Below are 71588 nucleotides of genomic sequence, written 5' to 3'. Positions count from 1 at the left end.
GGGACCATCTTGCCTGCTGATGATTCTCAAATTGCTTCTACACCATTTCTTGTTGCCTTAAAGACCCTTCTTGCTAACCTTTCAATGCTGCATGCGTTCCATCTACCATCAAAATCTCCCTTGCAAGAATCAACTACTACTAATAGCTACATAATGTTCTTCATATCAAGAACAGTGATGCACTTTAGATTCACCTAAGAACCCAGAAGAATTCACAAGAAAAGAGAAACTAGAGCAACACGAGATAGAGGATATTCAATGCAAAATTCCTTTCGTGAATCTTGATAGGGAATTTTCAAGGAATTCCCAACCTCCCACATCTTATTAAACTCAAATGATCAAAGTATGAAGTTTTACACAGGCCATGCACTGCTTTCGTACTTGTAGAGCATGAAAGAAATCCCAAAACACAAGGGCTAAAACATAAAACACACCTTATAACTCCTAAAAAACAAAACACATTGTTTAACTAAACAAAAAATCAAGACTCAAACATGCTAAATGACACGAAACAAACAATTCTATTTGCACGATACACAGCGTATTACTAAAGAATGAATTGCTACAAGTCGCATGCTCTCCCCAAAACTCCCTGTTTCATTAATTCATCCACAGTGACAATCAAAGTCGTTACTCTTTAACTGCTGCTTCATCCTCTCCAACTACCATTCTTCTCAGAGCAACACATCACCTTCTTCCTCTTCAAGAGCCTGCCCCCAAGGCTGCAACTCGATCAACCCGCTTTGTGTTTGGGCCAAACCCGATATGACCCGACCTGACTTGAGTTCAGAAGCAACAAGTAAGAAAACCTCTGTCAATAGTGGATCAAACCCTAATGATTTTAACTAGGGAGAGGAAATGGAAGATGGCTATGGAATCTTAAGAGCCTCCTTGCTTATCAACGAGAACCCTTCATCCTTTGCTACCATGCTCCCACAGTTCTTGAACGAGATCAAACTGCACGATATCAACTGCATCAGAACAAATGACACATTCGTCCTCCCACTTGGACAAATATCTGCCATTGGTGGATTCGAATTGTGACCATTAGCCCCACTTGAGCAAATCACTAGCCTTATGTCAACCTTCATTAGAGACTAGTGTTTCAGGGCTCGAATCAGACGACGGAGGCGAGATCTCGTCCCTACTCAGCTCCATGCTTCGACTCTGTCACATTTTGCATTGAGCTTTCTCTTTAGATGCAACTTCTTCATCTTCTTTCTCCCTGACCAATCTACGTCTTCTTCGCTTCTCGTCGGTCTAAGTCAACGCATCGACAGCAATCTTTCCGGTTGACTCACCGAAAGACTCGGCCTTGTAGACCTTGTACTTGTTGAGATCAATCGAGCTCCATGATTTTAGCTTCACGATCAAGGGTCTCAAAATCAGTAGAGGAGCACTGGTTGAGATCACGAAACACTTTGTTTGTTACCCAAGTGCAGCCACGTCTTCCACCCCCATTGGTAGTCAATTTCAGCGAGTTCGCCACAACTTCCTTCAACTTTTTCGAACGAGTCCATTTGGGTCTCACGAACGGGCCAGGTCATAGCATTTTCTGCATAGGCCTACAATTGCCCCCAAGCACCCGAGGCAACCTACAAGCAAATATTTTATTATCAATGCCCAAAACAACTTAGACAAAACAAAGGTTTAGAAATAATAGTATGATCAACTACTTACAACATTGTATAATCCAAAATAGGCAGTTGGACCAGAAGGTAGATGGCTTATAGTCATACCATCTGGCACCACCTATAAAATCATGTGCATGGTAGGTTTCAATAATTTCTTTAATAACCTGCAAAAAAGAAATATTCAAAAATATACTTAACGATGGAAAGGACCACAACAGATGAACACAAGTTTCAAGGCGACTACACCATTTACACTTTATTGACAATGGAAAATTATATTCAAAGCATGATAATGATGAATGAAGATAAGTATCAAACTAATAACATGGTAACCATATCATGCAGCATATACACCAAATTTCAATACATGCATATGCCATCAAAACATTTGAATGACATGGCGCTAGGTGGCTATATGAACTGCGCACACGCACAAAAATGTTGTTGACTTGTAGGTACATATTTCCTGAGCATTTATTATAAAATCTGGCATTTGCATCAAATAAAATAGAATTTTGCCATTTGTAAGCCCAGTGTGTCAATAGTCCACATGTTATGAGACCATTATAGTTATAAAAAAAAATAAACACTAATTTTTTTATCATCGTCTGATACTCTTTAGTTGTGTTGGTGTGTCGAAAAAAGCTTGAAAATATGTTTTTAATAAAATATGAAATAAGTATTGCAAGAATAAATGCATTCGATGCAAAAATGTCCAAACTCCCAATGCTAATAAAAAAATGTAAAATGTGAGAAATAGATATCTACAAAGTGTTAACATCTCAGGAAAGTCTTAAAACTAAGTGGAAAGAAATATAGATTAAAAAAAAACAAAAAAGGCAATTGCACTTGTGTCACATGGCAATTACAATTCCAAATTGAAACAACATATGCAAGCCACATTTGACTTCTATTCCAAAAGGACCTTACGCAATTAGGGTTGAGGCACTGATCATGTCAAAGCCTCATGCTGAGCAAATTACTGGGGTGGGTTTTGAGTCAGTTGGTAGTCAATATTACGATTAGAACCTTTGGAATCCTTATAAACAGTTGAAACTTCTACCTCCTAGATAATGTAGGACCTCATTTACCACCCTTTTCAACTAAATTCAGGTATCACAATCTCCCTTATAAAATCCATGAAGCAAGGTCAGGCAATTCCATTTAAAATGTCATGAGTCAAGTCCCACATCTCTGGCTATGATACCTTTTATAACTATACAAAGAAAGCTAAACCACATACATGCTTATACTCCAAAATAACCAAACAATATTACAATTGGAGCACATTGGACTCATTACAAACCAAAATAACTAATGCCTCACAAGCAATGTGGGATTTCATTTATCACCCTCTTATATACTAAATTTGGGATATTAAAAATTCCGAATAACACAATGTACAAAGAAAATCAATTCACTAACCTAACCACAACGTTTCATTAGTTGTGCATTAGGAAAGGCGAATTTCAATTCCTGACAGAAATTGACAATGAGTTCCACTTAGTGAACAAAACTGCATTACCCTTTACAAATTGTGTAACTAGAGCACTTGGATCAAGGGATGTAGTTATCAAAATTTTAGGATCTCTTTCTGCTGCATTTGCATACTCATCATCAATGTGTGTTCTCGAGGCTGAAAATTTCAGCACATGTGCCAATCATAGTCAAAAGTGAAAATTTCCATGTGTCATAAGGGAGAAAAACAATACAAAATATAATTCTAAATAAATTAAATTTCATAACTTCAAATCAATCAAATGTTCAAGTATCACCTAATAAAACAGGGAAACAATTTTATTTTACCCATTAAAAAAAAAAGAAACAACTATATCTAAGTTAGAATTTAGACTCCAATGAAGAAGAAAATAAAGAAATATAATGAAATTCACTTGGAAGCACCCTTTCGGTGTTTATTCACCAATCAAGAATGACACCCACTTATAACTGTACAGTAGTTACAATGGATTTATGTTTTTGATAAATTTGTGAACAATCCCACATGTCATAAGTTCAATGAGCCAATAGTATTGTACTTTTTTTTTACATTCTGCTGCAAAGATAATTGTATACAGTTCCAACAATATAAATCTCAGTAACTTTGAGAAACAAAATTTTTTAATACGACTCTAAAGACTTTTTGAATGAGGAAAAAGAATCTTGCTATGGAGAACAATGGTCTCCAGGCTCATGATACCATAACAGCTGTGTTTTCGTCCTCAAGGTCAATTGGAACTGAAGTTTCGCCTTCCCATTCCATGCTCCCTATGAATCGGCCTACCCTCTATAGAATAAGAAATCCCTCGTGAGCTTTAAAGATAAGAAAAATAAAAAATTACACCTAATCGCACGTATGTATTCAATAGTAATAGTGGGAAAACTGTAACTAAACCTTGTAGGGCTTCTTTGATCTTTCGCTTTTTCTCATAGACGAAATGTTCTTTGCCTTTTAAGCTCTTTCTGTACACATAATCTCTCACCATTTGTGCTGCCCGTGGCCCCATCGACCTCAGGTCACACTGTTGTTGAGGAGGAAGGTGATGACAACCTTTGGGAAGCCTTCTTCAACACCTTTATCAAACCCGCACCCCGCGGGCCCACATTGGAGTTCGAGTCAGGTCTTCTTCACCTTCTTCTTCTTCCTCTCCTACCTTTTCAAAATTCTCTCTCTATATGCTGTAAAAACCATTGTTTTGGAGAAGATTCTCCACAGAAACATACGACTAGCAAGAGAGTATGTGTACAAGAAGAGCTTAAAAGGCAAAGAATGTTTCCTCTATGAGAAAAAGCAAAAGATCAAAGAAGCCCTGCAAGGTTCAGTTACATTTTTTCCACTCTTACTATTGAATACATACACGCGATTAGGTGTAATTTTTTTTCTTTTATTTTTTTATCTTTTAATGCTCACGATGGATTTCTTATTCCATAGAGGGTAGGCTGATTTGTAGGGAGCTATGGAACGAGGAGGCAGAGCTTCAGCACCAAATAGACCTTGATGACGAAAACATAGCTAGTATGGTATCAAGAGCCTGGAGACTATCGTTCTCCATAGTAAGATTCTTTTTCTTCCTTCAAGAAGTTTTCAGAGTCGCATTAAAAAAAAAAAAAATTCTCAAAGTTACTGAGATTTATATTGTTAGAACTATATATAATTATTTTTGAGGCATAATTTAAAAAAAAAAAGTACAATACTCTTGGCTCTTTTTTTTGAAATACTGATCTCATTAACCATGAAATAAAGGAACACAACTCTCTACGGTCCAAAGTGACATAGAGTTATTCCTTTACATCATTTCTCTATGTACAATATGGAAAACACAACTTGGGCAACTTTCAACTTCATAGACATCCTCTGTCATCTCTGTAGCTACTTTTGCAAATTGGTGTGCTACCATGTTTGCCTCTCTATGGACATGAGAAACTGTCCAGTTGACACTTGAATTCAGTACCCTTTTTGCATCTTCAATTAGGCACCCCCCAAGCCCCAGTCTAGTGCTTTGCTTTGCAACACATCCACCACTCGTTTAGCATCACCCTCTAAACAGACCTATTGCAGTCCTAGGTCTCTGCAAAACACAGCTGCAACAACAGTCCATAAGCCTCAGCATCGAAAGGAGTCCCTCTTAAAGGTCTTTGAGCTCTTACAATGCCAACCACCTGGCCTTGGTAGTCTCTGATTATCACACCTATCCCAACTCTTCCCTCCTTTGCTTTAACAGCTGCATCCCAATTGAGCTTGTAAAAATTCTGCATTGGTTTGGACCACTTATGCCCTGCTGCACCAGCCTGTTTCTTTGTTCCTTGGTCTGTTACAATGGATTCTCTGAAAGTGGATACCTCTTCTATGGCCTGTTGATACAGTCTAGTCAGATGAGTCAATCCTTTCCCGTGATAGAGCTCATTTCTTCTGGTCCATATCCTTTTCAGTACAACTGTAGTCTCTTCTAGCTCAGCAGCATCTAGATTCTCTACTAGAATGGACCAAATATAAAAAAAGAGGTCACTATGGCAGGTCATTTTCTGAACCTTTCTGCAGCTTTATTTCCATACATCCTGAGCAACAACACAGCTCCACAAGGCATGACTTGAGGTTTCAGTGGCTTGTGTGTAGATGAAGCAACTGATTTCCTCTACAATCTTCCTTCTCTTCAGGTTTGCTAGTGTTGGTAAGGCCTCATTGCATGCTCTCCACACAAACTGCTTGACACTTGGAGTAGTCTTTAGCTTCCATATACTCTTCCACACATGCTTGACTTGTGTTCTTCTAGATGACTCCCCTTGAAGATTAGCTTCCATTTGTCTGTGAACATGGTAACCACTTTTTACTAAGTACTGGCCATTGGTGGTGAAGTGCCAAACCATCCTATCTTCCCTACCCCTAACACTGAGGGGTATTGTTCTTACAGCTCCATACTCCTGTGTAGATAGCAGCTCTTGGATGAGAGTATATTTCCAGGTTTTTAGGTCACTGTCTATTAGATCACTTACCTGTTCACACTCACAACCCACTAGTCGAGTAGATACTACTTTTTTTGATGGAAAAGAAATTATCCACCAGTCCTTCCAAATGTTAATTTTGTGCCCATTGCCCACTCTCCACACGAGTCCTTCTCTTAGAACTTCCAGACCTGCACACACTCCTCTCCACGCAAAGGAAGGTCTTGACCCCAGTGTTGCATCTAACAATCCAGATTTTGAGAAGTATTTTTGTTTTAAGACCATAGCAGCTAAAGATGATGGATTCTGTAAAATCCTCCACCCTTGTTTAGCAAGCAAAGCAAGGTTGAAGTTTCTAAAATCTCTGAATCCAAGATCACCTGCCTCTTTGCTGTATCTGAGTTGATTCCACCTGACCCATTGTATCTTTGAAGTATCCTTATTGTAGCTCCACCAAAATTTTTTTATAAGTTGGTTCAGCTTGTTTGTAATCGAGGTTGGTATCAGGAAAATCCCCATTGCATAAGTGGGAATGGCCTATAAAACTGCTTTTAAGAGGACTTTTTTCCCTGCATTTGACAAAAACTTATTCTTCCAGTTGACCATCCTAGCCCAAGTTCTATCAATGAGTGTATGAAAGGTTGCCACTTTCTACCTCCCTACTATAGCTGGTAGTCCCAAGTACTTCTCGAAATTGCTTGGTGCTTTAACACCTGCCTGCTGCAAAATCTGTGTCCTAACTACTGTCTGTGTATTCTTGCTGAAAAGGATTGTGGACTTTTCTTTGTTCAAGACTTGACCCGATGCCTTTCCATAAACTTAAAGGACTTTGAGGACACATGAAAGCTCCTTGGTTGTTGCTTGACAGAAGAGTATGCTATCATCTGCAAAAAACAGATGATTAACTGTGATGGGGCCTCTTCCAACAGGTGCAGGAGTGATCTGTCCAGCTTGTTTAGCTCTTTTCAGAAGTGAAGTAAGGGCTTCTGCACACATGATGAAAATGTAGGGAGACACTGGATCTCCTTGTCTAAGTCCCCTTGATGGCATGAATTTCCTTTGTGGTTCTCCATTAACCAAAATAGAATAGGATTCTGAGTTAAGGCAAGATTGAATGAGCCTAATCCATCTAAGTGGGAATTCCATCTTAACTATTACAGCTTCAACAAGGCTCCACTCTATCCTGTTATATGCCTTACTCATGTCAATTTTTAGTGCCATACATCCTTTTTTTCCTTTCATTCTTGAATTCATAGAGTGTAGAACTTCATAGGCTACTAATATGTTGTCTGAGATGAGCCAACCCGGGACAAAGGCACTTTGGTTCAATGAGATAAGGTTGTGGAGAATACCTTTTATTCTGTTAGCAAGGGTTTTAGAAACAATTTTGCACAACACATTACAAAGACTTATTGGTCTAAACTCAGCTACTTTCTTGGGGTTTTTCACTTTGGGAATAAGGGATATGTAAGTGTCATTAACATCTTGGAGGGACTTACTACAGTTGTGGACTTCGAGTGCATAAGAGTATACTTCCTCACCCACCACTTCCCAATGTTTTTGATAAAAATGAGCTGGGAAACCATCAGGTCCAGGTGACCTAATGGATTCATCTGAAACACAGCACCTCTGACTTCCTCTCAGGTGAATGGCTTTGAGAGCCAAGACTTCATATCAACTGTTAATTTTGACTCCATGGCATGCAAGCATTCATTAAAACCAGTGGGGCAAGAGGTGGAAAATAATGTAGAGAAATAACCTGTGAAAACTTCACCTATTCCTGCCTGGTTAGCAACTACTCTCCCTTGTTGATCCTCTATGCTTCTAATTGTATTGGTTCTTCTTCTTTGAGAGGCCTGCTGATGGAAGAAGTGTGTGTTTCTGTCACCAAGTTTTAGCTAGTGTTTCTTTGCCCTTTGGCGCCACTTCACATCCTCTGCAGCTAGAGATGATTCTACTCTCTTCTGGAGTTATTGCATTTCTGTTATATGGGAGCCAATACCATTGTTCTGAAGATGGCTTATTCTTTGTAGTGTCTCTGCATTGTGATTATGGTTTTCCTGCTGTGTTCTTTTCCTCCACTGCTGTAGGGCCTTTTGACATGTTTCCAGTTTGTGTCTCATTGTGCAGCCTGAAGCACCTGCTGATCTGGTACTTTTCCATCCATTTGCCACTATATTATGACAGTCTTCATGTAGATCCCACGCAGCTTCATACCTAAATCCTGGACTCCACCTTTTCCTACACTGGTTTGGGACCTATTTGTTTATGTAGAGGGGGGAGTGGTTTGATTTTACTGCTGCTAGTGCAGTACATGTTGCACCTCTGAAAAGTTCTTTCCACTCCTTGTTAGCCATAGCCATGTCTATTCTTTCCTTGGTAAACTCCTTACCCCTTTTGTTGTTTGACCAGGTAAAGTGTTGTCCCAGGTGATGCACATCATAAAGTCCACATCTCTCAACAGCTTATCTAAATGCTTCAATTTGGTTGTATGGTCTGCTGGATGCTCCTTGCTTTTCTTTTTGATGCAACACTTCATTGAAATCTCCTGCACATAACCAAGCCACAGATGATTGAGGCTTTAACATCTCAAGTAACTGCCAACTACTCTTTCTTTTGGCTGTCTCGGGGTGACCATAAAACCCAGTGAATTGTCATGTTCTGTCACAAAACTCTTCCTTAACCACTGCACTAACATGCCATCTAGTATAGCTAACCACTTGGACCTGCCATGCTTCCTTCCACAACAAAGCAATACCTCCACTCACTCCCACACTTTCAACAACAAAACATCCATCCATCTTCAGAGACGTCCTGATTGCCTCCATCCTTTGTTTGCTACACTTAGTTTCCACGAGGAAAACTAAGAATGGGCCATTTTCCTTAACAAGCTTGCTAAGGATTCTAATTGACCGAGGGTTCCCAAGCCCTCGACAGTTCCACACTAAGAGGCTCGTTGTCTTTAGTAGGGCTGGAAGCCAGCCTCTACCATTGTGTTGTTGTTCTCCTTGAGATCATTCTTCCTCTTTTGGCGTTTTGGTTTAACATCACTCACTACAATTTTTCTCTTTAGGCTACTTGTGTTTAAACCACCTCCCTCCGCCTTCATCTTGGTTTAAACCACCTCTAGCAAGCCTTTTCCACTTCCTTACTTGTGTTTTCTCAGTCCCCTTAACTAACTCCTTATTTGTTCTTTTGTCATTCAAGACACCTTTGACTGTTCCTCCAAGGGTAGTTAGTTCCTTGTTAGTTTCAGCTAAATTGTTAACTACTGCAATCTGACCACCATTAGGCCTTTCAGTTGAGATACGGTCCAGTTCCATGCTAGAGAGGTAGGAAGTATTTTGCATCTCAAACTCAGTTTCCAGAAAGGTTACCTCGTGTATGTGTTCTGTTTCCTGAGCCCTGAGAGTTTGACTGTCCAATTGTCTTGTGATGTGAGGTTCATCCGTATGACCTGTTACTTCCTCATTGGTCAGTCTCACACCCATATCTTGCTGCTTTTTACTAACTCCGTGGACTTTTTCCTACCTTTCTTGTTTAGTCACATCCTGTTTTGGCGCCAAATTTTCCTGTTTGATAGCATGGCTTTCTGGCCTGGACTTCTCCTTTACACCGTGTTCTTTGACTTCCTGCTGCTGTCGATGCTGGTTACCTATTAAAACCCCTAGAAAAGCAGCCTCAGGACAAGCCTTGACACTGCCCTTGGGAGGCGAGGATAGCACCATGGCCAGCCTACGGCCAGCCTACATGCATGCCTTGGCCCGTAACGTGACACGCACGGGGTGCCCAGCATGCATGCATGCCTTGGCCCTCGCGTTGACAAGCACGAGGCGCCTAGCATGCAGGCCAGCGAGGTTGGAAGCCGCATGCGGTCTAGCCCACGCACGCCCATGCGCATGCGCAAGCCCTTGCGCGTGCGCCCCACCCGGCATGCCATCCAGCGCATGGCTCTAGCCCATGCCTTGCAGGCTAGGCCAGTGGGCATGCCATCCAACGCATGGCTCCAGCCCATGCCTTGCAACTTCAACTCCCAGGCCACCAGCCTGGGCTATGCAGCACGCACACATGGCTCACCACCATCAGGCCCTTGCATGGTACCATGCCATGTCCATCAGCAAACCATGTTGTGCCACCTAGCCATGGACCAGACCGAAGACCACCATACACCATCCTAGCCCACCATGGGCTCATGCATGCCTGGGCCAACTTGGCCCGCCACTATGTTATTTCTTTTTATTTATTTTATTTTTATTTATTTATTTCCAAGGGGCATTTTGAGGGTTTCCAAGTTGTAACTCTTATAAATAGGACCCTTAGTCCTTTCTTTCATATCTTTTTGACAATTTGCTTTGGACGGCTTTGTTCTTGAGATCATCCATTTAGGTGCTTAGCACTTGGGCTTTTTGGAGTGCAATTCGTGAATCCCTAAGGAGAGAATCACACTTTCAATTCATGAATAAGTGTGATTCAATCTATCAATCTTATGAGTATTATTCATTCACTCTCGTCTTCCATTTACTTTCCATTGATATTGTTAGTTTGTGTGCATTGTTCTTGAGTTGTTCTTGAGAATTCATTGTGTTCTTTGGATGTTCATTGACAAATTTCACCATTTGCCTCATTTGATCCATCCAAGCACTTAGTGCCGCCCACTATAGTGTTTGCCATAGTCCACCCTAGTGCTCCATAAGGAAACTCATTCCTTATAAGAGCCTTGACTTTCTCCCAATCCAATCCCATAATTTAAGGAATTGATAATCCTCTTCAATTCTTTAAATCTCTCATCCCTTGATTTAAGGAATTGGCAATCATCTTTAATTCCTTAAATCTCTCCTCCCTTAATTCTCTCAAGTCAACGTTGACTTACCTAACTAGCCCACCAAATCCTCAAGGATTCCTACCACTTAGGAATCCTTCCACAATCATAGCCTCCATCCACTTAGGCGCCACCCTAAGTCCCCTTGGATAATTTCGGCCACCTTTGTTGCTCCAAGCCACAAACCCTAGCCTCATCACTCACATCAACCTTAGCCTAATCTGTAACAGCCCGCTAGAAATTCAATTAAGGAATTTCTATTGACTTTAGGAACCTCGTGAAAACTCTGTAAGTTTACACGAATCGACTAATCGCATAAATTTTAGCCTGTCAACATAGTTAGTGTTATCACTCACTATGGTGCCAGAAATGCGATTTTAATTATTTGAGATAGTTAAAAGTGTCAGAATACATTATAGTCTACACCACTAGGCTTAATTGAATATTTAGAATTTTTCAGTACTAAGTTTATTACGTTTATTTTTGGAGTGAATAGTAACCTCGGTAAATGTACTGAGCGTAGTGTTTTCAAAATCATAGTGTGAAATGTCCAAATTAGGATAGCGATATTTTATTTGGACACTTGGCAAGATCTTAACCACACATAATGAATAGTATTAGATACTTGGCACAAAGAGAAACCATTAGATGGAATTGAAAAGGAAATCAAGGTGTGAGATCATGACACCTAAGCAAAATACACATTTGGAAAATATCTTAAGAATAGAAATTTAAAATACACATAGAAAGATTTTAGCCACCTTACTCTTCCAAGTCTACTCCACATTTGGAAAATATATTGAGCTGATTTTTATAGATATTATTGGATAGAATATTTTGAGATAATATTTTATAGATATTTTGGGTAGGAGAAAACCACACTCAACTCTCAACTCCAGCCTTATCATCTCCCTTATCTCTTCCATAAGCATCTCCAGCCATCACCCACGAACTTATCTTCATTTACACGTTTCTTTAAAAGAATATCAAACATTCTCTCTCGGACAGCTTTTAGGAGTTCTTTTGCATGCCCATTTCGAAGCTGTTGTAAGTGTTTTATCATAAAGTCTCCTTCATATAAGTTGTTCCTTTTTGAGTCTAGTTTACATGGATATCTTATTTGCCCCATTCATTTGGTCAGTCAAATATTATGTAAACTATAGAAAGGTCATTCTGGGAGATAAACTGGAGAATATGTTATAGTTTGAAGTTTTTGACCAAGCTAATGGATAGATATTGGTCTGAAATTTTTATGGAGTATTGTTAACATGTATATATGACTATTGGTTGAGGATTTTTGCATGATTGAAGGTTTTGATGAAATATTTGCTTAGATTTAGAAACTTAGAAACTGGAAGAAGAAAAACAGTTTCTATTTTGAGAAAGTTTAACTCTTTGGTGGTCTAAACCTATTCTAATGACTTTGATAATTTTATTGGAGGATCCTAAGCATCTTATATACATGTTATATTATTATTTTGAAGATATTTGATGTTAGTTTCAAAGATATGAAATTTTATGTAAAGAGATATTCAGATAAGCCAAAGTGTGGATGTTCTTGGCTAAATTTATGTTTTGGTTAATTTTTAACCATGTGATCTTGAATTAGAAGCTTATATATGTTTTAGGACATCTTTTTAAACCATGTGATGGTTTGGTTTGAAGATCACATATTTATAAGTCATAGATCAAAAGGTTGATCAAAACAAGTTGGAAACAAAAATCAATAGAAATAGCATATGAGAATTTCGGCCCTATGGAGTTTTAATAGTTGTGATTAGTTTTAAATTTTTCTAAATTGATATTTGAGTTGAGGATAAAATTTACATGAGGCATGTAAATTTTGGTGACTTTTGGAGTTAGTATGCAAAATCCTTAAGTTATGGGTAAAACGGTCATTTTCCTACATATAGAAAGTAAAATGGAAATTTTACTCTTTAAGTTAGTATTTTTCCATATTTCAAATTATTAGTGATTTAGTACTAACTTTTAGAATCACTAATTACAGTTCCTCGTGATCGCGCTTGAGGTTTTATAAGAAAAGCGGAGATCGAGGTAAGTTAGCTTTTAACTTACTAGCAGTCTACTGTGTATGTATGCTAAGTAAAAGAACTACAGTGTATGTATGTATGTTATCATATGTGTCATGCCATGTCAAGTTATCATGTAATTGTCTATTATACAGAATTTATTCTGTCATCAATTTTTATCTGTTACATAATATATTCTGTTATGTATTACTGTACATTACAAGTACGTCATGCTAAGTATGTCATCTATTACATGTAAGTCAAGTCATGTATTATTCACTGTTGCAAGTATGTCATGTTAAATATGTTGTCTATTATATGTTATGCCATGTTACGAAATGTTTCTATCTCAAGTTGGTCATGTATTCTAAGTTATGTTCAAGTCACGTTATGTTACGTCAGGACTTCAGTCCTTTCGTATTCCAGTCACATTTCATCTTGAATACATTATGATGTGTAGAATACATAGGGCCACAACAACTGTGGAGTATGTATTTAACTACAAATATGATGCGTAAAATACATGGGGCCACAACAACTGTGGAATATGTATTTTTCATGTTAAGTCAAGTTTGTGTAGAATACATGGGGCCACAACAACTGTGGAGTATGTATTTACACATAGAATACATGGGGCCACAACAACTGTGGAGTATGTATTTTTAATGTTAAGTCAAGTTTATGTAGAATACATGGGGCCACAACAACTGTGGAGTATGTATTTAACTGCATTGTGATGTGTAGAATGCATGGGGCCACAACAACTGTGGAGTATATATTTACACATAGAATACATGGGGCCACAACAACTGTGGAGTATGTATTTTTCATGTTAAGTCAAGTTTGTATAGAATACATGGGGCCACAACAACTGTGGAGTATGTATTTTTCATGTTAAGTCAAGTTTGTCTAGAATACATGGGGCCACAACAACTGTGGAGTATGTATTTTTCATGTTAAGTCAAGTTTGTGTAGAATACATGGGGCCACAACAACTGTGGAGTATGTATTTTCATGTTAATTCAAGTTTCAGAGCAAGTTCATGCTAAGTCAAGTTGCAAGTCAAGTTCAGTTCATGTTTCAATTTAAATTATGTCAATTATGATATGTTGTACTCCAAGTTATGCTTTAATTTCTTATGAATTTGATTATACATTTATGCTTTTACTGACATCCATGCATCATTAGCTTGTGTGGAAGTTTTTTGTTAACTTACTGAGATTTGTAATCAAATCTCACTTTGGTAGTCCCAACTACCATTCCCCCCGAATGGTAGATCTTGTTACAGGACCTGAAGGAGAATCAGGAGCTGATCAACTAGACACAGTTGACTAAGTGACGGTGCGACATAAATGTTGATATAGTAATTAACGTAAATTACTACTTGTACGATTGAGTTGCATCTCTACTACTTTTTGGATCATAACCATTTTGGACTAGTGTTGTGATCTTAGTTGTTCAATGGATTTTTATGTATGAAGTATGTTTTAAGCATTTGAGATATTTTCAATTTGGTGCATAGTATTGCTAAAGACAAAAAATTTATCCGCTGCGAATATTGCATATTGTTAGATGCATGTTAGGAATATTGCATCTTATATGTCATGAACGGGGGCAGGTAACCTTGTGTTGCATGTCTCGACGCTTCAAATGTCCGTCCGATCCCAAACGGAATTTGGGGGCGTCACATAATCTACTTGGCACTATACTCAAGGAACAAGCCAAACCGTCCATAGAGAATTGTGAACCCTAAACACTTAGCCTACCCATTTCCATAACTCCATATATCCATATTTGCCCAAACACCTAACCACACCATACCCAAGTGGTCAAATTGCCACCATTGTTCGAGAACCAAGCAAGAGAGGAGCAAGGATCCGGTCATCACAAGACCACCATTGGCGTGGAGGACTTATTGTATAGGGACTTGACAGGGGTCCCTAACATTACCACCCTTAGTGCCGCCATACCTGCGCCCGTTGGAGATACTATTGTGCATAGGTTGAGCTCTGAGCCATGCACCAAACTGCTAATGTTCTTGTTCAATACCTTGTTGTTCATAGCGCTGCCTTATCCAGTTTTTCCCATTATAAAACAACGTACCACACTAAAAACAAAAACTTTGCAACCTCTCATACTTGAAGGAAATCCAGATTTTTTGGTCATTGAAAAACAACCATTTCCCCCTTAAAAGTGGTCTGTGGAGGTTCACTGCAATCCTAACCCGTAGACATCTTCCCCATGCACGACCATCCGCCTCAACCTCTACTCTGATGACATGCCCGATGGAGGCCCCTTTCTTCACCTACTTCTTCTGTCATTGTGTCTAATGGAAGGTTGTGAAGTTGGACCCAAAAAGGTTCATACTTGAACTTCAGACCATCAATGGACTCCGTGCCATCCAATTCTTGTAAAGTTAACAGGCTTCTATCATAAAACCAAGGTCTTCCACTCAGCATTTTGTCTTTGTTTTCTCTGTTCTGAAACTTGATCAAAAAACTCGGGTCTTCGAGTTCCTTAAAACTAACCCATCCCTCAAGCCTCCAAACTTGGGACATCATTTCTCTAAATACCTCACTGTTAACATTCTTCTCGATTAGAGCTTTACCCACAATGCAGTGTTTTCCTTGTCTATTAACATTCTTGAGATCCTCTTTTTTCACGTGGAAGCATGAATTCTCATCCGTAGACAATTGTATTCTCTCCCACCGTCTCGCCAGTTCATCTACTTCCATTCGTTCCCTCAAAGACGTTGGACAGTAACAATAAAAATCGGCCACAATAACTAAAACTCACAGGGTATGAGACCTAAAGCTTTTGGAGACCAAAAGCACTGAAGTTTTACTCTGTCTCATGAGAGAAAAGAAAACACTCGACCCCTAAATGACATCATCCTTAATACTCTTGGCTCCTTGAACTTATGACACGTAGGATTGTTCACAAATTTATCAAAAACATAAATCCATTGAACTACTATACAGTTATAAGTGGGTGTTGTTCTTGATTGGTGAATAAATACCCAAAGGGTGCTTCCAAGTCGATTTCATTATATTTCTTTATTTCTTTCTTCATTGAAGTCTGAATTCTAACTTAGATATGGTTGCTTTTTTTTTAATGGATAAAATAAAATTGTTTCCCTTCTTTATTGGGTGATACTTGAACATTTGATTGATTTGAAGTTGTGAAATTTAATTTATTTAGAATTATATTTTGTGTTGTTTTTCTCCCTTCTGACACATGCAAATTTTCACTTTTGACTACGATCGGCACCTGTGTTGAAATTTCAATCCTGAGGACACACATTGATGATGAGTATGCGAATGCAGCATAGAGAGATCTTAAGATTTTGATAACATCCCTTAATCCAAGTGCTCCAATTACATAGTTTGTAAATGTTAGTGTAGTTTTGTTCATTGATTGGAACTCATTGTCATGTTCTGGCAAGAATTGAAGTTCGTCTTTCTTAATGCACAATGAATGAAACGTCATGGCCAGGTTAGTGAATGGCTTTTCATTGTGCATTGTCTTATTCACAATTTTAATATCCCAAATTTAGTTTATAAAAGGGAGCCATTGGGAACTGAAAGAAAGAAGGAACGAAGCAAGAGAGTGAAGAGGGAGGGACTAGGAAGATAAGCCCGGAGGAAAATGCAAAAAAAAAAAAAAAAGAATAAAAAATAGCAGAAAATGAGAGAAAGAGGGGCTTTATATAGACAAGGATGCAATCGTTGGAATTCTGCAGACAACGAAACAACCCCAAGCTAGAAACGCAAGGGTTATGCCAAGTCTAGAGAAAAGCGCAGAGTGGCATTGTGGAACCCAATTGACGCGAACCCACAAAAGCATGAAGAGCGAGCAACGACACTTTGGAAGCACAGTCTAGTATGCAGACCAATGCATGGGCAGACCTCCCTCCCCTGCCCTGAACCGTCGGATAATGAAGGGGTGGGAAGAAAACAAGGCGCTATCAAGTCATTGATGATGCAGCCGAACATTCACGGGGTGCAGGATGTCTGCCAAGGGGAATTGACCCCAGAAAAACAGAAGGAGACGTTTTGAATTCTCACCATACATGTATGGTGGGAATTCATGAGGTACTATGAAGGAGTCCCTTCCTAAGATTGGGGTGAACCCCACAGACTCAACCCATAAGGCACCGATGGGTCTAAGGGTTGCCTGGCAATAGGAAATTGGTATAAAAGGATAGGATGGACTGGTCGAGAAGGGCAAGGTCAGCCCAAAGAGGAGACGTGAAGTCAAACATGTGGAATGAGGATCCTTTAGTCAAAAGGTCTGACACCACTACTGGTCGACAATCCCCATACACAGTGTCGGGGACAACCTAGTCCCTCGACATCAAGGATTGGATAAACCTGGAAGGTGTGCACACTAGGTCGAGACCACATCACATTTAATGAGGGTCGGGGATGGGCACACCACGACGTGCACCCAGGACTGTCAGCGATCGCCACTATTGGGCATGGACAACCTATCGCATGGCAGAATGTGGGAAGAAGGCACGATCTGAGTATGGAGCAACATCGCCATGATCGGCTTGCCAATGGGCCACTCTGGCCGAGTATATATATCCCCTCGCTGGGGCAAGAAAACTCTATGCACTTTTATTTGAGCTTCCTTAAATTACAGATTGAGAACCCAAGCTGACTTAGGCATCCGAGGTGTTTCTCACCACCCCGAGCCCTCATTTGCCAATATTCACAAGAACATATCGATCCATTACGAAGTTGTTCAAACTGCGAAACACTACATCAACAGTACCAACAAAAAGGAAAAACAAAGAAAATACTACCAGAACAAAAAGAAAACTCTAATGTAGCGCCACCACGAGGACTCCTCTCTCCTCTCCTCCCCACCAAATTATAAAAACATTCATACATTACTTATAGTTGAGACTTGACAGGAATGAAAAATCGACAACATGATGCAATCTTGACAATATATTTTCACGGAAGGTGTAAAGTAATAATTTTTTTTGTAGTTTGAATATGTAATATATCATTTTGAATGCAATCCCAAAGGGAAATGATGCATCCACTGAGGATGCAACCTGACAAAAGCTTCTGATTCATATTTTTTTAAATTAATTGTTTAGGAAATGTTTTTAAATAAGTTTGTCGATTTTTTTTCCTTCTTATTTTCTTTAAAAAAATCGTTTAAAGTGCTTTTAAAAATACTTGAAAAAGTAAAAAAATAAAAAAGTGCATTTTGCACTTTTGAGTAGAAATCCTCGAGGCCATTCTCGGTGGTCCTAGCAAGACTCATTTGCATGATCCTTATTAATATGAGGTGTGAAGTATAATTCTCCAAGAAACATATTACAAATTTAGCGATACATACTATGTAGTGACACAATCGCTAATAGCGTAAAAAAAATAAAATAAAAAACAATTTTCAGTCACTCTTCATGTTTCATTTCATCATAAAACAAAAAGATGGGAATGATAATTAAGTAATACAAAATAGATCATTTCATTTCTAAAATACATGTTTTAAAAGGAAAAAAAATGAATTTTAACCCTCTAAACCCTACTTCTGGAGTGCTAAATGAAAACTTTGTTGTCTTGCAAGTCATATTGCTAAATAAATAATAACAGCAAAGATAAAAAGGTATAGTTTTTAATATTTTAAACCATCAAAATATCTCAAAACAGAACATGCAAGACAAACAAAGAGAAGTGGAAAACACAAGTCGACTGACAATGAAATCTAGTCTTCTTAGTTTAGTGAAATCTTCTTCGGGCGATTTTAGGGTCAAAATCAATATAACAATGAGTTATTGAATAAACCAACACCATCCTTAAAAGAATGGGCCCCACCTCAAATTGATGTGTTTTTATATTAAAATTATTCTTTTATAAGACAACAATTTATTAATAGAAGTAAATGGGCATATATAGCCGTAGGTATTCAAGCAGCATACCTAGTTACATGAGGAAGTGAAATATATTGAGATTAGGAATTTTGCAGAGCTATCATTCCCCCACCCCCCAAATTTTCTTCCTCTCTTCTTTTCAGATAGAGGTATCAGATAATTGCATTTCAAACTGAGGACCAATTTTTTTAAGCTCAATTGATTCAGGAACGTGATGCCTATAAGTTCATAAGACATTAATAAGAGTTGAAAAGTCCCACGTATGCCACCTTTCAAGGGGAAAATACACCAAATTACCCTAAGCAATCTACTTTGAAGGGTACCATACAAAAATAGTTTGGGTGAAAAGTATATTTTTCCTTATTTTTTTAACAAGTCACAAGTTATGTACTCAAAGCTCGCCTTCTGTACAAGTCCCATAATCTATTTTCAATTTTACTTGAAAATCTGGACATTTTGAATGTACAAGCTTGAATCTCTCTTGTTATCAAGCCATCAATAACATGTGTCACTACTTGAGGAGGCAACCTAAATAATACCTAATCTGTGAAAGCAGCTGTATAACCAGATCTTTCACAGCGACATCAAGCAACAAACCAATCTGAACAAAATATAGTCAGACATATTAACAAAGGTTATAATGCGTTTGGTATCTGGCTTTGGCATGGGGAAAAGATACTTCAAAATGTTTGCTGTCCTTTCACCTAGCTATCAACAAAAACAATAAAATTATGAAAAACAGTGAACATCTCAAAAGAATAGGTCTACATCAAATAAGAGAATAAATGCCAAAAGAAGATAAAAGGTGTAAAAAAACAAATACATAATTATAATGTGAAGCCAGCATCCACCAAAATAACGAATCCTAATGTTTCCAGTAAGAAGTTTTATTGATCCATGTAAATAGGCACCAAATAAGTTTTATTGATAAGTAAGAATACCAATGTATGTAAACATAAGTATAGCCAGAATAGATGAATTGAGAAACACGGGCAAATAAAAAACTGCACTGACCTTTAGAAACTGTGTAAGTGGATCACTTGGATTACGGGATGTAATTATTAAAATTTTAGGATCTCTTTCCACTGCATTTGAATACTCATCATCAATGTGTGTCCTCGGGACTGAAATTTCAGCACAGGTGCCGATCATAGTCAAAAGTGAAAATTCGCATGTGTCGGAAGGGAGAAAAACAACACAAAATAAAATTCTAAATAAATTAAATTTCACAACTTTAAATCGATCAAATGTTCAAGTATCACCTAAAAAGAAGGGAAACAATTTTATTTTACCCATAAAATAAAGAGACACATTAGCGATTTCATATAATTTACTGTAAAATCATATTATAATTTCAGTTCCCTCTCCTCAAGGTCTCTCTCCTCACTCTCAGCAAGCTCTATCATGCCAATTTATGCATTTTCTTTTTTCTTGAACCTTGGATTTGTAAAAAATTGTTGGACAAGTTACGAAGAACGAATCGAATCCATCAATGATTTCCTCAACAAAAATACCAAAGACATCGCCAACAGAAAAAATGAGGCGTTTATTTGATCCAGTATGGTATGCATCCTGGAAGGCTCAAATCTGTAGCAATCCAGACTCCATACCCACGATAATTAAAATCGAACAGATTAAATTACAAAAAATGAAAAAAAGTAAAAAATAAAGAAAGACTTACGCATATGTAATCACCAAAAAAACAAATAGCATAGGGAGAATAGAGGCAAAAGCAAATGTATCGAAATAGCAGACGCAGATGCATCCCGAAATACCAAAAAATAAGAAAAGTTATAAATGAAAATCGACAAAAAAATCAAAAAGTAAAAACGCAGGGAACACTACAAATCTCTAATCACCAAACATTAGATAGAAAATGACAATTTATTGATAGCAGAACTACTTGGATCGCTGCCTCATCTTTTGGCGCTTCCTCTTCAACCTCCTATGCATTCTTCTTCCACTTGGCTCTCGTGGTGATTGGGTGGCTATGTTTGTTCGCCTCCTTGCTTCTAGAACTATAAAGTAGTCCGAAAAACGCTGCGCAGAGAGCAATTTCTGGTGAAGCCTATAGTTTGAGGGAGAGAGAGAGAGAGAGAGAGGCGCTTGAGGATGGACCGAAAATGGAAACGGAAGGAACTCATTAGCCCTTGATTTCATTTGGTCTGATGTAGTTGGGTTCACTGTAATAAAATTAGAGGACTGACATGGCCATGCCTCATTGGAGGGTGTAAATTCCTATTATACACCACGTCCAGTACGGAGGCGCTCTCAACAACTTTTTGGTAATTTAAAAAATTTTATACAAATTTACACAATTACAAATTATAAAAATAAAATTATAAAACACAATTACAATTTACACATAATGAAACACAATGGTGAGAGGCCGTGGGGGCAAAGGGCTGCGATTTTGCGATTCAAACGATATGATACTAGAAAACAATCAATAAGTTAAAACAAAACAAAAAAAGAAAGAGCCTGTTGCGTTTTCCAAATGTGACAGCAATGAAATGGTAGAGAATAAAAACCATGCATTATCATTATATAAACAATTGATGCCCAGATTTCCTGCAAGCATTTGAATAGAACAATCAGCCTTTTTGGAGAGAGCATCTAACACTACTACAATAATGGATTCCTTGTTGACATATAAGACAACAGAAACGTAGCATAGACAGAAAGGAAGCAAATTGAAAATCTATAAGACTTGTGAGGATCATTCAGATCTCTGAGATATTCTTCTTCATCGTTTCAATCCCTCTTCAGATTCTCGAAGCATGCCAATAACTCTTTTTCCTTTCAACAGAAAAATAAAAAATAAAAAATAAAAGTGCTTTTTGCTGCCAATGATATCTCCAGCAAATGTTTTTAATCCGTTGTATATTGATGGATGCATTTTTTGGACAAAACAGATGAACCACTTCCTGTCCATTGCATTCCGGAACGATAAAGGTATAGGAAAATTCCATCTCTCAAACCAAACGACCCCATCACTAATAACATAAAATAAACAATTTTCACTCACTCTTCATGGTCCATTTTATCATAAAAAGAAAACATTGGGATGATAATTAAGTGATACAAAATAAATCATTTCATTTCTAAAATACATAATTTAAAAGAAAAAAAAAATTAAACGTGATTAAACCTATTTTATAAATTGAGATAGATTGATGCGAATTATCGAACAAATTTGTATTATGCTACTAAGTTATAATTTTAGAGTTAAGATATGTATTCATAATTAATTAAGTATACATTAGGAGTATTCATTAATTTTGCATAAAAACAAGATAACTACTAAGTTAAATTCCATTCTACGTATTTAATTACATAGAGTATTACAACATGCTTTTCTAGGAAATTAGTAACGTCTAGTGTTTAATTACGGCTACATACCTCCTAACAGTAAAGCAACATGACGACGAGAGCCTGAAGTCATACCTCTCTCGATTCAATCGAGAGCGCATGACCACGGACGATTAAAATGAAAAGATCACCATGGTGGCCCTACTGGGGGGATATAACCGCAGAACCCGTTCATGATCGAAATAGCACGAACAACCCCCATGACGCTGAGAGAGTTCATGGACCAAGTTGACGGCTTCAGAGGATTGAACAAATTGCAAACAAAAGATACCTGGGCGAATAAGGGCATTAACTTTTGAGCCTCCTGATCAATCGCGTCGGCACGAGCCCTCTCGAAGCCTGAACCTATCGTCCGGGGCCTCTCTGTCCTAGCATATGAGGACAATCTGATGCCTCCCAATTGCCACGAAGGCCCAGACATGCCTAGGATGGATTCAGAGGAAGAGCTAGCATTTCAACCCTCTAGTGCTTCGTCAATAGCATTGGCTCCTGTAGGCTTAGGCGCTGGCTCCACCAACATCGGCTCCTCAAGCACAACAGGCCCAAAGGAGGGTTCCTGGATCGTGGGGGCGGCCTACATACCAGGAAAGCCCAACTTGCCTGCAAAGGGAGGCTGCAACGCCGCTTCATATGAAGCCAAGTAAGAGCTAACGTCTGGCTCCAAAGAGTGGTTGAAGGAAGGCAAAGGGATAGATACGTGGTCATCACTCAACTCCACGACAAAGGAAGGACTTGGCCCAACCTCCTCTTGGTCAATTTGCCTGGAACCGGAAGGAGACGGGGGAGCTTCCACCACAACTGTCGGAGGAATGGGGTCCTCCTGAGAGAGTATTTCTTCAAAGGAAGGGAACGACTCAACCTCCAATGTAGGCTTGCAGGGTGTGGGTTTGATAAAGGCGTTGAAGAAGTCTGCCCAAAGGTTGTCATCACCTTTCTCCTCAAATACAACGTGACCTGAGGTTGCCAGTGCCACGAGCGGCACGAATAGGGAACATTGCACCTCCTATGCAGGAGTCTGACAGGAGGAGGCTGGGATCTCAGCACAGTTGAACTGTCCTCCACTGCCGAGGATAGAACTTTACCGAGAGCCCCCAACCCCACTCTTAGATGCCCCACCAATGTTGTTGCGGCTTGCTTGACGCCGCTTCTCCTTATCGCCATCCACGGGAGGGCTAGAATGACATTTCTGACCCTTGGGTGAAGAGGGGTCCTTCAAGAACTCCCTACCCAACACATAAAAACGATCAGGGGAGGACAGGAACCTAGTGATATTGGCTTTGGTCAACACCACATCATCTCGATGTCAAGAGGGTGGGCTACTACCCAAGCTTGCACAACTGCCAGTCTGGTCTCCTCCCTCCTGTTGAGCATGACGAATAAGGTCTTGCTGTTGGCCACATACAACTAGATGGCCTGGACTTAGAATTCCTGGTGAATCTCCTCCCCTTTGGGTACTCCCATCTTGAGCCAAAAGCAAAAAAGAATCACCAAGACCAATCTTTGATGTGGGAGTGTTGTTTTTCTGGCTGGCAATGCACTTCTAGGATGAGCGTGCCTAGAAGCTACACAAGTTCCTGTAAAGATGCAGCACTCGGTACATTGACAGAAACTCCTAAGCCATCAAATCAAGGAACTTCCCTGAATCAGAGCTGAGCACCCTGCGGAAGATCATGCAACTGGCGACTAGAAGTCACCACGTGTTTAGATTGAGCTCAGCCGAGGCCAACCCCAGAAATTTGAGAACGTCCCGAATGGGGTGTGAAAACGGAAGATGAAGACCATTTGTTTGCATCAAGGGGCAGAGCGCAACTCGAGATGCCATCCCGTCAGAGTCCACCGTGGCTACGGGGCGCCTAGGGATCCTCAGAACTGCCGAGTCTGGAATGTTGTACACCCTCCTCAGCATGCAGAGGTCATCGGCAGGGACCAACAACTCCCTGCTTCACCTAGTGAAGTACGAATAACAAGCATCAAAAGGTTCTTTGGGAGCCATTGAAAACTGGAAGAAAGAAGGAACGAAGCAAAAGAGTGAAGAGGGAGGAACAAGGATGATAAGCCTGAAGGAAAATGCAGAAAGATGAGAAGCAGAAATGCAGAAAATGAGAGAAAATGGTGCTTTACATAGACAAGGACGCGATGGTTGGAATTTTGCAGACAATGAAACAACCCCGAGCTACAAACCCAAGGGATGTGCTAGGTCTTAAGAAACATACTGAGTAGCATCATGGAACCCAATCGACGTGAACCCACGAGAGCATGAAGAGTGAGTAACGACGCGTAGGAAGCACGATCCAATATGCAAACTAGTGCATGGGAAAACCTCCCTCCCCTGCCTTGAACATTCGAATAACAAAGGGGTGGGAAGAACCCGAGACGCTATCAAGTCATTGATGATGCAGCCAAACATTCTCAAGATGCAAGACATTTACCAAGGGGAATTGACCCAAGAAAAGCAAAAGGAGATGTTTTGAGTTCTCACCATATGTGTTTGGTGGGAATTCGCAAGATACTATGAGGGAGGCTGTTCCCAAGGTTGAGTGAACCACACAGACCCAACCCATAAGACACCGATGGGTTGCCCAACAATAGGAAATCGGTATGAAGGGATAGGATGGGTTGGGCCAAGAAGAGCAAAGTCAGCCCAAGAAGCTCATTGAGGAGCAGTGAAGTCAAATGCGTGGAATGAGGATCCTTGAGTCAAAAGGTCTAACACCACTACTCAATGTTTTGAATTTCGTACCATCTGGTATTTCTCATACCAAAATAGTGACCGGTACAGAAAATATATTTGTTTCGTACCGAGTCAAATACCAGCTGTACTAGGACGTTTAGATCAATACCGGCCAATATTTAATGTACTGGCCATACCAGTACCAGCCGAAAATAGAAAACTTTTGTAATTAATGTCAAAATTCTGATTTTTTTCATAATTTTCACTCCAATTTTCACATCTGAAAACTATTTTCTTAACTTAGAAGTATTATTGAGTTTTATAAATATGTGTTTTAATTTTTTAGGATTTGCATTGATATTATTTTAAAATATAATTTATACATATATAATTAATTTATTATATATAGTATATCCCGAAACAGTACTGATATTGAAATATTTTATTCCAGTACTTTAAATGAAATGGCTACTGAAACGGTATTCAAAACATTGTCACTACTAGCCGACAATCCCCATACACAGTGCCAGGGACGACCCTGGTCCCTTGACATTGACAGCTAGATAAAACTGGAAGGTATGCGCTCCAAGCTGAGAGCACCCCACATTTAACAAAGGTTGGGGACGAGCACACCATGACATGCACCCTGGACTGTCAACAATTGCCACGATTAGGCATGGACAACCTGTCGCATGGCAAAACGTGGGAAGAAGGCACAACCTAAATACAGAGCAACATTGCTACAATCAGCTTGCCAGAGGACCACTCAGACCGGGTATATATATACCCCTTGTTGGGGCAAAAAACTCTATGCACTTTCATTTGAGCTCCCTTAAATTATAGAATGAGAACCCAAACTAACTTAGGTATCAGAGGTGTTTCTCACCACCCAGAGCCCTCCTTTCCCAATATTCGTAGGAACAGATCAAGCCATCACAGAGTTGCTCAGACTGCAAAACACAACATCAATAATACCAACAAAAAAGAAAAACAAAGAAAATACTAGTAGAACAAAAAGAAAACTCCAATGTAACGCCACCACGAGGACTCCTCCCTCCTCTCTTCCCCAACAAATTATAAAAACTTTCATACATTGCATCTTTACTCAACTATAACTGTTGAGACTTGAGAGGAATGAAAAATAGCAATCTTGACTATACATTTTCACGGAAGTTGTAAAGTAATAATTTTTTTTGTAGTTTGAATGTGTAATATATCATTTCCAATGCAATTTCCAAAGGGAAATTATGCATCCACCGAGAATGCAACCCGACAAAAGCCACATATTCTTATTTTTAAAATTAATTGTTTAGGAAATGTTTTAAAATGAGTTTTTCAATTTTTTTCTTCTTATTTTCTTTAAAAAAACGTTTAAAGTGGTTTAAAATATACTTGAAAAAAGTACAAAATAAAGAAGTGCATTTTGTACTTCTGAGTGGAAATCCTCAGGCCATTCTCAGTAGGCCTAGCAGGACTCATTTGCATAATCCTTAATAATATGAGGGTGATAAGTATAATTATCCGATAAACATATTACAAATTTAGAGATACGTACCATGTTGTGTAATATAAACCTTGAAATATACACTTCCCATCTCTCAAACTAAGCGACCCCATCGCTAATAACATAAAATAAAATAAAAAATTCACTCACTCTTCATGTTTCATTTCATCATAAAAGGAAAAGATGGGAATGATAATTAAGTAATACAAAATGGATCATTTCATTTCTAAAATACATATTTTAAAAGAAAACAAAAGTTGAATTTTAACCCTCTAAGAGTCATATTGTGAAATCTTATTCTAGCGATTTTAGTGTCAAAGTCACCATAACAATGAGTTATTGAGTAAACCAATACCATCCTTAAAATCTCTCCGATTTGAGAGCTCAAAAGATAACTTTGCATGCTTAGGCTGATTGCTGCTATTAATGAGAGCGCAAAAAACATCTGTTTCTTGGATGCAAACAAAAACAAAATCTCCAGCAACAATTTCAGGCTGTTCTTCCATTTCTGAATATGAGAGAAGCCAGCTTAAGCACATTAATGTTCAAGATCGATCACAAAAATTCAAACAAAACAAAGCTTGAAATTATTTTTGAGTTGGAATTAATCTCCCAGAAACTTCCGTTTCTTCGTCGTGTTCATGTATGGTCTGATTACCCATTCAGTCTGAGCTTCATCCTGATCCACTGTTCCTAACTTTATCTGAAAACAGGAATATATGGAAACTAAATAAAATAACAGCCAGTGCATACAAATATATATATTTTATAAGTAACAGCCAATGCATACAAATATCAATGATATACATGTGCTATGAAAAGACTGACCATATCACTTTCTTTCCAACAAGTAACATAATTTCATTGAAGTGCGCAAAAGGTGCAATCCCAGTATAAAGAAAAGTGTGTTAAGACTTCAAATGTTAAAAGTAATCCAAGAATCTCAACAAAAAGCAATGAATTATTCCCTTTTTTTAATCGGTAATACCAAGAAGCAATGAATTATGAACCAAAGCCTTACATAAAATAAAAAATTATGAACAAAAAAGCCTTTTCATGTATTATCCGTACATGCTGAAGGGGTTTGGAGATATGCTGTGGTTGTAGTAATGTTTGGATGTTAAAAGTTGGAAAGCTTTTGATGAACATTGAAGAAATGAAGTTGAGATGATGGAAGTCTTCTAGATTTTTGTGAAAGTGTTGGTGCTTTCTATAGGATTTGTGAAAGTCTGAGATGAAAGTGTGAGCCCCACCTCAAATTGATCTTTTTTATATTAAAATTATTTTTTTATAAGACAACAATTTATTAATAGAAGTAAATAGGCATAGCCGGAGGTATTCAAGCAGCATACCTAGTTACATGAGGAAGTGAAATATATTCAGATCAGGAGTTTTGCAGAGCTATCATTCCCCCACCCCCCAAATTTTTTTCCTCTGTTCTTTTCAGATAGAGGTATCAGATTACTCGTTCATAGGCATAATTGTCATTGATAATTATGCAGAATGACGATTCGACAATTCAGATCACAGAAACAAAAGGACTCTTGTCCACCTTGCAATGAAATCCTGAACAGCTAGACTTTGAATTTTAAAATCAAAGGGTACTAATATAACTTTGAGGGCATAAAAGTGAATTGGATAATGATGAAAGTTGGATTTACGAACTAACATACAATGATGAAAGTGATCTCAGTTTGCTTTTCGTGACAAACAAGGATCAAAAGGAAGATTCACGACAAAATAGTATTTTGACGTGTAAAACAGAACATTTTTTCTGGGTGTGAAAAATCTAAAGCCATATGGAAGTATAATAGTCATAAGAGACATCTAATTGGGTTTACTGAGATAATTTTGACAAAAATACATGCATAATTCTTAACAACAATATTGACAAATAAAATTAAGCTTCACTGAAAAGTGAACCAAGGAGCATAAAAATGTACCTGATAAAGCCGCATTTCAAACCGAGGACCAATTTCTTTAAGCTCGATTGATTTAGGACCTCCAGGCTTCTCATAAATGTGATGCCTATAAGTTCATAAGTCATTAATAAGAGTTCAAAAGTCCCATGTATGCCACCTTGCAATGGGAAAGTACACCAAATTACCCTAAGCAATCTACTTTGAAGGGTACCATACAAAAATAGTTGGGGGGTGAAAAGTATATTTTTCCTTATTTTTTAACAAGTCACTAGTTACGTACTCAAAGCTCACCTTCTGTACAAATAATATATTTTCAATTTTACATGAAAATCTGGACATTTTAAGTGAACAAGGTTGAATCTCTCTTGTTATCAAGCTATCAATAAAATGTCTCACTACTTGAGGAGGCAGCCTAAACAATACCAAATCTGTGATGACAGAAAGCAGCTGTATAACCAGATCTTTCACAGCACCATCGAGTCCAAAGATCCGATCACCCATCAAAGTAGATTATGGGTGAATCTAATGAAAAATTTTCAGCTTTAATTTTTCTTTTCCGCGTTAAAATGGTAATACTATAACACCTAAAGAACAGCCAAAGACCAGTAAAAATATTATGAACAAACATCATTATCAACAGAAGGCATATTATCCAAGCCAAAATTATCGTTACTGATAGAAATTATTTCACAAACTAAAGAACAGCCAATAGTTATAGTATCAAGCAACAAACCAACCTGAACGAAATATAGTCAGACACATTAGCAAAGGTTATAATGCGTTTGGTATCTGGCTTAGGCAGGGGGAATAGATACTTCAAAATGTTTGCTGTCCTTTCACCTAGCTATCAACAAAAACATAAAAAGTAGGAAAAACAGTGAAATCTCAAAAGAATAGGTCTACATCGAATAAGAGAAGAAATGCCAAAAGAAGATAAAAGGTGTAAAAAAACAAATACATACTTATAATGTGAAGCCAGCGTCCACCAAAACAAAGAATTCTAATGTTTCCAGTAGTAAAATGCTTCAAATTGTTTTCTTAAACTTCATCCAGTCATCTTTTATTAGTGTAATGCTAATAACTGGGAAACCATTTATAATGCTCGCATAAAATCTACTGGAACTTTACTACATTCTATAAGATATGCAGTAACCCTTAGCGCAGAACACACTAACACTACTGACCAGAACACCAGAGCCTCAATATTCAGACCCTTTGGCTAAATTTTTAAATATTTAGCTTTCTTGACATAAAGTACATTTTGATTGAAACAAAATATTTTTTTTGTAAGTATATTAGTGAAAAGCCAACTCAGAAAATAAATTTTCCATTCATGATATGGCACCTTGGTTGAAAACTTGTCAAGTATCAAGTGTGGGTAAGCCTCAGACATTGTTCCAATGGTCTTCTTGTCTTTAATGTCATGTCTTGTAACCTAGAAGCAAATATTTTATAATCAATACCCAAAACAACTGGGACAAAACAAAAGTTTAGAAATAATAGTATGATCAAACTACTTACGACATTGAGTAATCCAAAATAGGCAGTTGGACCAAAAGGTAAATGGCTTATAGTCATACCATCTGGCACACCACGGTGTTCATGAACTAAGATAACATCTGTAAAATCATGTGCACGGCAAGTTTCAATAATTTCTTTAATAACCTGCAAAAAGAAAATATTCAAAAATATGCTTGACGATGGAAAAGGACCACAACAGACGCACACAAGTTTCAAGGCTACAGCACCATTTACACTTTATCGACAATGGAAAATTAAATTCAAAGCATGATAATGAAGAATGAAGATAAGCACCAATAGCATCAAACTAATAAGATGGTAACCATATCATGCAGCATATACACCAAATTTCAATACATGCATAGGCCATCAAAACAGTTGGATGACACGGTGCTAGGTGGCTATATGAACTGGACACACGCACAAAAATGTTGTAGACTTGTAGGTACATATTTCCTGATCATTTATTATAAAAACTAGCATTTGCATCAAATAAAATAGAATTTTGCTATTTGTAAACCCGGTGTGTCAACACTCCACATGTTATGAGACCCATTATAGTTATAAAAAGAAATAAACACTGATATTTTTTATCATCGTTTGACACTCTTTTTGTGTCAGGTGTGTCAAAAAAAGCTTGAAAATATATTTTTAATCAAATATCAAATAATTCTTGCAAGAATAAATGTATTCGATGCAAAAATGTCCAAACTCCCAATGCCAATAAAAAAATGTAAAATGTAAGAAATGGATATCTACAAATTTCAACATCTACAAGCAAGTCTTAAAACTAAGTGGAAAGAAATAGATCAGATAAAAAAATAATAATAATAAAATTAAAAAGAAAAAAAAAAACATCAACAACAACAACAACAATTGCACTCGTGTCACCAAGCAATTACAATTTTGTTTTTGATACATTTAGGGGAGGGGGGTTTCGAACTCAGACCTCCATTTTGGAGGCTGGGGGTTATGTGGTCTGATTGGCACCAAGCAATTACAATTCCATATAGAAACAACATGTCCAAGCCACATTTGACTTATATTCCAAAAGGACCTTACGCAATTGGGGCTGAGATTCCAATCATGTCAAAGCCTCCTGCTGAGCAAATTACTGGAGTGGGTTTTGAGTCAGCTGGTAGTCAATATTACAATTAGAACCCTTGGAATCATTATAAACCCTAGAAGCTTCTCCCTCCTAGACAATGTAGGACCTCATTCACCACCCTCTTCAACTAAATTCAGGGTATCACAATCTCCCCTATAAAATCCATGACGCAAGGTCAGGCAATTCCATTTAAAATGTCATGAGTCAAGTCCCACATCTCTGGCTCTGATACCTTTTATAACTATCCAAATTAAGCTAAACGAAAAACGGGATTATACTCCAAAATAACTAAACAATATTACAATTGGAGAACACTGGACTCATTATAAACCAAAATAACTTATGCCTCACAAGCAATATGGGATTTCATTTATCACCCTCTTATACACTAAATTTGGGATATTAAAAATTGCGAATAAGACAGTGTACAAAGAAAAGCCATTCACTATTCTTACTCTTCTCAAAAAAAAATAAAAAAAGCCATTCACTAACCTGACCACCACGATTCATTCGTTGTGCATTAGGAAAGACAAACTTCAATTCCTGCCAGAACATAACAATGAGTTCCAGTCAATGAACAAAACTAAACTACTTGCAGAAATTAATGTATGTAAACATAAGTATAGCCAGAATATATGAATTGAGAAACACGGACAAATAAAAAACCGAACTGACCTTTACAAACTGTGTAAGTGGGGCACTTGGATTACGGGATGTAGTTATTAAAATTTTAGGATCTCTTTCCGCTGCATTTGCATACTCATCATCAATGTGTGTCCTCGGGGCTGAAATTTCAGCACAGGTGCCAATCATAGTCAAAAGTGAAAATTCGCATGTGTCAGAAGGGAGAAAAACAACATAAAATAAAATTCCAAATAAATTAAATTTCACAACTTCAAGTTGATCAAATGTTCAAGTATAACCTAATCAAGCAGGGAAACAATTTTATTTTACCCATAAAAAAATTAAAAAATAAAAATAAAAATAAAAAATAGAAAGCAAAAAACCATATCTAAGTAGAATTCAGACTCCAATGAAAAAGGAAATAAACAAATAAATAAATATAAAGATATCCCATTGAAAGCACCCTTTTTGGTGTTTATTCACCAATCAAGAATGACACTCACTTAGAACTGTACAGCAGTTCAATGGATTTATGTTTTTTTTTTATAAGTTTGTGAACAATCCCACAAGTCATAAGCTCAATGAGCCAACAGTATTGTACTTTTTTGGACATTCTGCCGCAAAAATAATTATATTCAGTTCCAACAATATAAATCTTGGTAACTTTGAAAAACAAAATTTTTTCATGTTCTAGATAGTTATGCAGCTCCATGCTTCCGATCATCAAAATATGTTCGGCCCAAGTCCAATTCCATCCAAATTTCTGAATCTACGGGCGACTTAGAATTAAAAAAACATCCACCATAGAATTCAACTTACATGTTGTAACTTTCTGTCTGCTAACCTCGAAATAAAAAGATTTTAAAAAAATAAAAACCATACCAACTGTGCTTTCGTCCTCAAGGTCTATTTGGTGCCGAAGCTCCGCCTCCTCGTTCCGTAGCTCCGTGGGAATCGGCTTACCCTCTGTGCAATAAAAAATCCCTCTTAAGAATTAAAAGATTAAAAAACAAGTTACACCTGATCAAGCGTATGTATTCAATGGTAAGAATGGGAAAAGTGTAGCTGAACCTTGCAGGGCTTCTTTGATCTTTCGCTTTTTCTCATAGAGGAAACGTTCTTTGCCTTCTAAGCTCTTTCTGTACAGATACTCTCTCCTCAGCCGTATGTTTCTGCGGAACATCTTCCCCAAAACAATGGTTTTACAGAGAGAGAACTTCAGAGAGAGACAGGAAGAAGTAGAAGAAGGTGAAGAAAACCCGAGATTTCACTACGGTTTTTAGAACCTAAAAATCGAAGAAGAAGAAAAAGAAAAGGAAAAGAAGGGTATTAATTGCTAACAGATTATAACAATTGCATTCGACAGATTATCATCTATTTATTATGGAGGAAATAAAAAACAATTATAAAAGAAATTATCATCTCTAATAAATATAAACGAAAAGGAAAAAGGGTGATTTCTATTAAACAAAAAAATAAAAATAAAATTAAAATTGCGTTATATATATATACACACACATATGTTTGGCGATATTTTCCCACTGGGTTTTGGGTTATATATAATGCCGCCAATGCTAACATTGCTAAGCAATCAGGAACTCATTCCTCTGGTTTCTCACCATGCTCATTTCATCCGCATCTATACTCTGTTTTTGGTTGGGGAATCTCTCTCTCACCATAACACAAGTACCTTTGAAACACAGATATCTCTTCTTCCACTGGGTATGGCCGTCGACGTGGGCTATGACCAGTGGGCGTGGCGCCGTGTGCCACTGGGTGTGGCCGTGGGCCGCTGCTGCGTGGGTTGAAGACGAGGACGGGAGGCCGAGGCTGCGCCGCTGCGTTGGAAAAACCGTTGCAGACGAAGACACCGAAGAGGGGGACGGCGTGAGAAGAGGAGAGGGAGAGTGAGAACAAGGAGGAGAAAAAAAACCTTTGGGGCGGCGTGGAGTACGTGGGTTAGGAATCGGAAGTAGGGTTTTTAGAATTTTAATTCTAATATAAAGGTAAATTCAACTTTTTTTTAAAGGTCATAACGGGTGATTTGTTAAACAATTCTTAACTCGTCAATCTGTTTTTATTTAAATTTGTTAACGCTAAACTTTAATTTACTTTTATTATGTGGTGTTCATATCAAAAACATCACATATTGCCATTTTTATAAGACCTGCATGCAAAACATAGAAATTAATTTATAATTACAAAAATGGCATGATCAAGATATACTAGCTGATAACATAGGACAGCAATGGCCTCTGCTTTGCTCTCTCTCTTTAGAGAACAAAGCCGATTGTCCTCCCAAGAGGGGCTCTCTCCTCCCTCTCATCCCTCCGGTTATTCTTGTCTTTGAGTTAGGTCGGTTTAGTTCTAATAATAAGGCTGGGGTAGTTGTTTTAAGGCTGTTTTGGTGTATCTCTCACGTAGTGGTATTTCTGTGTTGGTGGTCGTTTGGCCTCCAAAGCTGGGTATTAGCATGTGATCGTGAGCTCTATTCTCATCTTGAAAAGCAGAGATTTGTTCACGTCCGGGATGATTGAGATAGGCGGCATGACCGTAGTCTACTACCAGCCCTCTAAAGCAAGATACCAGTCAATCCGAAGTCGCTTGCGAGTGGATCGTGATTTCTGGAGTCGCGTGCGAGTGAACCGTGAAGAGCTCAAACTGACGCATGCTGCGCCGGATTATTTTATGGATGATTTTCGAAGCATGCTAAGCACGTACGCCGGACTGTGGTAAGACTGGGCAAGAGACGGCGGCATGAGGGCGAGGGCCGGGGCGAACCTTCAGTGATCTTGTGATGAGGCCTATCTCGTACGCTGGTGCAGGGGTCTCGGCGGGGGAAGATGCAGAGGAAGAAAAGAGGAGATACGGGTGGCGGCGGCAGAAAATGTTTTGGAAACCCTAAATGGTTTGGGCCCCCACAAGCACTCAATCTGGACTTTTATCTCAGGTTGGGCCAGTTGACTTTACAGCCCATAGCCAGTTTTTTATTATGTTTTTAAATTTGTATTTGTTAGTTTTAGTTTAATTTTTATTAATAAAAAAGATATAGTTTTTGTCCCACTCCTCTTTTGGAGGATGAAGGTGGGTGTTAGTCCTACTCTTCCTTTAGATAAAGGTAAATGTTTGTACTCTTCCTCTTTGGGAGGAGAGAGTGTGGTATTACTCCTCCTCCTTGAGAAGATAGAGCGTGAGTATACCTCTCTTCTTTGGAAGAAAGGTTGTTTAGCTCTGTTATGACAGAGCGTTTTCTCTTTTGACTGCTGTCAGGAGAGAAGATGTAAAAGTTTAGACAATGTCCGTTACAAAGAAATTTGTTGACGGGGAAGCTCTTGAGCAGTTGCGTTAGTTGACTTATAGTCTGGTTTTCCTGTATTGATAAGTCACAATTGTAACTTCATTTATGAATGAATGCAATGAAACATATTCTCATAAAAAAAAAAAAAAAAAAAAAAAGATATACTAGTTGATATTTTTTTTTTCTATACATGGGTTCTGATGTGTGCATTGCCGTTGCCCTGCCGCTTTAAATCTTCCTATTTATTCTTTTTTTTTAAAAGGTCTTTTCAGTAATGACAAATGATACACTTAAATTTTTTTGAAAAACGACAAAGTGACCACTATATATATATTAGTATAAATAAGTCTTTTTTATTCTTTTCAATTTTTTTTATCATATTTTAAATATATTTAATTATTAACAAATAAAAAATATAAATTTATTAATAATTACTTTTTTAATCATTAAAAAAATAAAAATTAACATATTTGATAAGGATATTCGATAGCCATATCATTTTCCATCTTATTTACTATTTTACTATCTTTTTGTTTTCGTTTTACTATTTAAATTTGAATTAAAAATATCATGACCTTCTTATAAATTAAATTTATTTTTAATTAGCTATATAATTATATTGGTTAATTAAATTTATTTTCTGCAAATTTATGCAAGAATGTCATATTTTAAGATTTTCAGTTCAAATTCTAAGAGAGGAAGGAAAAATAATAAATAAAAATAATCATTAAGCAAAAGCAAAAACAAAACATAAAAATCTTTGGCAGTTTTTTTGGGTAACCACTCTCATTTCCCTCCCAGCTTTGCTACATGCAACTGCGGTGTGAAACCGCTGAAAAATCGGCTGCCACGTCAATCGTTAAAAACAAAAAATCAAATGCAACTTCGTCTCTTCGGTAGAGACCCACGCAGTTTGCTTCTTGTTTTTGTTCACAAAGTGGGAGCTTGTCGATAAATTTCCTCCTAGACTGCTTTTTGATGTAATCTTTACCTCCTTACACTGTGTTCTCTCCTTCCTATTTCTACATCACCTTTGCTACCCATAATTTTCTTCTTCTACTTCTTTTCAGTGTCTTATTTTGATTTTTCTTTCATTTGCATTTGGAACTTATTTCTCAGGCGATTTGAGCGTTTCCTACTCTATTCTATTACTCATTCCTCTAGAAATAAGAAAGAAAACAAAGGATTATTCAGGTTTTTCTGTGGGTAATCCTTCTTAAGATTGTTTAAAAGTTGGTGGTGAATTGTTTGGAAGTTTGGCATTGCGAGCCATTGTAGCTTGCGGATTCTAACTTTCATATTCAAGATGCGAGAAGAGGAAGAAGAAAGGAGCATGAGAAAACTCTGATTTTGCATAACAGAAAGAGGCAGTGGATAAGTCTCGGCCAAATTCCTGAATCACATATAATTTATTTTTGAAAAATAAAAACCCCGTAAAAGGACAAATTTTTGTTCAGAAGTAGCTTTGATCTTTCACATGCCTCTGTATCTGGTTCAACCAAAAGAGTAACTTCCTCCAGTTCTGGGTGAGGAGAGAGAGAAGAGGGGCTTTCGTGTGATAGAGAAAATGGGAGATACAGAATTTTGAAAAGAAGTGAGAAAACAGAAAACGTAGTGGAGAGAAATAAGAAAGCAGAAAAAATAAAAATATTTACCTATTAAAAGGCGTGCCCGGTTACACGGAGTACCCAAAACCGGTTGCAAGAAGAGTTTTTCTTTCCCTCCTTAACCATCTACATTTAAAATCTTATCGTTATCACATTTAAAGTCTTTATGAAGAGAGAGAATTCGAAAACATCAGTTTTATAATCACTACCACAACTATTGCACAACACACAGGAATTAAGGGCCTGCGTTTTCTAAATGTGACAGCAATGGAATGGTAGAGAATAAAAACTATACATTATCATTACGTAAACAATAGATGCCGAGATTTCCTGCATGCATTTTATTAGAACAATCAGCCTTTTTGGAGAAAGGATCTAACACTACTACCATAATGGATTCCTTGTTGACATACAAGACAACAGAAACGTAGCACAGACAGAAAGGAAGCAAATTGACAATCTTTAAGACTTAAGGAGGATCATTCATATCTCTGAGATATTCTTCTTCATGGTTTAAATCCCTCTTCAAATTCTTGAAGCATGCCAATAACTTTCCATCCTTCAACAGAAGAAGAAAAAAAGGGGCTTTTTGCTCCCACTGATATCTCCAGCAAATGTTTTTAATCCCTTGTGTATTCTATGGATGCATTTTTGCAACAAACTGAGGAACCACTTTCCATCCATCGCATTCCGGAACGGCTAAAGGTACAGGAAAATTCTCGAAAATTAAACAACTTGGAGGGAACTGGAACAGAATGATCCGCAATAACCAGCAACGACATCGATGTCCTGAAGCATGCTTTTTTAGAGGAATCCTTTCAAGCATCCTTCTCCTCATCCTCGACATCATCTTCATCAGAATCAGAAGTAGGTTGCCCATTAAGATCCACATTAACACCATTTATCTTCCTCACAAACTGTCCACGTACTCGAGGCCTTCTTTCAGCAAGTTGTTTTCGATTAACATACCTAATCTTCTTATCAAAACATCGTTCCTTCCTCTTCTGCCTAAACTTGATTAATGCTGCTTCTCTTCTATTCACTTTATTTGATTTCACTTCAGCTGAAGGACCTCCAACAGACGGCCAAGCATGAGAAGTGGGCATTTGCCCAGGTTGTAAGCAAATGTTAACCGGGTAATATGGGTATGACGCCATTCCATTAACGTGAGGAGGGCATTGCGGAAGATGATGGTACTGAGACATCATAGAATTAGGTGCATGATTATGAAGGTCGTACAGATTCTTTTGATACAGTTGCGCTGTTGGTGGCATCATAACTTGATTTACAACTCCTGTAAAGCAATATGGAAACGCAGCTTGAGGTAAGGCAGAAACATCAAGTTGATGCTCATTTCTTGGCTGTGAAAGAACTTGACTGAGTTTCTCGTCATTGACATCCCTTTGCTGCGAGAGTCCCATTGATGCAGGTGGCGTACAAGATCTCTCCATTGAAAGAGAATCTGGAACACTACTACTGCATGGAAAGTCATCTTCCTGCGAGTAGTTTTCCCCTGCCTGCCCATTTGCATGTATTTGGGGATCGTTTATCAATCTTTGACTGCACTCTTCATGTTCTTCTCTAGTCGCCAAATTTTGAGCAGAATTGTCAATAACATTAACAATGCCTTGAGAGTTACTTTCGACCGTGCTTGATTTCACATAAGTAAAGAAGGCAGAAGACTCGCCAATTTTCAGCTCACTCTTCTTTGGGCCAGATGAAAATTGTCCTGAAAGACATCACCAAAGAATTTTAAAGAAAAGAGGAAAGCCAGTGGGCAAAAAGTGGAAACAATGAAAACTCAGGACACACTGTAAAGTAAAATCCTTTTGCTTTTAACTAAGTAATTTCTCATTACCATGGAACTGATACAATAAACTCGTACTAAAAAAGAAATATGGGCGCACTCAATTGACATGAATTATTTAAGAGGCATGCAATACCCCACATGATGTGTAAGGATAGATGGTGAATGGGATCCCACGTTGTTTAGGAATGAAAAGTTCTTGCTCTTTATAATGTTCTAATGGAACTCCAATTGTATCATTGACTAGTCCTTTTAGAGTATAGGTCATATGGTTTGGGCCTTCCATTGGGGTGTTACATGGCATGTGGTGAAGCCATATAAATGGAATATTATATAGCACTTGCATTACATCAACCATTCATAATAATGCTGATCACAAAACAATATAAAAGCCTTGAAAATTTAAAAAAAAAAAAAAAAAAAAGGAGTGGGGTTTGAGTAATTCATCTTATGAGCTTCACTGATGCACTGATGTCATCCAGCAGGCAAATTACTTGGTCAACCTTTTGATATTTATGAAACTGCTATATTACATAAGGCAAAGCTAAAATAACACAATAGCATGAAGGAATTTTTTCTTCATTTTTTTTTTTTTTTTTAAATCCAGAGAAAGTGAATCTAAATTACAGACTGCATCAGCTACACAAAAAAGGCGGCCACCCCAAATGATTGGCAAAGACTCGAGCAAATGTCATTTGATGTTACAAATATGTGCGATCCTATAAATTCACACTAAATGATCCGTTTCAAATATCTTACACAAAAATGATGAATATTTTTTATTTTTACACAGGAGACAAATTTTTCATGCTCACAAAGCACCACCACATGCTATTCGTATGTTAGAGGAAAGGCTCACCTGTTCGTCGGTCACTGATTCCAGGCACATCAGGCCGATATTCCACTAAATCCATATGTGGAGGGTCTACAGCAGCAGACTGGAAAGGGAAAACAAAAAATATGCACAGCAGATGTCATTGTCAATATCGCAGATTTGCCATCATCGTACATGTTACATATAGCTTAAGGAAATCTTTATTGCTGCGTGAAATGTGGCCATAGCTCAGTAAATACTATGTCTAGACCAGACTTGATATTATAACTTTATTCCTTACTAATTCTTCAATCCCACTAATATATTCACCCCAACAAATCCAATTATTTTCAACAAAGAAAAGTAAAATTTTAGCATTCTGACAAGCACAGTATTGCACATTACATAGAAATAACATAATGACCAGTAGTTGATTGTGAATAACAAAGAGAATAATTTATTATTCTGGATAATGGTTAAGCTTCTCACCTAATTTCAGATCATAAGTCAGTTGCATCTGAATATTTTTTCAGTTTGTTTGCAGCTATGAGTTGTAACCTACCTTCTAGTTCTATTTTTTGCTTCAAAATGTCAGAATGTTTAATTTCACCCTCCAGATCCTGGTTCAATATGATTTTTTGAAAGAGAACAAGTTGAGCCATATCTAGTTCATGAGGTGGTTGTTTGCATTCTATAATGTATTCTCTAGCCAACTATTCAGCATCCATACGTTTAGAAGATTTTATATTCTCTCTGTCGAATAGTCTGGTATTAGAAATAGAACAGCTGAGAATTTCTCCAATACAAACTTATTTTAAAAAACAATTATTCACAATTTTCTCTCATTTCCTAAAACCCAATAAACAACATATCTCAAAAAAATTCTCAAAATTTTTCATAAGCAAACATACCCTTAGAGTAGGGGATACATGCTTTGCAATATTCCCATGAAATCTTATGAAAAGTATATACATTCACACGAAGTCCCGGTAGTTTTTTTTTTTATCACTTTCTTTCTTTTTGACGGGTTAAAAATTCTATGAAATATAATGTACTTACAGAGAGATTTACAGTTACCATGTACTGTGTTCAATTGCCATTACCAACCCCAATAATGTTTTTTCTTAAAATAAAGATATCAGGCCCAATAATAGAACCCAAAAAAACATAATGTTTAGAAAACAGGTTTTGAAAGGAATAACTAAGCCAGTAAGTATATCTCAAATCAAAACAATCATTCATAATTTCTATAGTTCCAGGGTTATTTGGGCCAAGAATCTTCACAACTCCCAAATCAATTATTTCATAATGCAAAGACAATATTATAATTTTGAGCACAAAAATTCAAATCCTATATTACACTCACCTCATCTTCTTGATGGGTTGACATTCCCATTTCAGGGTTGGTGCTCTTGCGAGACTTGTCATCTGTGTCGTCCGAGAACAAAGTCGTACTGTTGGTATTAGTATCACTAGGGTCTGATGCTACCAGATCAAAGTCATAGTTCAAAATGTTCTTCTCAGCTAGTCCAAGCTGCAAACATAACCATATAAATGACATTTCAACATTGATTAGGGATTCATAAGCTGCTTAGAAGTTAGAAAAAGGCTGGGAGGGATAAGTCAGCTTTCAGTGAAACTCTCAAGACTGTTTACTGGTGATATGTAACACAAGAAGATGGATCCAAAATTGACACATGTAAGAGCAAGCACCTATTATTTCTTCTGATACCAGAAAATCCATGAGCTACAGATAAAAGCCTCACATAAAGATGCTAACAGTCTATCATTCAATACCACAGAAGGTCCCTCCTGTTTCCTTGCACATTTGCATTGTGTAAATTTCCCCAGCTTTTATTACCGACTATATTGAATTTATATCCAAATGTATCTACAAAGAGATAGGGGTTGCAGAAAGAAAAGGTGTGTAACACACACACATATACATGCACATGTATACATACATATACGTGTATATATGTATAACAAAGTCAGGTAAAACAAACCATGTGCCTTCTTCTCCACATGTGTGTCCACAAGTTTAGTAGCTCATTAGTTCGGACAGGCTTTACAAGATAGTCTGCTGCTCCAAGCCTCAGGCACTTGACAACAATAGAGACCTCATCTTGTGCCGACATCACTTATCAGAGCAAATGAATGATCAGGCTATAATTAACTGTGAAGAGCTTTTTAATCAAGGAATTTGGCAGTGATGAAAACAGTACAAACTTACTGATCACAGGAATGCGCCTTAACTCTTTATCCCGATTAATGTACTTTAACATCTTCATGCCTTTGGCCAATGGAAGATCAAGTTCAGCAAGTATGATATCTATATTAGCTCCCTCTGCATTCAGTGCATCAATCACCTGTCTAGCTGACCTCACCGGAGTCACTGAAAAGCAAAGAATTACAAAATTGTCACTGATTTCCTACCTCAAATTGTAAGAAAATGTGAGATAAGAAGGTGAAGGAAACCCTAGTGTTAGATAGCAGAAGTATCCCATACTACAAATGCGAGAAGAGGCAGGAAACTTGTTCTTAATAAGTAGGTTAATAATCAAGAAAAATAGTCATAGGCATTATCACAGTACACAGGGTATACTTCTAGGACACCTAAAGAAAGAGCAGGAAGAGATCAAAGCATTCCGACGAGAGGCAGTAAATTTTATCAGAGTTTTGCTTAACATAAGCACGTTCCTGTTGAACAGCTTGAAAACAAAAGTCAACAGTTTAGAGATGAACTTCTTAAAAAGCAAACCATGTGTTGCAAATTATTACAGCCTAAACCATCTCCAAACCCGCATCACCAAGGTTTCTACTATCACAACTTTTCTCAGCCCTTAATACATCAAAACCCACATCCATTCATATGGTAATCAAACAGACAATAATATTTAACACTTCCAATATTTACTTATCAAAATATATTTAACACTTCCAATAAACAATCTACACTTCCAATAGACAATTCAAATTCCAAACTAATAAATAGAAAATAAAACTAATCATGCCCATAACAAAACTTAACCGCATAATTAAAAAGAATCTGAAAAAAAAAAACAAATAAATAAAATATATACCCTGATAAGAGCATTTCAGAAGAAGTGTCAGAACCTCTTCCAAACTCTTGGCGTCGTTATCGCACAGCAAAATCCTCACTTTGCTCCTATCTATAAACCCATCACCTCCCTTACTAGTATTCCCACCTCCAAAGTCTTTGCTCAAATTAAGCTCCTTAGAATCCATGTTCCTTTTTTTTTTCGCAAATCAGGTTACTCTGTGAGCTCTAAACTCAGTCTCCTTCACTCCAAAAACAAGCTCTCAAATTTCCTTCTTTCTTCTTTTTTTTTTCTTCTCGTTGCTTCAAAATTTGAATTCTAAAGAACTTCCATGGGAATCCAACGTCAAAAATCCTCGACCAGGGATGGAATCGGGACTAGGGTTTCGGATTCAAGGGCTTCAATCAGAGCCTCCGCCATAGAAAAACGACGAATATGCCGTACACACCAAACAAAGAAAGCCCTCAGAATTTCCGATGTACATACGGCGGCCCATGTTACCTCTCTCCATAGCCGGTAAGTTATGCCACTATAACATATACAACTAAAGAGAGAAAGCGTTAGGAAAGTAAGATTTCATCCAATCGACGGTGGAGAATCCATTCTGAGGCGGGGCCGTCGGGGAACGACGGCGAGATGTGGACAACCGGCGAGCGGCGCAATTTAGCAAAACGCACAAGGTACGGGGATTTACCCTTTTGTTTGTCGGCGTTTTGTTATCTCAGCTTTTCTTTTATATTTATGTCTAAATAAAGAGACAGCATTTTATCGAATTACAAAAAAGTATTATTTTTAATTAAGAATTCAAAGATAGTGCGGTTTGGCTAACTTGCGCCAGTTCGGTGGGGAACAGAATGCCGGAGATTGGTTGAGTGGAAGTGGGGTGTAGTGTGCCACGAAGTGCAGGATAGCAAAACTAGTGACGTGGAAAGAGAGAGAAAAAGTGCGAAAAGCGAGAAGATATTTTCCGGAGATAGGGAGGAAGTGAGGCCACGTGGAGATTTTCAGGCTACAAAGGAAATTCAACGTGATCAAAATGCAGAGCCACGTCGTCACCTGGATCTTTTTGTTTTTCTCTGTTTTTTCGCATTAATAGCATAAATCCACTGTCAAAATTCAACAAGAAATCATTTATGTAATTTTAACTCTACATGTTTAAAAAGAAAAAATCTTTTATTATAATTTTTTTTTAAATGTACAAGATTTATATATTTTAGAGGTAGGATTTTAATTTTAAATAGAAGAAAAATAAATTTGTATAATCAATCATATAATATTTATTATTTAAAATATTTTTATGAATAATAATAATAAATATTATTAGATTTACTTTAGGTATGCTTAAAAGATTCAAATTCATGAAATCTTTTTCCAAACAGTTGTGCAAAGATGCATGAAGTGGGCCCCACCAAAGGTTACAAGTGGGTGGGGACTTTGGAAGGTCGGTTAGCAAAAGGTCAAAGATGGAGAGTTGGGAAAGTAGTCATCCACGCGGAGAGATAAAATGAAAAATTCCACGTGTAAGGATTTGAGTAGTTATGAAATTGGAAAGAGATACTAATTGTAAAGCGGAAAAAGCTATCATGTCGCCTAAGATGTCGTTTAAATGTACCGTTTGACAATTATTTTTTATTTAATAATTAAATAAGTGATTTTAAATATAATAATATTTTTTTATTTTTTAAAAATATTTAAATATATTATTAAAAAAAACAAAAATTAAAAAAATTATGACCTAACGACATGTCCAATAATAAGGATCAGATGATACAGTAACCCGATCCTTATAAAGTTAAATTCATCAGGTTAGAATTGTAGATCGACTGATGTATGAATTATGATTAACTGCTAAATTAGTAAATAAATTTTCATCTTTATTTATAAATTAAGATCTAGGTCTTCAATTTTTATAAGATTGACACGTAAAATTAAAAAATTCTATGATTAAGTAGTTGCGTCATTCTCTCATTAGAATAATAGTGAAAAATGCTTATAAAAAAAAATAATAATAGTGAATAATTATCACATGATATATTCATGTCACATGTCACTTTGTTATTAGCTTACACGTAGTATCAATATGTTATGACAACTAAACAAACATTGGCACGTGGCATACCAATGCCGGGGGGCACTAACGAAAGATTTATGGATGCTTCTAATTGTGAATTTTTTAAAACTTAGGTATAGAATTTAGACTTGGCTTGACTCCTATTGCTTTTTTTAAAATGATTTCTCAAAAACACTTTCTTTTGTGTTTTCATCTCTTTTGTTTAATAATTTTTTTAAAAGGAGAAACTTTTGGTGATTTAAGAAAACAATATACACCAAAAAACTAGAATTTGAAGAAGAAAATGTTTTACTCACAAAAAGATATTATAAAAATAAATCTATAAACTGACGTAACTTGATGTAATATGTTAAATTGTAAAATTACATTTATTGTAAAGTAGATCTAACATATCAAATGAAATTATATCAGTTTGTGAGTTTACTTTAGTGAAATTTTTTTTTGTGTCTTTAACACTTCTCTTTTTAAAAATTGAAAACCTAATTAGCTTATATTTGGAAAAGACTCATTTACTTATTTTAGAATTAATTCAAAGAAATAAATAAGGAAAGGCTATGAAAAAGATTGGAGCAGCATTTTTGATGTCGAGGTCTTTGAACAATAACGCATTTTGGTGAGGTCTCTCATAATCACACTGTTTGATTTTCAAGAAAAAGTGTTTATTGAGATTATTTTTTATTGTATGTGTCTAATTCTATCTAGAGAGAACAATTGTATATCCATTATTTATTGATAATAGATATTTGGGTAGACTACAATCCCGTGATTTTTCCTCCAACATCGGGGAGGTTTTCCATGTAAAAATTGATTGTCTTTATGTGTGATTTGGTTTATATTATGCTCTATTTAATTACTTCTTAACAAGCACATACAAAGTGGAAAAAAATTATTGTCGTTGTTTAGTGATTGATTTGGTTATTCCAAATTGGTAATTGATTTCTCTCAACAAGGTGGTATCAGAGCAGGGTTATAACCATTGAATATTTTATGTTGAATAATGGAAGCTAATTTGAGTAAAATTGTTACTATAAATGGTTCTAATTATCATAATTGAAAAGAAAAAATGGAAAAATTTTTATTTGTGAAGTAATTTCATTTATCGGTGTTTGCTTCTGATAAGCCTAAAAATGAATTTGATGAATAACGGACTTTGCAACATCAACAAGTTTGTGGATATATCATGTAGTGGGTAGATGATAATGTTTTCAACCATATTAAAGGGGAGATACGTCCATGTAAACTTTGGAATAAACTTGAACAGTTATATGCTTAGAAGAGTGTAAATAATAAAATGTATTTGAATGAGCATTTGATGACTTTTAGATACTAAGATGAAACTCCATTGATAAATCACTTGAACATATTCCAAATAATAATTAATCAACTAGTTGGAATGGGCATCAAGTTTGACAAAGAGGTACATGGATTGTGTTTACTTGGTACATTGCCAAACTCTTGGGAGAAATTTAGAATTTCATTATCTAACTTAACCTCGAATGGTGTAATCAATATGGATTTAGCGAAAATAATTGTTTTGAATGAAAAAATGAAAAGAAAATAATAGGAATCATCTTCAGAGTCAAAGGTCTTTGTTATAGAAAATAGGGAGAAGAGTAAAAGCAAAGGTCCAAAGAATAAAAATAAAGGTAGAAGTAAATCAAACAAATTTGCTAATATTGAGTGCCATCATTGTGGCAAGAAGGGACATATCAAGAAATACTGTAAAAATTTGAAAAGAGTGTACAAGGAGAAAGTAAATGAGAAGAAAAATGACGATGAAAATGATGATGATTAAGTTGCCACCATTACTACTAGAGACTTCTTTATTGTTTATGTTGATAATAATGTTCTAAATACTGCTTTTCATAAAACTAGTTAGGTGATTGATAGTGGTGCATTTATTCATGCTACACCTTGAAAGTATTTCTTCATAGACTATATATCCGGTGACTTTGGCATGGTAAAGATGGGCAATTGTGGCTTGGCCAGATCATTGACATTGGAGATGTGTGCTCCGAGACAAATAATGGCACAATGTTCATTCTTAGAAATGTAAACTTGATTTTTACAAGTATACTTGATGATGAAGGGTATTGCAACACCTTTAGTAATAACAAATAGAAGATTAAAATGAGTGTTATGATTATAGCTCGAGATAAGAAGATTTCAACCTCGTACATGCTACAAGCAAGGCTCTACAATAGCATTATTAATATTATGGATAATAAGATTATAGTACAACTGTGGCATAAGAGACTTGCCCACATGAGCGAGAAATGCTTGGTTATATTGGTTAAAAAGAATTTTCTGTCCGAAATGAAATGTGCACTTTTGAAAAAGTGGACTCATTGTTTTACAAGGAAGTAGAATAGAGTTTCCTTCAAAAGTTCTCATCCTTCAAGAAAGACAAGTATATTTGATCTAGTGCATTCAAATGTTTATAGCCGCCCATAATGGACCTTCAAGTTCACATGGAGAGAGGGTTTAGGCCAGGTTAATTAGGTTTTAAACCTATGTGCTAATGTTATTAGAGAGGAGGAAAAAAAAAACATGTGAGTGATATTGGGAAAGGAAAAGACGACAGCCAAAACAATGGATCTCGTCTAGTTTCAATCATACACTTTGATAGGAGTTGTATGTGGTTCGATTGAGCTTCAATTTTGTAAGCACATTCACAACTCAATGCTCTATAGTTTGAACGGTGGAGATCGAATCTAGCATAGTATTTCCAGTGTTGATGGCTGTGAACAGTAATGCATTTTGGTTAGGTCTTTACTAATCACATTGTTTGGTCGCCAAGAAGTGTTTTTTGAAATTATTGTTGATTGTATGTCTCTAGTTCTATTTAGATAAAACAATTGTATATCCATTATTTATTGATAGAGGAGATTTGGGTGGACTACGGTCCTATGGTTTTTCCTCCAACACCGTGGAGGTTTTCCACGTAAAATTACTTGTTCTTGTGTATTCACTCTTAGTTTATATTGTGCTCTATTTAATTACCTCTTAACATGTTCACACAAAGTGAGAGGATCGTAGTATAGCTAGCAATATGAATGGATGAAGGTCTTTGATTTGGAAAGGGATTTTTCTTTTCTTTTTTTTTCTTTTTTTGTTGGGGTGGGGTCCTCCAGCACATGTTCTATTTAACTTGTAGTATAAGATGTACCTAACCAATCCAATCTTTTTTCTTTTATATGTGCTCACATAAAACATGTTAATAGACAGGACAATTCGTATTGTCAAGTCGATTTGAGTTATATCAAGTAGGATTTAGATTGTACATAAGCCAACGTTGATGGTTGATCAGATCTATTTAGTCAAATGGATGAAACCCTTAACTCTATCATGTTAATTTATTCATATGAGTTTACATATTCTACTAAAATTATGAACTTTAAGAGTTGGTTTGGTTACACAAAATCAAATAATCTTATCTCATCTCATATATTCATTACAAATTATTCAAGCTCCCACACAATATATAATAAATAATTTAACTATTTCAAATCTAAAAAAAAAATAATTAAAAAATTATATTCTAACAGTATTTTATTTAACTTTCAACTTTTATCTTTTTTCATTTCATCTGTGTAATCAAACGAGGCCTAAATATTGAGTGTTAGATTTAGATTTATCAAGTTAAGTTCAAGTTGTATATGACTAAATCATAACCCAATCTTTTAATTAAATTAGTTAGATCCCTTCAACCCTAACTAAAATCTTGTTGAATTACTAATCTTGTTAAAAATTCTCTATTTTTCTTCCTTTTTAACTTTGCTTTTTTCAACCTCCAAATCTTTAGCTTTGTGCTTCACATTTTCTCGACATCAAATCTATCAAGCAACACCCTTCCATCACCTGCGCGTGGATCCCATACACCAGTATAGTCATGTGTCTCTTCCAAAAGTAGCAGTATACAAAAATATATTTATTTTCGATAGTTATATTTTAAAAATCTATCTTTCTAACTGCCATATTTTTAAAATTTGCATTTAGAGTCTCTGTGTATGTTAGTATCGATAAGCTCCATGTTAAGGACAAATAGATGAATGGGAGGTGGGAATTTCCATAAAATCTTATTTCCTTCGAGGCCAAAGAATCACAATTCCTTGTTAGCGAAAAATCTCCCCCTCAATTGTGTTTTGAATGAAAAAAATCTATTTATTATCACATAATGTGACATTAGATATAATAAATAGTCTCAAATCATCTAATGTCACACTCTAAGATGATAAAAAAATGATGAGAATTGAAATAATAAGTAGCATTACTCGTTTTGAATTCCATCATTAATAGTTTTCGTTGCATCCAAGTCTTCTCATCGTATAAGCCATAGACAGGAATATTCTTGTAGTATAATATAGGGTACCACCTCATGCTTATGCATTTTTCAAACTTTAGATAACTTCTATTGGTTACCGAATGTCATAACCTAGGAGTTTCGTGGGAAATTGTAATTTCTTTTTATTAAGGAAAGTTGGAGATATGGAGACTCTTAGAGATCATTGGTTTTGATATTTAGAATTGGATCAAAGTTTATTTTCCATTATGACCCAAATATATCCACAAATGATGGGTTTGGAACTCCGTCACATTTTGTTTTTGCTTCCCTAATTGCCGAATAATATAAATTAAATTAAGTTTATTTCTAACTTTATTATTTATATTCGAGTCTACTATTGAAGTATGTATTTGGTCTCACATATTATTTAACTGTTAAATATAAATTAAATAATTAATCTCTCTCTCTCTCTCTCTCTCTCTCTCTCTCTCTAAAGGAGTCCCATGATCATCTTTTCCTTTCTTGTTTGTAATTCATTGGTGCAAATAATGAGTCATGGGGCTGGTTTAGTTAGGTTGACCAATGGGTATTTATAGTTCTTGCTGTTGAGAGTTATCATGTCTTGGCTGATCCAAAAATAGAGGAAGCACATGCAACAGTATATCATCCCATTGAAGGTCACATATTTTAAGACAGATTTTCCTTTTGAACTTACATTTCATAGCAATCATCACAGAAGAAGAAGAAGAAGAAGAAGAAGAGGAAGAAGAAAATACAAGTCTATATCAAATCGAAGCTCACATGTGACCCTAAAATCAGACCAGAATCTGCACATTTATATCAAAGCAATTATCATCACCATTAGAAGAAAATACAACACTCTGTATCAAACTGAATGTCACATTTGACACTAAAATTAGAAGATTCGGAACCGACTTTGCTCTTACATATCAAAGCAATTATCATCATCAGAAGAAAGTAAACAGCCTATCTCCTATTGAAGGCAACATATGACAGTAAAATCAGAACAGAGTTTGGCACTTAAATGTCTAAGCAATCAGCAATATCCATGCCAATTAAATCTGTGTCTGTTAGTCTAGTTGGTGCCATATTTTGCACATATTTAATTGACACTTGACCCTCCTAAACAAATCAGAAATTCTTTTTGTCCCATCAATTAGAATGAATAATCAATTTTTTGGCTACCAAGCGAATGCCAGCATTTTGCAGATAGTCATATGGATCCAAGGAGAAGAACGCATCCACAAAGGTCCCGGGAGTGAAGAAAGAACCAAGCTCTTCCACATCAAAGTCACTGAACACAAGCCTTTGCACAGCGCTGGAAGGTTCTTTTAGATACATCTCTGTCGTATATGCAGAAGTATCTCCCCGTATAGCAGTTGGGATACTGTTGTTACAAAGAAATTATCAATCAAATCATGGAATTCTTCCAAAGAACTTGACAACACTTGATACTATGTGCTTGAAAATTAGACAAAAGAAACAGAAATCTAAAATTTAATGAATACGATTATATAAACTCAAATGGCTGCAAAATCCAAATTCCAGACTTTCTTCTTGCCTTATTTTGAACCTATATAAACTGGAGCAAAACATCTCTACAACCGAACATGCTTCGACATACTGTATAATTTCCCTTTCGTCCCGAAAAGGAAACTAATGAAAAAATTAACAATTAGCTGATATACTAACAAGCGTGTAGGAATGAGCATGGTGAATTTATTAGGCTAACTATTAATCTATTTTTGTCTTTTTGTTGTGATTTTTTTACGGAGGAATTGCTGCATGCAGAACCAGTGTGCACACATGCTCACTGCATTCAGGGGCACCATCTGTGCAGTGGAAGTGGGCAGGCGCTGTGAGGCAACAGACCCCTGCACGCCATCAAGGTACTCCAAAGTCCAAATTCCTACCACTACAGAATGCACTGGTAAAATCAACTCCCTATCTCTTTTTTTTTTTTTTTTGGATAAGTAATCAACTCCCTATCTTTTGTACCACAATCTAGACTTTTACCATACTGCTTATACTAATGCAGTTTTTTTAATCTTCTCCTAATAATGTGAGAAAGACAGGGAAAAGAAAATAATGGAGCTAAACTTACTGCAATCTCACTGTAGGGTAGTTGGCGAAACCATTTTTTCTGGTCACAACTGGCTTCCATTCAGAGCTGCTACCAGAATCTAAGGAGAGCTTCTGTGCTATAGCATCACATGCATCAAGAACTTTACATAAACTCCATGATGCATTAACCACAAAATTCAAACGTGGTCGGCCGGCATGATCGACAAACTTCGTACTGAATCCAAACCGCACTTTCAAACGAGTACAAGAAAGCTGCAAAATGTCACCTTTGTGCAATAATTGTATTCTTTGACTCCCACGATAAAATGGAACAAAAGATGCATTGATAGAAGGAATAGAAACTTCATCAATCTCCAAAAATCCCCCCAACTTGCTGTAACCCTCGGAGACAGCAGCTGTGGAAGACATCTCAGAAGACTCCTGCGTTTCCTCCATGCTGGTGCTGGTTTCAAGGGATTCACTTGCAGTCCTTAGCAGGCCCATGTCAAAAGGATCTCCCTGAGACGTACTAGGCTCAATCTCCTCCGCTATGCTGTGAGTCATAAGTGATAATATTGGATGATTTTTCTCTGTTTTTCTATTTGTCAGGGACAGCATGGGATCATCTTTTAACTTTGAACTTGATGAGGGAGTACTCTTGTCTTGGATCATGTCATCTGGAGATAAATTTGAATTTCTACGACTTCTAGTGGTAGCATTTGGAGAAACCCAACTATTTGCCGTGAATATATCAGGGAGGCTAGACTCCTGCATGTTTGCCAGATTTTTGTCAATTATATTATTATAAAATCAACCTTATGAAGCATGCAATTCGACAGGCCCATCTACTTTGCCTCATTCACAATTCACCAGGACATTAATACTACCCTGTGGAATAAATTAACAATTCTCTTTGCCTGAACTTCATGTAAGATTATTGCCTATCACCCAACTTTAGAAAAGCATATCCAAATTTTAAAGGCATGAGAACGTTACCCAAGACCTTTGACACAATACGAGTCAAATTCATAGTGGTCAAACTGAACAAGTGCTATATTTAACTAACATGGAAAATAATATATCAAATGATATAGATTAAAAGCTTATGCTCAATGATAGGTTTTCTAGCTTTCAAAATTATTAAATTACCAAGAATAAAACTGTCGCACAATACTTGAGAACTTCAAGATTCATCCGCACATCTTCCAAGCTCCTGAATAATGAACAAGAAGGAAAAGTTTTGAGGAAACTTAATATCAGGCTAATCTAGAAGCAAAGTGTGGGAAAAATAGTTAATTTCAGGCTTCTATAATACCTATGCGTTTGCTGTCCAAGCCCAAAATAAGTGGCAAGGGTGGCCATCTGCAGTGAAAAATAAAAGTCCATCAGTACTTCAAAATTTCAAATCAATTAAAAACTAAAGTGCAACAACTATTTAGTCTCAGACTTCAACACAACTCGAGATCCTTCTGACCATGTATAGACAGTAGTACTAAATAAGCCAGAGAACCATATTTAAGACATGTATAAAGCTAGGGACTTTACATAATTGCTATCGTATGATTACAGGTGCACAGATCCCAAAGATTTAAATAATTCATCATACATTTTGCTAACAAGAGTCATCATCTAACTATATTTCAATAACTGAACACAGCTGCAAGCAGAGGTAACTCCAAGATATTCCTGGTTTTTTTCTTTATTTATTTTCCTCACGAGTTGAACAAGAAACACGAATTTCCAGTAGCCAAAACCAGAAAAGAACAAATCAAGTGGAAAAGGCCTTGGTCTTGGTGGTATGCTCCCTCCAAAGTCCAAGGTTCAAATCCCATTGGGTGCAAACAATCTCTAGGGGCCATCGAACTAGGGGAGTTTTCCCTTAAATTAGCCAAGGTGTACTTGCAAGAAACTCCTTGCAGAGGGCGTGTGCACCCCCAGGATTAATCAAGATGTTGTTCCTGAACACCCAATGCCAATAAAAAAAATGTTGATGCATAGATTATGTGACCCATCGAATAGTATCAAATAATACAACACCCAAATAACTAATACCCCAAGTCTTTCAAATGAAAACCTCAACACTCATAAAACGAGGTTTAGAGAAGGCTATGATCTTAGACATCTCATATCATATAACTGACAAGTTCTAGCACTTTTATACAATTAGATGAAAGATAATGAAGAATAAGTTCTTTTTTTAATCAATAAATATTATCCTCAATAAAATTTGCAAGGTCATACAAAAAATTTAATAAACTAGAAATATAAACATTAATCATTGCAGCATAAAACCATAAATAAAATAAATAAAAGTCCAGGAAATTCATGGAACATCATAGCTCAAGCCTAGATAATACATTCCTACACATGACATGGCTGAAAAGCACACATCCAAATGCTTTAAGCTTACAATTGAATGTATAATGGCTTGGGCACTATATCTAAACGATGTGGCATGCTTATCAATGGTTTTTTCTATATCATTTGATCCCGGAAATTTGGTGCTTCCCAACTTTATGTAACAAAAAGAAGCTTGTAATTGAACGAATTCCTTTTACTGCAATCCAAACACATCCCAATTGCTCCACTTATTCACAATTTTAAAATCCTTCTTATACTAGAATAGTTTCGAAGCTTTAAATTCAAAGGAAATTAACATCTTTGCATTTCCTGTGTTTGGAAAATTTTTAGTAATTGGATGATCAATTCAGCTAATATTAATGGACGGTGTTTTGGAAGTCTGTAACAATTGAAAGTATTTTTTTTAAAATATCATTCAGAAATATACCCCCAGGCCCGAGTTTCAGAGTACAGAGTTCTATACCTTCATGTCACCAGCTCTCCTTCCAAACTTCTGAGTCAACAATGCCAACGAATCAATAATACCCTTTGGCTCTGGTGCTGGCCGATCAATCCCTGCAAATGCCTCCCTTATCCTTACACAATCGAATCTCAGTATATTGTGACCTGCCCAAATGCGTCCTATACGCAATAAAACAAATTAATTTACATACAGTATTAAAAAAGCAAAATGCAACCAACAATATAAACCTAAAGCTATAACGTAATCCTTTGTCTTTTTTGGTAAGTAAAAAAAGAAAACGGGTGTCAGATCGAAATCTTACGTGTTCAATAAAGAAAGAAAAGGTACTCATCTTCATCCAAACTAGCATAATAATACTGCCTGGCCTTTTCCTGAAATAATTTTTTCTTTTCATATTTCTTGGAACCATTTTACGGTGTTTGTTTGCTGAGAAAATGCAAAAGGGAAAAATAAATTGTGGAAAAAGAAACCCGAGACCCGAGAACATGCAATTCTCACTTTAACAGGCCCCAAAATCCAAGTATTTATGCCAGGATAAGTTTTCAACATCCAAAAAAAGCATTTTAGCGTCTTCCGTTTTTCCTAGATTTTTAGTAACCAAACACAAAGTAAGCTCAGGCTCAGTCTAGTCTAGCATTTGACATAAACGGGACCTTATAAAAAAAGACCAAAGTTCTTTTTTTGTTTCCATCATATTGTTGGCAAACAAACACAGAGCAAGAGAGAGTGAGTGAGTTAACCGTGGAGAATGTCGTGAACCCGATCGGCAATGTCGCGGAAGGTCGGGGAGGAAACAACCTTATCGTGGGTGATACCGTTGCAGCGCACGGACAAGGAGGAGATGAGAGAGAGGTCGGACGGTCGGACCAAAGTGGAGTAGTGGTCCAGCTCCTCCAGCTTCCTGGGGCAAACAAGGATGGCCCCGAATTCAAGAATGGCGAATCCCTGACCGGCTCGGGTGGGCACCGTGGTCTCCAAGTCGAAGAAGACAATTTCGGATCTGTCTTCGCTTCTCGAACCCATCTTCGATTATTCTAACGGCGATCCCTCTTGTCTGTACACAGTACATACATATATAGAGAAGGAAAGAGGCTGGGAGTCGTTGGGTTGGGTTGCTTTGCGCTTGGCTTCTTGCGGAAGCTCTCGTGTTATACCCCTCCCTCCAAAACTTTAATTAATTATTTATTTATTCTGACTTCCACGACAAATACATCCTCATACAACAAAATATACGTGCACGTACATGCTGACCTGACACTACACGTCAGATTAAGGCCTCGATTGATTAACTAAAATTAAAAATTTTATTTCATCTCATTTCAATTTATCATTATAATTTTTTTAAATTTTTATATAAAATTAATATTCAAAAATTATATTATAATAATATTTTATTTATTACTATTTAAAACATCTCATCTCATCTTATCTTATCTGTATAATCAAACGGATCCTAAAGTAACTTACCGTCATTGTTCCATCTGATATGACAATGCCAGCATATCACAATACTCACAAAAGATAAATAATGTTGACAGTTACAAATTAGGTAAGTATCGCGTATATTTTTAAAATAAATAAATAATAAGAGATATAAGATTTATATAAAAAAATTTATTTTTAATGATAAAATTTATTCTTTTTCAAATTAAATGCATAAAACTGACATAATACATAATTGTATCGAACGTTATTGAATTCCATAATCACGAAAAAATGTGGGTAGGTTAAGTTTTTATTCTATTTTTATAATTATAATGTCTTGCAATAAATAATGTGTATATAGACAAGTCCAATCCAGCGTGAGAATATGAGATATTGAGATATAGGAGTAGAGGTATCACATTCCTTGCCGTTATGTACAACCAAAGCTTCCATTAAAACCAAAATTACAAGCAATTCCTTAATACAGAGGAGGGCATTGTCGTAATCTCCACGTCTCCATCTCCTTTTAGATCCAAATTCAAAAATATTTGAATAGATTCCCGCAATGAATCCTGAAGAAGATGTTGGTCCTACATTTCTTCCAACTCAATCAAACTTTTTGGCGTGTACAAAAAATAACGAACTTAGACTATTTGTCTATGGGAAATACTTTATTCTTCTTTTTCTTTTTTTAATGAAAAAGTGATTTCATTCATTCATTATATAAAAGTTATTGAATATATAGAGGAAAATTTTCAAATCACAAACTAATATTGTGTTTGGAGTTCCACCAATATACAATTTCATTTGTAACTGGTATAGTCTTAATTATTGTTATAGTTTTTTTATAGAAAAATCGTCTAAGAGATAATAGCACTTTGCCTAGAATAGAGACTCATATTCCACCTTTCATAAGAAGAGATGATTTAACCTCTACGGATAAAATGTCTAAGAAACGATCTTTTTTTATTTTTTATTTTTAACTAATAAAAGGAAATAACAATGAAAGCAGAAAGATAGATATAAAAATGACGAATTACAATTTTGATCTACTCTAGTAAATTTTGAAATCAGTCATAAAATTCAGATCTGAATAATCTAATCTAATGATCCGTCACTATCTTCCCAACGATCGGCTTAAGAAACATCTTATACTGCTCGTGCCTCACAAAAGGTATTGAGAACTGTAGATCCGTCTTTTCAGTATTGAAAGAAACAAAATAAAATAACAAAAGAAGAGAAACGAAGGAATGAGAGGGAGAGGAATAGGGAAGGTGTTGTGAAAAACGATGACAATAAATTAAAAAAGAATATGGAACGAGAAAATAATTACACACGACATAAGATTTACGTGGTTCGGCAAATTGCCTACTTCCACGGGAGTTGCAGAGAATTTTATTATTGAGGAATATCATACTACAATGATGGATCAATCACTGTACGTCCACAGTGTTTCTACAGTATGACCATATGATATAATAATCATATATATAGTCAAATGGCGAAAAAAAATCCTAGAGGCATGTAAAATGCATGTTCGCTCGAGCGGCGTGTCGAGCGCGCGTAGAGCGAACTTCCTTCCCGCATCTGTTCGAGCTCACTGTCGAGCTGACATCGAGCGTTCAACTCTGCTTGATTTCGCTCGAGCGACCAATGCCTCCGCTCGAGCATTGTGGACCAGACTCCACAGTACTCAACAATTCTCCCACTTGGAGACTGATACACTCGCTGTATCACCGTCTTCTTCAAACATGATATCATCCACCTCTACAACTCACTACCCCTGTCTTCATGCTAGAAGACTAACTGAAGTTGCGCACAACTTTAGTTTCTCAAGTGTAACACCCTTTGTCAACATATCAACAGGGTTTTTGCTTCCACAAATCTTTTCAAGTAACAACTGACCGTCATCTAACAATGATCGTATGAAGTGATATCTGATCTAAGTGTGCTTGGTCCTGGAATGAAATGTTGGATTCTTGGCAAAGAATATGGCACTTTGACTATCACTGTAGAGAGTGCCTTTCTGATTCTTTTTACCCAATTCCTCCAAGAAGCCCTATAGCCATATCATCTCATTTGCAGCCTCTAACAATGCAATATACTTAGCTTCTGTAGTAGACAAAGACATTGTTTTCTGTAGATTAAAATCCCATGGCACTGTAGTACCACCAAGCGTATAAACAAAACTCGTGGTACTCTTTCTACTATTAATATCTCCAGCTAGATCAACATCAACATAGCCCTGCACCTCCAAGCTCTGTCTAGAGAAACACAAACAGGTTTCTGAGGAGCCCTTTAGGTACCTCAAAATCCATTTCACTGCTTCCCAATATTGCTTTCCTGGGTTACTCATGTATCTACTCACAACTCCCACTGCATGAGCAATATCCGGTCTTGTGCAAACCATAGCATATATAAGTGAACCAATAGTTGAGGCATAAGGAACCTTACTCATGTAATCTTGTTCCTCCTCTGACTCAGGTGACTGATTCTTGCTGAGTCTAAAGTGATTGCCCAAGGGTGTGCCAACTAGTTTGGCCTTGTCCATATTGAACCTGCTGAGTACCTTTTTTACATACTCAGCCTGTGAGAGTCTCAACGTACCTTTGACTCTATCTCTGATAATTCTCATGCTAAGGATTTGCTTTACAGCTCCCAAATCCTTCATTGCAAAGTGCTCTGACATCTATTTCTTCATATTATTGATCTCATCAATACTAGCCCCTACAATAAGCATGTCATCCACATACAACAGCAGAATAATATAAGAATTGTCAAAGTGCCTGACATAGCAACAGTGATATGCCTAACATCTAATGTACCCTGCACTGTGCATGAAGTTATCAAATTTCTTGTACCACTATCTAGGAGCTTGCTCCAGGCCATACAAGCTCTTCCTCAGTTTGCAAACTGAACCTTCATTTTCCTGTACCATAAACCCCTCAAGCTGGTGCATGTAGATGTCTTCTTCAAGGTCTCCATGAAGAAAAGTTGTCTTCACATCTAACTCCTCAAGAAATAAATCTTCAATAGCAACTATAGCCAGTACCATCCTAATGGTTGTGATCTTCACTACAGGAGAAAAGATCTCAGAGTAATCAATACCCTGCTTCTGCTGAAAGCCTTTTACAACAAGTCTGGCCTTGTACCTCTTACCCTCTTACTGCCATCATGCTCAGTTTTCACCCGGTACACCCACTTGTTGTGTAATACCTTCTTCCCTGATGGAAGTTCTGTCAACTCCAATGTCTGATTCGTTAACGGGGAATCCATCTCATCTTTCATGGTTAGCTCCACTTGCTAGAATTTTCATCTTGCAAGGTTTTTTCGTAACTCTGCAGTTCTCTACCATCTGTCAATAGAATGTAATTCAAAGTAGGTGAGAAACGTAGTGGAGAACGTATAGTCCTAAATGACCTGCGAACTGCAACTGTAGGAGTGGACGGTTCTGAAACTGCCTACGGAATAATAGGAATGGGTGCACTGGACCCATTCTCCCCGTCACTTACATCTTTACACTGCACTGTGACCTCTGGTAGGTCATCCAATCTTACAAACTCGGATTCCTGAGGAGCTATTACAGAAGCTGTACTAGACTTATCATTGTACATAATTTTCTTATTGAAAATCACATTCCTGCTTCTTATGATCTTCCGACTCTAATCATCCCATAAACGATAGCCAAATGCCTCGTCTCCATAGCCAACGAAATAACATTTCTTTGACTTAGCCTCAAGTTTACTACAAGCATCAGAATCAATAAGCACATAAGAAAGACACCCAAAAGTTTTAAGGTGAGAAAATTTGACCTCTTTCCCGCTCCAAACCTCTTCAAGCAGTCCACAATCTAGTGGAACTGATGGCCCTCTATTTATTAAGTAAACGACAGTGCTGACTGCATCTGCCCAGAAAGTGGGTGGTAGTCCAGCGTGCAACCCCATGCTTCTAGCACTCTCATTAATAGTTTTGTTCATACGTTCAGCAACTCCATTTTGCTGTGGTGTCCCAGGAATAGTCTTCTCCATTCTGATACCCAAAGCTGCACAATACTCCTTGAACCCACCATTGACATACTCATCACCATTGTCAAAGCTCAAACATTTCAGTTTCAAACATGTCTCTATCTCAACCATGGCTTTTCAATTTTGAACACATTAAATACATCAGATTTATGCTTCAAAAAATAAGCTCATTCCTTCCTACTATGGTCATCAATGAACGTGACATAGTAGCGATAACCTCCAAGAGATGCCATTGGGGAAGGACCCCACACATCTGTGTGCACAAGATCCAGTCTTCCTGTCTTAGGCGTCCTGCCACTTTTCAAGAAGCTGGCCTTCTTTTGTTTCCCCATAACACAATTCTCACACATACTGAAATCAATTGATTTCAGTTCTGGTAGCTTGCCTCTAGACAGAAGTTCCTTCATACCCTTCTGATTCATATGGCCAAGCCTGCAATGCCACAAATCTGCTGTGCTCTCTGCAATGGTAGTAGCAATAGTGTCAATCAAACCAGTAGTCATATATAGTGTACCAGTTTTCTTACCCCGAGCCAGTACCAATGCCCCTTTTGTGACCTTCCAGGTGCTATCTGAGAACACCACTGAATGACCACACTCATCAAGTTGCCCAACAGAAATGAGGTTCTTCTTCAACTCAGGAATGTGCCTGACCTTTTGCAAGGTTCATTTGTTTTTGCCAGGGAGTACAATATCAATGTCTCCCATCCCCACTACGTTCAAAGCCTCTCCATCAACCAAATACACCTTCCTAAAATCACCTATAACATAGTTCCACATTAGCTCCCGGTGAGAAGATGGATGGAAGGAAGCCCCTGAATCCAGTATCCAGTCATCAACTGGACTATGAACTGCAAGCAATAGTGCATCCTGTACTTCTTCAGTTACCACATTAGCACTATCATTCTCGATCTTCTTAGGGTTTTTGCAGTTCTTCTTTATGTGGCCAGCTTTGCCACAATTCCAGCAAGTTGCTTGCTGACCAAGCCTCGACTTGCTCTTGCCCCTGTACTTTGATTTTGATCTTCCTCTGTTTGAGTTACTGTCTTGTGATCTCCCTCGAGAATCAATATTTAGTGCTGAACTCAAACCCGAGATCTCGCTTGAATCTTTCCTGCGCACCTCCTCAGTCAAAATCAAATCACGAATATCATCATATTTCAATTTAGATTTACCAGCAGAATTACTGACAGCCATTCTCATGGCTTCCCAACTATTTGGCAGTGAAACCAATAGTATCAGTGCACGTATCTCATCATCAAATTCAATTTCAACAAACGACAGTTAATTTGTGATAGTATTAAAATCATTCAGATGTTGTGCAACAGACGTACTATCTGCCATCTTCAAATTGAATAACTTTTTCATCAAATGTACATTGTTATTCGTTGACGGCTTTTCATACATACCTGACAAACCTTCCATGAGATCCGCAGTCGTCTTCTCCTTGATGACGTTGTGTGCAATGGATCTTGATAGGGTTAATCAAATAACCCCTAGAACCTGTCAATCCAACAGGTTCCAATTAGCATCATCCATCTTTTCCGGTTGCTTTCCCAATAGTGGAAGATGAAGTTTCTTCCCATAGAGGTAGTCATCTATTGCATCCTCTAGTATCCAAAATCCGTGCCATCAAACTTCTCGACCCCCGATGCCTTCAATTCATTTCCAGCCATCATTTTTTCTCAGACCTGAACTTTGACTCTTGATACTAATTATTGTGAAAAACGATGACAATAAATTGAAAAAGAATATGAAATGAGAAAACAATCACATGACACAAAGATTTACGTGGTTCGGCAAATTTCCTACGTCCACCGGAGCTGCAGAGGATTTGAGGAATATCACACTACAATGATGGATCAATCACTGTATGTCCACAGTGTTTCTACAATACGACCATATGATATAATAATCATATATATAGTCAAACGGCGGAAAAAACCCTAGAGACGTGTAAAATGCATGTTTGCTCGAGTGGCGTGTTGAGCGCGCATCGAGCGAACTTCCTTCCCGCATCCATTCGAGCTTACTGTCGAACTGACATCGAGCATTCAACTCTGTCTGATTTTGCTCAAGCGGCCAATGCCTCCGCTCGAGCGGTGTGGACCAGACTCCACAGTACTCAACAGAAGGAGGGATAGAGAGATAAGGGAATAAGAAGGGGAAAAGAAGATAGATGAGAGATGAAGAAATGAGGGAAGAAGGAGGTCCCCTCCTCCTAGGAAATACTTTATTTAAATAAAAGTAAATCATAAACTGATATAGTTTGATATCGTATGTTAGATTATAAAATTACTTTTATTGTAAAATATATCTAACAAATTTCATAAAATCATGTTAATTTATTATTTTATTTTTATTTAATTTTTTTGTATATGTAATAGTTCTATTCGCCCATTAATGTTCCCTAGAAAATGTCAAATATACAAGAATTCCTCAGGTCCAATACAAACTATTGAATTTGATTGAAAACAATTGTTTGGATATAATATAAGAACAAGTCCCTACAAATATATTATACCTGAACGATGGATCAGACAGTCCCATATGGCTTTGATACTTCATGCATCCTTAACGTTTAATTTATGGTGATAGCTAGGATCCAAATATCCTTCACTTAATTGGTCTCACAATTTGAGTTCCATTTAAAAAAGGGTGCCTCTCTATCATATATAAATAAATGAAAAATACTTTAGTCACAAAAGAATTATACAAAAATAAACCTACAAACTAATGTGATTAGATCGTTAGACTGTAAATTACATTTAACGAATCTTATAAAATCACTTAAGTTTATAAATTTATTTGTTTCTGTAGTAGGTCTCTAAATATATATATATATAAATATATATTATATTGAAGTTGTCGAGATCAATTTGAAACCCATGAGTGGGTAGGACATTGTGTGCACGGCATGCAATTTGCGGTGTGCAACTTCCTTTTTGTGCATGCATGAGGCGTTAAAGGTATTGGATTTTGAATAATTCCAAGATTACCAATATCTCTCGCCAAATCTGTGAAGAAAGTTAATAAGAAAACATACATACAATCACTTGTAATGGATTTTCCATAGAGCTTTAGAGTTTCTGCAAAAGAGAAGAGAAGATTATTTCTATAAAGCAATACTACTCCCTTCCCCTTATATCTATTCGTCTCTCTTCATGCCCTGAGTCCCCTTATTTGTCAAAGAGAAGAGAAAGAGTTAGCAAAATACACATAGAACTCAATGAGCTAGTTCTATTTAAGTAGGGTGAGAGTAGGGGCCTCCATGGTCTATAAAATGGCCCAGCCCATTATGAGCCGAATGATTAAATTATAATGCTAGTAAATTATAAATAAATACAACAATCTCCCACTTGGACAACATTATAGTTAATCACAATATAAACACAAACAAGCATCTCAAAACCAAAAGCCTTGTTCAAAATGTGCTTTCAAATATAAGCTAGTGAACGATATACCAAAAGGGCATACGACACATGACCAATAATTGCAATCACGTAACTCAGGCCAATGAGATGCAAGTGCATCATGGAAATAATAAAAAAAGTAACAAACACCCTTGTCCAAAATGCAGTTGCAGCACCTAGTCTAGTGACTATATCAACAGGATATATGATATCAAACTTATACTCACAACCACCTGACTTAGGCATAGACTAAAATAGATTATCTCTAATAGGTAATAAGTATTGTCCATAGTGCATGTGACTCAAACACGAGACTAAGAAATATATCTCAATACATAAAAATATGTCCTGTCAAAAATGTGCGACTCAGGCATGAGACCAAACATAATGTCTCATTACATAAATAATCACCTTGTCTAAGATGCGCGTGACTCAGGCACAAGACTAATCAAAATCTCTCAATACATAAAGTATGCCCTGTCCAAAATGCGCGTGATTCAGACATATATTGACATTGATATATTTAAAACAGAATATAAGCATAAACAATATAGCCAAACAGTCAATGATCACAGAACTCCCACTAACTAAATACAACAGTAGACTCTAACAATCCTAAATGATTCACAAGCTCCTGAAACAGTTTTAAAGCTAAACCTTTAGTTAGTGGGTTAGCTAACATATGTTCTATGGAAATATGCTCAACACAAATACAAGATTCAGCTATTTTCTCTCTAACAAACAAATACTTAATATCAATATATTTGGAGCGAGGAGAGCTCCTAGTATTTCGAGAGAAAGCAACTACTGCAAAATTGTTACAAAATATCTTCAGTGGCCTTGAAATGGTGTTTACAACACTTAGTCTCAAGATAAAGTTCCGCAACCATATAGCTTGACATGTAGTCTCATAATAAGCTACATAATCTGTCTCCATTGTAGAGGAAGCTGTAAGTGTATATTTGACACTTTTCTAAGAAACAACTCATCCTGTCATCATAAAAACATAACCAGAAATGGATTTTCTGTCATCTGAACAACTTTCAAAATTGGCATCAAAATATTTAACTACATCAAGAATGTCAGATTGCCAATATGTAAGCACTAAATTTTTAATGCCTTGCAAGTACCTAAATCCTTTCTTTGTAGCTTTCCAGTGAGCCAAACCAGGATCACTTAAATATCTTTCAAGTACACCAACAACATAAGCAATATCAGGTCATGTACATACTTGAGCATACATCAAACTACTCATAACTGACGAATAGGGAACCGTTCGCATTTGAGTCCTCTCACTATCATCTTGAGGGTATTGAGACTTAAAAAACTTATCACCTTTTACAATAAGTGCTTTCCTAGAAGAACATGATTGCATATTAAACCTACTTAGAACTCAATCAATGTAGGTTTTTTGAGACAATCCAAAAACACATTTTGGTTCTCTCACGAAAAATCAGGATGCCTAAAACATAAGAGGCTTCACCAAGATCCTTCATATCAAAATGAGACGACAACGTGTGTTTTGTCTCAAACAGAAGCTCAATGTCATTTGCAGCGTGTAATATATCATCAACATAAAGAACAAAAAATATATACTTACTCCCACTGATCCTTAAATATATGCATTGATCAATAAGATTCTCCTTAAAACCGTAAGAGGTAACAATCTCATCAAATTTCAAGTACCATCCTAAAATGGATGTCCATTAAGAAAAGCTGTCTTGACATCCATTTGATGCAACTCAAGATTAAAATGAGCCACCAATGCCATAATAATTCGAAAAGAATCCTAGGTGGAAATAGGCGAGAAAGTATCTTTATAATCAATGTCTTCTCCTTGGTTAAAGCCCTTAGCAACAAGCCTAACTTTGTACCTTTCTACTTTGACCTTTAGAATTATACTTGCTCTTAAAAACCCATTTGCAACTTATTGGCCTATAGCCACATGGTAGTTCAACTAAGTCCTATACACTGTTTCGACACATCGATACCATCTCATCATGCATAACATCCATACAATATGAAGATTGAGGACTATCAATGACCTCCTTAAAAGAGGTTGGATCATGAGACATACCAGTATTAAACTCATGCTCCAGCAAATAGACAATATAATCATAAGAGAAATTGTTGGTCTATGAATTCTCTGTGATCTCCTAAAAACAATATCATTAGTTCCCACAACATCAGCTATTGTGTCAACAACCTGGTCTTGGACAACAGTACTGGTTCCCTCTGTCAATGGTGGTGCAGCCACTAATGGGGGAGTAACCTGAACAGGTATAACAACACACTTCTCCCTAAATACAACTTCACATGGCGCTGAACTCCCATTGTCACTAATATCCTCAAAGAAGATGGCTCGATTAGATTCAATAACTCTAATAACATTAGAAAGGCAATAGAATCTAGAGCCTTTTGATCTCACACAATAGCCAACAAAATAACCAGTAATGGTCTTAGGATCAAGTTTCTTCTGCTGAGGATTATAAGGCCTTATTTCCGCTTGACAGCTCCTAACACAGAAATGATGCAAACTATGCCTCTTACCTGACCATAACTCATAATGAGTTTTAGGAATTGACTTACTTGGTACTTGATTCAAAACATATGTAGCAGTTTTTAAAGCCTCATCCCACAAAAATTCAGGCAAAATGGAATGACTAAGCATATACCACACCATATCCATAAGAGTACAATTTCTTCTTTCTGCAATACCATTCTATTCAGGAGTTCCGGGCATTGTGTATTGAGCCTCGATACCACATGCCTTGAGAAATTTAGCAAAAGGTCCAAGATTTCTACCAGTTTAATCATATCTCCCATAAAACTCACATACTCTATCTGATCTTACTGCTTTGATTTTCTTATTTATTTAGAGTTCCATAGCAACCTTAAAAACTTTAAAAGCTTTCAATGAGTCTACTTTTTCTTGAATGAGCTCAATATAACCATAACAAGAATAATCATCAATAAAAGTAATGAAGTATCTATAATTTTCCAAAGCGGCAGGTGAAATGGGATCACAAATATCAATATGGATTAAATCTAGAATATCCTAACTTCTACTAATTTTCTGCTTTTTGGTTTTCGTTGGAAGTTTCCCTTTAATACAAGCAACACAAGTTTCAAAATCAAAAAAATCTAAATAAACTAGAATGCCATCTTTAATCAACCTCTATATTCTTTCTCTAGAAATATGACTCAACCTTTTGTGCCACAACGTGGAAGAATTCTTATTGGATCTAGTACGTTTAGAACCAACTACATTATTCACAACAGAAACACTAGAAGAAGCAGGATTTAAAGCAGGAAGCAAGTTAATTTTATATAAATCATCATATAAGGTAGCAGTGCCAACTACAATATAGTCATAAAAGATTGTAACATTTCCATTTCCAAAATGAAAAATATATCCACATTTGTCCAAAATAGAAACATAGATTAGATTTCTTCTGATGGAAAGTATAAAAGTAGTATTAGACAAGTTCAAAACATGTTTAGAAACTAAAATAAGTCTGACTGTACCAATGTGTTCAATTTTAATCTTCACCCCAGCATTATAAGTGGTCTTGAGTGCATCAAACTAAGGTGGTAAAGATTCAAGCACTTGCCATACAAGAAAGTTATCTGCTAACTCAACTTTCATTCATTTGAGCTTATTAAAGAAATAAGTAAGCTTCATGATGTGCTCTCGGACTCCACTAACCCCAGCATAGGTTGTAGTAGTAAGAAGTTTCATCAGAGTTTCCTTTTCTGCCTTATCAAACTTAGTAAATTTCTTCCCAACGGTATCAAGATATTTTTAAGTACTATCAATATCAGCTATACTCTACCTGATAGACTTGTTAATAGTATACTTCATTATCATGAGACAAGTCCTATTAGAATGCACCCATTGCTTATAACGAGTCTTTTCAGCTGCAGAACTTTCACTAGTGGGCTCAATAGGCGCATCAATCCTCAAAACCAAGTCCAAATTCATAATAGCCAAATTAATAGTGAGACTCATACCAATCCTCATAATTGGTTCCAGTTAGACTTTTGATGGCAGATAAAGAGAGAGATAGAGTCGCATTGCCATAAGTTGAGGAGAATATAATAAAAATTATTATGCTTGTGGAACAAGAAACATGCACCCATAAATGTCTCAATTAGGCAATCTTATATCTATGCCAGAGTGTTATTAAAAATAGACTCTTACGCATTATGATAGAGCCCAAGATACATTAAAAGGCTTTTACACATGATAAAGCAGAATAATTAAATACAAGAACTTAAAATGACCCAGTACCAAGAGGATAGGATTAGGCCATCAAGTGCCAAGGACTTAACTATTATCTTTATCGTCCTAAACATCCTACCAAATAATGGTTTGTCAATAGGGCAAATTCACTATCTGTATAGATTTTAGTATAATATCATTAAGTGGAAGCATGATCAATAATAACAACTCTAATAATTTGTTATTACTAGTCCCATTGGAGGTGGGTACATAGCCACTCCAAACCATCAGTATTACAACAAAATGACTTAACCTTTCATCTTTATATAAGATTCTTTATTGCCACAATAAAATTATAAAATAGCACAACAGCCATTACTATTATACTATACTTCATTTGAACAAAAAATCTTCTTTTTTATTTTTTATAAATAATAAATAATATTATTATAATTGGTCAAATCGGGTCAAAACGAGTGGTCAAACTGAATCAAATCAGGCGGCCAAACTGGGTCAAATCGAATGGTTAATGGGTCATGGGTGTGTCAAAATCAAATGAGATATTTCATCCCATACGTATGGGCCTTGCCCAATCAGCCCACATGTTTTCTAAAAAATGCTTCCTTATGACAAGGTTTTAAAAAATATGGGCCAGACAATATTTCCTAATTCAAGCCCAAGACTTGAATTAGAAACCCTACCCAGATATGTAATTCTTCTGACCCGAGTTACTATAGCAAAATGGAACTTCAGCGCCGTAACTATTCTGGCCACTTGTTCGGCCAATCGAATCATTTTTTCGTCCGATCTGGATGAGGGGACGTTGGTGAGGACATTTTCGGTGTCCTCCCACATCTTCGGTAGTCCATTTTAGTCAAAAAATTGAGAATACAAAACTAAAATAAATACTTTTGGCCACCAAAAGTGGCGATTTTTTACATTTCCGATGAGCTACATATTGGCATTGGCAATAGAAACTCAAAACGAAAATTTTCTAGTCACCCAAGAACTCTAAAAATGAAAAAAATATGAACTTGAGTGGTGAAAAAATGCAAAATATATATATAAAAAATGTATTTTACAAAACAGAAACTTGTTTCCTCACAAATATGACAAGTTTGGTTTGATACCACTTGTTGGATTTTGAATAAATTCGAGATAACCAAGATCTCTTGTCAAATCTGGGAAGAAAGTTAACAAGAAAACATACCTATGGAGCAATACTACTCCTTGCCCTTTATGTATGTGTGTCTCTTTTCATGCACTGAGCTCTCTTATTTGTCAAAAAGAAGAGAAAGGGCCAGCAAAACACACATAGAATTCAATGGGCTAGTTCTATTTAAGTGGGTGTGAGAGTAGGGGTCTCCATGTGTCTATAAAATGGCCCATCAAATTATGGGCCCAATAATTAAATTATAATGCTAGTCCATTATAAATAAATACAACAAAAGGTTCAAGAAATCTACCACCGATCATCCGCCCACCATATATGGAAGAGGAAGGGAGTAAAGTTAAGAATGTACAACGTATGTACCATTTGACTAGGGCAAATAAGCATGAGATGATGGTGTCGGGTTTTGGTTAATTGGGTACGTACTTAACATGCATGATGATGTTATGCTTTTCATATTTATCCAAGAACAATGCTAACTTGTTTTTAATTTGATTCAACAATATTTTTGGATTTGGAAACTTTTAAGTTGTTTACATCTTTCTCATAAGATCATATATATATAAACACACACACTAAGTATGTGTGTTAATACATTACTTACAATGGGATTCGTTATAACTTAAAAAATAAAAAATAAAAAATAAACCGTCAAAATATTTTTTTAATATAACAATTGTGTAGATGTAGATTTTTTTAATATATATATATATCTACTTAATATTTTATGAATCCCAAGATTTTGACTATCATGAATTTCACAAACATAAAGAACGTATATACTGGAATCCATAGCAATTTTTTCAAACAAATCTATCAGATAAATGTAGAATCTACCGGGATATAAGTTTTTCTCTTTTAGCCCTTTCTCTAAAATGAAAAGTCACACACACAATGATGGAAACCGTACGTTTCTTCTTAATGGATAGAGAGAGAACTTGTTTTTTTTTTTTTAACTGTCAATTCTTTAATAATTGCCACTCCACTTCCTATCAAAGTAGGAGTAAAAATAGGAAACTACTTCTTTCATGCGTATCAGCCAATATTGTAGAGAGTGGATTAGATGCCCTCATGTTATTAGGAGTCTAAAAGTCATATACGTGTCATGTGGGACATTAAATATCTAACAAATTGATGTAGGAAACTTCCACATCAGCTATGTGTAAAGAGTCACAATGACCGTTGCTTTTTTTGTTTGTTTGTGCAGATATCATGGGGCATTGGAGATGGCCGGGAGATTGGATTCTAATTGCTTACGTTCGTTGTAATGAATGGTTTGACATAGATTTATATATGAAGAACACTCATATTCAACCTTTTTGCAAAAATGAGAGGAATAGACAAGAACTATTTTTTTTTTTTTAAATAAGGAACAAACAAAAACTTAGATATTCAAAAACATGAGAAATAGTGATTGTGAGAGTTCTTTAATAGTACAAGTTAATGCCGAAAAATCACACAATAGGCCAGAATGGGAGAAGAGAGTCATTCTCAACCCATTGTTATGATTCAGTCCTCGATCGGTGTGTTTGGAGCCCCCCGACAGGAGTCCGATATAGCTGAATGGCATCCGTATGTACATCTATGATAGTGAATAGGAAATAAATGCACAAAAAATAAAAGAAATAGAGACATACAGACTTATTTGGTTCGACATAATGCCTATGTCTAAGGGTCGTTTGGGTGGGGGGATAATCCACTATAATATGATTACTTTACAGTCTCTTATCCTTGCTGCACTATGGAGATCAGAGATCTATTTTTGGTAGAAATCTTCTCTCTAGAGCTCCTGTCCAAGATTGAAGAAGTTGAAGTCCTAGTCTGGAAGCCCCCTTGAAGTCGTCTAGTCATTTTATTTTATCCTCTACCCATCTTTTCTTTATGTCACATCTCTTCTTTTCTTCTTAATACCCTTTCTTTTCCCTAGCCTTTGGTCCCCCACTTTACTCCTTTCTCCATTTTCCCCTGATAAGAACCCCACCCTTGGGCTGGCCTTGGAATGCCATATTGGACATGAGATATTTTATCCCTTCCAGTTGCCCACGATTCTTAAGGTTAATTTTCTCCAAAATAAGGCTTTGAGAATCTTTAAGATAAAATATGCGGGTCTTTGGTTATCTGTTTCACTTGCACTGAGTGATGAAGATTTTTAAGCACAAGGCTAGGTGTAAGAAGTACTCGACCTTGTAAAGCGTGGGCGCGAAACTCAGCTTTGGCGGGAGACAAGCTCGACCATGTAGAGTGCGAGCATGAAGCTCGACTTTGGCAGGAGATGGGCTCAACCGCATTAGGTGCGAGCATGAAACTTGGCTTTAGCAGGAGATGAGCTCGACTGTATAAAGTGAGAGTGTGGAGATCGACTTCATGAGATAATTGGGAGGTGTACTTGACCTTATTAGGTGTGAGCGTGGAGCTCAGCTTTCATATGCGCGAAAGAAATTGAGCAACCAAGTGACTTATCCGCCTATCTAACACCTAGGAGGTTGGCGGTCCCTAACCTTTTTTGCCTTTGTAGTGCAATAGATAGAATCTGGCAATAAAGGGACTTGATTGCCTGTTGGGCACCAGAGAGACTGGGTGGTCTTTGACCTTTTCCACCTGTTGACTCATCATAAAGGAGGTGGTAAAGTAAGGCAGCAAAAAGATTGGACCCACACTTTGTTGTGAGGGAGATCGGGTAGTGGAAAGACTGGGCCTGCTTGTTGACACTCAACGGGAAGGTAAAAAGGTCAGTCAGCCAAAAGATTGTACTTGTGCTTCACTGTGAGGCAGGTAAGGCAACCATAAGACTAAACCCGCTTATTGACCCTCAATGGGAAGATAAAGTAGTCAGGCAGCTGAGAGGCTGGACCCGTGGTTTTCCTGAGGGAGGTCGGACAATTGAAGGATTGGGTCCGCCAGTTGATACTCAACGGAAAGGTAATGAACTTGGGTTAGCCAAACAACTGGACCCATTTTTCGTCGTGAGGTAGGTCGAGCAACCATAAGACTAGATTTGCCTATTGACTCTCATAGGGAAGGTAACAATTGGCTTTGAGTTCATTTGCATGAACGTTTGTCATTAGGAGAGAGAGTTTATCCTTTAGACGCTTTTGTTTTCGATAGTGTTATCAGATTTTTCCCTTTCGATATGAATTGTTGTTGATATTCCCAATTTGTTGTTAGTGTTAGAGTTTGTTTGTAGTAACCCGCACTAAGTGGTCAAGGAGCCCATCGACTCCTTGGGTTCACCTTAGGTAGTTGTAGAGACTGTCAAGTTGTTCCCAAAGGTAACTCATGTAAGGCGGTTGTGGAGTTTGGAGGCTCGTTTTAGGAGGTAACTCGCTGGCGGTGGTTATGGCACGAGTTTAAACACTCGACATTTGCTAGAGGCGATGTCGTCCTAGGAGTAATGTCGAGCAATTGAAAGATTGGACCCTCAATTCACCATGGAGCAGGTTGGGCTATCATAAGACTAGACCTACCTATTAACCCTCAATGGGAAGGTAAAGTATTCGGGCAGCCGAGAGGGTAGACCCTCGCTTCGCTGTGAGGGAGGTTGGACCTACCTATTGACTCTCAATAGGAAGGTAATGGAGGAGATACTTGACTGTGAAACAAATGCTAGATTGGTTAGTGTAGATAATCCTCAATCATAAGTGTGAGCTTTGCAAACCTGAATCGTCTTATTGAAGTGTGGCAAAAGTTTGAAGCACGATGGAGAGGCCTGTGGGCAGCCCTATTTCAGAAATGATGAAAATTCAGGGTGCCCGCGAGACTGAGCAAGGTAGTGTATCTGGTGTCCTACGTTATGCCAGTGAGTTCCAACAAAATATGTTCCCAGGGTGTGTTGACACCAAAATTCGCACGAAACCTCAAGGAGTTTGGTGGAGAGAGATAGGGCAGCAATTCCATTGTTTCTGATTTTTGCCTGACTAAGTTTGTCTATCGCTGACTTTTCTT

The 71588-nt window shown here is 36.8% G+C and overlaps 3 protein-coding genes and 1 long non-coding RNA gene across 6 annotated transcripts; all 4 read right to left on the bottom strand.

Annotated features, from left to right (window-relative positions):
• Window positions 1-19149: 19149 nt before the first annotated feature.
• Window positions 19150-21015, bottom strand: LOC122282116. The gene is made up of 2 exons (XR_006230399.1): window positions 19828-21015; window positions 19150-19521 (listed from the first exon to the last, which is right to left on the bottom strand). It is a non-coding gene; the product is annotated as an uncharacterized LOC122282116 (long non-coding RNA).
• Window positions 21016-26756: 5741 nt separating this feature from the next.
• Window positions 26757-33519, bottom strand: LOC122281952 (U3 small nucleolar ribonucleoprotein protein IMP4). 3 transcript variants are annotated; one of them, XM_043093837.1, is made up of 10 exons: window positions 33054-33519; window positions 32607-32821; window positions 32418-32501; window positions 31587-31696; window positions 31404-31454; window positions 29804-29947; window positions 29628-29717; window positions 29020-29126; window positions 28304-28388; window positions 26757-27063 (listed from the first exon to the last, which is right to left on the bottom strand). In XM_043093837.1, the coding sequence occupies exons 2-10, from the start codon at window positions 32716-32718 to the stop codon at window positions 26965-26967; spliced, it is 882 nt and encodes a 293-aa protein (XP_042949771.1). In that variant the 5' UTR covers window positions 32719-32821; window positions 33054-33519; the 3' UTR covers window positions 26757-26964. The 3 variants fall into 3 exon arrangements, with proteins under 3 accessions (XP_042949771.1, XP_042949769.1, XP_042949768.1); XM_043093835.1 differs by having other exon boundaries at window positions 33155-33519; XM_043093834.1 differs by having other exon boundaries at window positions 33226-33519.
• A 3194-nt stretch (window positions 33520-36713) lies between these two features.
• Window positions 36714-42862, bottom strand: LOC122281542 (two-component response regulator-like APRR1). The gene is made up of 6 exons (XM_043093114.1): window positions 42145-42862; window positions 41295-41456; window positions 41068-41201; window positions 40428-40595; window positions 39107-39185; window positions 36714-38169 (listed from the first exon to the last, which is right to left on the bottom strand). Exons 1-6 carry the CDS (start codon window positions 42308-42310, stop codon window positions 37259-37261), a joined length of 1620 nt encoding a protein of 539 aa, XP_042949048.1. The 5' UTR covers window positions 42311-42862; the 3' UTR covers window positions 36714-37258.
• A 6501-nt stretch (window positions 42863-49363) lies between these two features.
• LOC122282670 (protein NEN1-like) lies at window positions 49364-54519 on the bottom strand. The gene is made up of 6 exons (XM_043094638.1): window positions 54129-54519; window positions 53389-53546; window positions 51880-51926; window positions 51714-51777; window positions 50605-51332; window positions 49364-49887 (listed from the first exon to the last, which is right to left on the bottom strand). Exons 1-6 carry the CDS (start codon window positions 54409-54411, stop codon window positions 49653-49655), a joined length of 1515 nt encoding a protein of 504 aa, XP_042950572.1. The 5' UTR covers window positions 54412-54519; the 3' UTR covers window positions 49364-49652.
• Window positions 54520-71588: the final 17069 nt, after the last annotated feature.

Source organism: Carya illinoinensis, chromosome 11 (assembly GCF_018687715.1).
Source record: "Carya illinoinensis cultivar Pawnee chromosome 11, C.illinoinensisPawnee_v1, whole genome shotgun sequence".
NCBI lineage: Eukaryota > Viridiplantae > Streptophyta > Magnoliopsida > Fagales > Juglandaceae > Carya > Carya illinoinensis.
This window is presented reverse-complemented; position numbering and strand designations above follow the sequence as displayed.

Coding starts and splice junctions, on each gene's coding strand:
- LOC122281952 (XM_043093837.1), bottom strand. CDS start 32,718: ATGTTCCGCAGAAACATACGGCTGAGGAGAGAGTATCTGTACAGAAAG. Junction 32,502..32,606: donor GATCAAAGAAGCCCTGCAAG/GTTCAGCTACAC, acceptor TTTATTGCACAG/AGGGTAAGCCGATTCCCACG. Junction 29,718..29,803: donor ATTTTGGATTACTCAATGTC/GTAAGTAGTTTG, acceptor ATTTGCTTCTAG/GTTACAAGACATGACATTAA.
- LOC122281542 (XM_043093114.1), bottom strand. CDS start 42,310: ATGGATTCTAAGGAGCTTAATTTGAGCAAAGACTTTGGAGGTGGGAAT. Junction 41,202..41,294: donor AAGGCGCATTCCTGTGATCA/GTAAGTTTGTAC, acceptor TGCTCTGATAAG/TGATGTCGGCACAAGATGAG. Junction 38,170..39,106: donor AATCAGTGACCGACGAACAG/GTGAGCCTTTCC, acceptor GATGTCTTTCAG/GACAATTTTCATCTGGCCCA.
- LOC122282670 (XM_043094638.1), bottom strand. CDS start 54,411: ATGGGTTCGAGAAGCGAAGACAGATCCGAAATTGTCTTCTTCGACTTG. Junction 51,778..51,879: donor CTTGGACAGCAAACGCATAG/GTATTATAGAAG, acceptor TTCATTATTCAG/GAGCTTGGAAGATGTGCGGA. Junction 51,333..51,713: donor GTGCGACAGTTTTATTCTTG/GTAATTTAATAA, acceptor GCAAACATGCAG/GAGTCTAGCCTCCCTGATAT.